The following is a 72,089-nucleotide window of genomic DNA, read 5'->3' as shown; positions in this document are numbered from 1 at the left end:
GGAGGCGGCAGATAGACAGCCAAAAATAGCTAGAAATAGATAAACATTAAACATGTAAAATCAAACAAATATGAAAAAAAAAACGAAATATCGATCATTTTACTGTTCAATCTTCAAACAAAAACATCCCCAAATCAAAAAAACAAAAAGCCCTCGAATCAAGAAAAAGAAACCCTAAGTTGTAATAGGAAAAAAAAAAAACACTTACGTGGCTGCCGCTAGACACCACCGGATGTTGCCACCGGTCATCGCTGCGGTAGACAAGGGCTGAAGAAAATGCAGGTAAGTCTGACTTTTGTTTCGTGAGTAAAAAAGAACAATTTCTATAGTTTGGATCAGGTCTGACCCAAACTGGATCCAACCCATACCCAATAGCTTAGCCGTACCTGCTTCCGCATACCCACGTACCGGAGGGGGTACGTGGGGCAATTCCATCCTACCATCCGGCTGAGAATCGAAGCTCCCACTGGGGGCTGCCTGCCAGGGACCATCCCACAGCCTCGTACAAAATTTGAAGAATATTGGGGTTCATGTTCTTGTTTATGGAGCATATCAGAAGCAGCTCGTAAGGCACATAGTAGAGAGAGAGAGAGAGAGAGAGAGAGAGAGAGAGAGAGAGAGACCTGGTAGCTCCCATGGAACATACTTGTGGAGGTCAATCTCTGCAATAAAGTCTGGTTCTCCAGAAGGAAGCAGAACCTTCCTTTAGAGATAGTGAAGAAGAACTGTTGGATAGAACCCAGTAGGAAGGCCGATGTCTGATGCCCCCATCGTTCCTTCCTCTCGTTCACTAGCTCATGTTGGAGCCTGGTCCTCTGGGGTTCTCATGTTTATATAGAAAGACAAAAGAGACAGAGAGAGAAGACAGAGTAAGTACTAGAATCCAAGGAGGTGGTAAATGATTTGGCTTGGAATAATGCAGAACATGATATTGACATGTTACATCGATAATGAATGTATATATACAAGGCTTGAAACATTGGTAGAGCTGAACAGAACATGTTAGGAATGGAAGGAAACCAGGGCATCAAGCACTAGTGAAGCTGAATATAAAGAGTCAATAGGAGGAGGAGGAGGTAATCAGAGCATTAAAATTGGTGGAGCTGAATAGAAGTTGAGAGTAGGAGGAAACAGACTGTTTCTCAATGGGCGATGCCTTCAACTTGAGGAACTAATGCACATAGCATGCTCCAAAATAAAAAGTACAGAGAAAAAGGTGGCGGAACTAGATAATCCTTACATAATAGAACAGAATCTAATTCTAAGTCTTCCATATTGCCATCTAGGAAGTTAAACTTTTTCATATTATGCACAAACGAGTAGCGCACACCATTGTAACATGGTGGAAGAGGGAGTCGTCTGTCTAAAGCAGGCTCAGACACATGGCAAAAGAGGGTGTTTTTGCATATCGTTTTTAAGCAGAATACCAAGCCTCTGCTTCCTGCTGCCCTGCAGCAACCAAAAAGAATCACAATTTTTCTGCTCGTAAACGGCATTGAACAGAATAGAACTCAAATTTCAAAAAATTTCTCTTCCCTTAAACAAAAGAATCACGACTTCTTTGCTTTTAAATGACATTGATGATCATAAGATCAAGAACTGAACCCTTCTTTTGGTGAAAGAATTTTAGTGAAGGTGAACATTTATCAGAAGCCTTGAAATTCTTGGATCCTTTCGATCTTAACCAAGCCAAAGAATCGATTAGCCTGCATTTCAGATAAAGCAACATCCAAGAAAGCTCAGATTAAGGGCATAAAGACATGCATCGTCTCCCCAAATTTAAGCCACCACAAAAATTTTTTTAATCAGAGGTTCGGAAATCTGAACCAACACGAAGCAGGAAGAACAGGTCTCCATTTCAAATCAACCACATCTTGGTTTTGCTTTAATATTTTTCTTGCAATCAGGAAAACAAAGGTTAAAAATCATTTGGGAAAAATCTCTACAAACCAATGGTATATCTGCTGCAAACAGTCTTCCACAGCATTCACTTCACATTTCAAATTTAAAGTTGTTTTAAGTAATAACCAAATTAGTTGGTTTGGATGTACTTGGACGATTTTTCAAGAAATTAAGCTTACAGAATTTGTCATGCTTTCAGCCATAGGCTTTCAGATCACAGGAGAAAAATAACTGTCAGTTTCCAGTAAGCCATCCTATAGGTCAAACTTTTACCTTAGAATATATAAGAAGAAAACATTATACACAGAAGTTTCTTTTTTGGATTTAAAAGTTTGATCATAGAAAAGTTTTTTTGGTTCAGTCATCAATGGTAGGCCACAAATGTGGGGCCTTGAGATGGAGCAAAGCTGGAAGTAAGTGGACTTCACGACAAATTTTTTTGTTCAACTAAGTTGATTGATTCTCCTTATAGAGGGGGGGCTGACTGGTAAATCCGGTTCTGACTGGCATACCTGCCACAGAGAAAACCATGGAGGGGACTGCAGCTGGTATCACATTCGTTCTACTTGCCTATTCTGTTCTTCTTCCACTGCTAGCCTCAACAGGCTACTTTCTATCTCAAGAAGTTTGGAAACAAGAAGCATACATCAAGGAATGCGCCATGATATGAACGGAAAAAAATCTTCCCATTGCAGTGACCTTATGGAATAATCATACCCAACAGAGTCCACTGATCTCTCAAGATGCAGGCAGCCCAACATTTTGCTTCAGATGTTACCTCTAAACGCATATGTAAGGGAGCTTTAAATAAATCTCATCTTTCTTAGGGAGTTGCATTGTTTTCTGCTTACTTGAAATTGCAGGAACACATGAAGAAGCATTTCTTGCTTCTTGTTATTACAATTCCTTCCAGGTCTTCAATTTGCAGGAGGACTTGGCGAGCTTAAACGAAGTAGATTGCAAGTATAAGCATCATGGAGACAGAAGGAGTATAGACTGCACAAGAATCATGAAGGAAATGAAAAAGAAAAAGCATACGGACTGGACACGGATAGCAAAGAACAAGAAGATCATACTGATGGCGACGGAAAATTCCAAAAGTCAAATGCCACCCACCTTGGAAGGCATGAATTTCTGTGGTTCAATAACATTAAGGGTATACACGAGAAACCAAGACCTCCAAAAAGCCCCCCCTCACTCTCTCTCTATTATCAACCTTTTTTTTCCATTTCATTTTTTTTGGTGCTCAATCTTGCAGATGTGATCCATATGATTTGTTTGGTGCATTTATGATATGCAAGGAAACGATTCAGAATCTGCATCTGTGCTGCAACTGCCAAAATTTTAATCTCAAAAAGAACGTTCACTTTGAGAAAAGAAACTGAAAGAGTGATTCACATGAACAAACACGATCGAACATAAATGCCATCCTTTGTTATTTTTATTATGCTTGTAGAAAAAAAAAAATATAGAAGATGGTGCGCCCTAGAAAATCCATTATGCTTTCTACTTCTGTCGTGACACTGAATATGTTTGTTTGTCAGGTTAAATAATCAGACCAATAGGTTCTTCAAGCCTGTGTGATTGCTGGTAACAGAGTCCAAGCCTCATATGGTCAAATCGTTATCAACAGTCGCATGCTTAAGAGAGCCCCAACTTTCACAAGACATTTGACAAGGAATGCTCAGATAAAAATTAGTGATGTATGAAAGAATTCACGTCTGCTAGACAGCGTTCAAATTAAAAAGAAAAATTAAGTTCACACAACACGAATGCTCAGATAAGCTAACAATCCACTACCTATGTATAACGTATTGTCATTGAAGGGATAAGTAGCAGATCACGAATGAGAGCTATTAGATATGACTGAGCCCTTAGATGCTAGAGTGGCTTACCTTTCGGAACAACGATTTAGTTCCTTAGGTGTCTGTTTTCAGATTATGAGAAAAGGGGACAGAGAATAATGGATAAGTAAGATGAATTTTGGAAAACGTAGGGCACGTGCTCCTTCTTCTAACCTCTTGCGAAACGTGAAGTGCAAAATAGAGATGAAAGCAGATGCGAAGGAAAGAGCGAAAAAAGGGATAGTGGAGTCGCCTGGAGCTAGCGAAATCGTAGAGCTGGAGCAGAAAATGTTCTGAAATCCATACGCCTTCTCAGCAGCAACCGACGCGAGGAAAAAATTGCCACAGAAAGGGGGAAGATTAAAAAGATGGAAAACGCTGGGATTTTCGCGGGTAGGTGGAGGATTTTCGCTAGTGGGATTCGCTGACGCAAGAGAAGACTGCGTTTGTAAAGATGGCATTCCTAATCATTGTCACGTCAAACGGCTATTAGTCGAAAAAAACACATATAATATTTAAGAAATAAGTCAGCCATATAAAATAGAAATTAGATGCGTTTTTTTTAAAACGTTAAAAAATAAAAAACATGAAAAAAATGCGTAATATGCGTGTTTTTTGAACTTTTTATTAATGTTTATTTTTTTATATTTTTTAAAATTTATTAAATGTTTTAGATTTTTTTAAAAATTGTCGAGATTTTCTCGGGTAATTTTCTCATGCTTTCTCTAACGCATGCATAGTTTGCGTTGAAGAAAGTGAAGATAGTAACGCATTTAGGTAATGCGTTTGACCATGTCTGGCACTAACAATTACAAAAAATTGCGTCTGCTTGTCATTATTCTTGTAGATAACATGCAGAGATACTTTCCCTTAGATTGAATATTGCAAAAGAGACTTCACAAAACTAGAGACAAGTTGGCAAGGCACCTTTGAGTGCTATACATTCATGTGCCAAAATATTTTTCACTTAATTTGCAATACTTAAAACAGTTGATCGGTGACCAGATGAACCAATTGAAGCATATTTAAAGCACCATGTATAAACTCCAAACTCCTTCTACCAGCTTAAAAGTGGGAAAAAATAGAAAACATCTTGCATGTCACTAAGATCTAATTTGGAACAAGAAGATGATGAAACTAATGACACATGCATAAGATGAGTTATGATAATTCAAAGCCTAGGCCAGCAAGCAACCTGAAGACCCTAACTCTCAATTCACCACAGAGAGAGAGAGAGAGAGAGAGAGAGAGAGAGATTGATTTTATCACTTAGTTGCCCAAATTATAATTGAAATCATGATAATTGAAAGCCTCCAACATTGCTTGGTTGTCCATATGCCAAATATCTTTACTTTTGTCTTCCATATTCATAAGCTATCTCACTGAGGCACTTTGTTTTCCGTCAAATATGGTTTGCTGTTTATCCTTCTCAAATTTCCACTATCATGAGATATGCAAGGAACTCGAAACTAATAGTTGGAATGGAGCAAGGAGAAGATGAAATGTCATTTCTTCCCATAAAAAACTTTCTCCTATTTCCCTCTATTTGAACTACTGAGATGCATTGGCAGAAGGCTTTCTCTCAATTCCCTCTCTCTGCGACCATCGAGACAAGCTGATCATCATTCAAATGTTTGATTCATATAAAGTGGCATGGCTATTGTCATCTACTCACACACACACACACACACACACACACACACTCTCTCACTGTGTGTGTGTGTGTTTGTGCACATGTGCATGCATGTGCGTATGTGACCTGGGTTTTTCCTCCTCCCTCTCTGGTATAAATGGAACTCTCTTCTCTTTGGACACCTTTGAAGATCATTATTTCTCTATCCATTAAAGCATAAGTCTGTATTGTGCCACATCAATATTTAAATTATTTCATAAGATGATGGCAAATCAATTGAATGACCAATGAAAATATCTCAAACTGATGAAGGAGGAGAATTTAATATATAATAATGAATTAGTTACATATCTAGCTGAAAATGGGATTCAACATTTTAAGACCTACCCTAAAACCTAGTAACAAATTGAGCAAAAACATCACACATAACTAAATTGGGTTTAACTCTTATTTGGGAATATTCCAAAGTGATTTTGGATAGAGGTATGTGCTGTAACAGAACAATTGTCTCCCTTCTCCTACTTTTGGGATGATGTCATCATTGGAGAAATTGTTCCACAAACCACATGAATATTTTGGTGTAAGATCATTTGATTTTTGGTGTTTTCCTTATCTAAAATATTATGCTTTTAATAAGTTTGTGCCTAAATGTTTACCTTTTGTGTTCCTTCGATAAAGCCAACAACATAAAAGACATTGGTGTCTCTAATCTCCTATAGGGCAATATTTATTTCCTGCCATGTTGTTTTTGAAGAGAAAATATTTCCATATCACCGGCTAGGGATGTTATTAATTTCATGTGAATAGAACAATAACTTATTTCCTTTTAAGATTGGCATGACACATAATAAGAAGAAGCTTTTTTCTACTGCACACAAGCCTCTTTCAATTTTTGAACAACAATATCATGCTCCTTATTGAGCTTAATTTGGGGATATTTAGATTGCAACTCTACAGAAACGTTTTGTTGAAAGAGATGATTTCTTAAAGAATCTTTCAGACATTAGAAAATATCACACTTTCCTAGAAGCATTTCCTTGCACTTCAGTATATAATCTTATCTCCCACATGAAAATCATTGCCCATACTTATTTGACAACATTTTTTTATTTCCAAATTAAATTTTTAATCCCCTCTTCCTTGACTGTTTTTTAGAAATCACTTGCATATTAGGATTAGGCTGATCATTACGACCATAATCTCATTGAGGACCTCCCAAAATATCGCTTTCAAATTCCTAAAAGAACATGACCCTCCTATTTACTGGTTCCTTAGAAGAAAAAAGTTTAATTTCATAGAAGATTAATTCCCATGAAAGGAGTCCTACTATCATGTATTTGGTCAACATTCTCCCCCAAATTCCTTTGGTATCCTTCCCTCTCATTCCCCTGATAACTGAAAATGTTTTTTCATCCACCACTCTTCCCTCACTTGATTTGGGCCCCCTTTCCTTTGTTGCATGAGCTCAAACTATCGCCAACCATGAAAGAATTTTCATGATTATTACCATAGAAAGAGGAAAGTTGAACAAGAAAAATTGCAACATAAATCTTGTCATAGTGAAGCTTCCCTTCCTATTCCACAAAATAGTAAAACAGAATGCAAGGCAAGAAACTCCTAATTATATATGACTTTGAAATCCCACTAAAAACCTTACTCATTCCATAGTTGTGCTGGAAAAATAGGAAAGACTAATCTGAACTGGCAACCTCAATGCCATACTCACTATCATCGGCATGCTTGATTTCCATACATGGGCCGAACTAGAAAATTCTTGCTAAGGGGCACTAGTTATAAAATTTTAAATTTTATGGGGCACCAATTATATGTAAACAAGACAAATTACACTAAAATATCAATATGACAATAAGCATTTTTTTTGTGAGTCTATGTGGCAATTGCACACACAGTGCCCACACATGCCTCTGCCTCTCTTCCATCCCTTCGCAGCAAAAACTTTTCCCCTCAATCTCCATTTTCCACTGTTTTACTTTACACATGCATTTCTTGTAATGATGCATATGTTAAAAGATGAACCTTGCCGAATGCTGCCGAAAGCTTCTTGGGTTGTCAAAAAATTTATGAAAGACATTAGCCTGACATTTGGATATCCACAAGTTAGGCTTGCAAGACCAAACTTACAAATACACTGATAAGTCTCCTTCTCCTAAAGGCGATCTCAATGTCAGCACAGGAGAGTGAGAAAAAGAGAGAGAGAGAGAGAGAGAGAGATTAAAGATAACTAGAAGTCATCAGAACATCAAGCATAACAAATAGTGCTTAGGTATGATTATCCATTATTCATTTGGTGCAAAGTGATTAACTTGGTGATAAGGTCTAATTTATAAGAAGGCCGAATGACCAGGAGTCGCCAGAAAACTCAAATATATATGAACAAATAAACAAATAGAATGTAGGTAGGAGTATCACACACTAGGAGCTAGCAAATCGAATTGGAGATCAAATCTAATTTGCAAGAAAAGCATCCGATCAGCAGGAATAGCGGGCTTCCTAAATATCCTAATATTATTAGACTCTAACGCTAGGAGAAGATCAATTGGCAACACAAAGCTGGACAGATCCAGATGCAGACGGCCCCTGGTCATAATTCCACATCCATGCATGTTTTGCCATACGTGCAGCGGACCTCAAACCAAAAGTTCCATGATTATATTATCAAATTTCTGGGACTTCTGGCCTCATTTAATCTAGCAAAAAATTCTTTCGGAGGCAAAGGTATTTTTTGTCGAAACCAGGCATACGAGTGAATAAAATTTCACTTAATTAGCTCCAAGGTGACGCTTCCACTACAAAATATTAATGAACTGAATTAGGTTGACATAATCAAAGAATGGAATAATTAGTTAACATTTTCAAATTGATTTTAGAAATGACAGTTCTATGAATGTCCAAGGTGGACATTGTCTAAAACAAAAGGCTACAAGTGATAACTAACCGCTTAGTTAATGAGTAGTAAATGCATATATATGTAAAGTAATACTTTAAGAAGTTTCAATTTTTTAGTTGTCCAAAACTAAAAAAAGTTCTACCAGTTTGATTCCTAGATATTCCCAGCGGAATGGGGGAAGAAACCCCAAAGAGGTCAAAGCTCCTCCCCTTTTCCTCTATCCGTAGGGCCCAAGGTTGCTTCAGGAGGATGAGGACTGAGGAGCAGTACACCTATTAATTAGAGTTTCGTGTCGTTTGCTAATTTTTCCAGCAGAATGGATCTTTAGAAAACATACTGGCCAAAGTGCATTGAATTAAGAACTGCATGTTAGAATGCGATAATCAATTCAGAATTGCAAAAAGCATGGATAGCAGAGAAAACACGATATGAGCCAAAAACAAAGTAGTAAAGAAGCAGCGTGTTACTGTTTTATACTTATCAGTTTTCAATCTGATAAAAGAAAGGCCATAGCAAGCTGTATTTCTTTGCACTTAAGTCTTTTTAATTTTGTCAGTTAATTGGGGGCTTACCGTATTAATTTTTTGTTAGGAGATGAAAAATCATGCTTAAAGTTAATAATGGAGTTTATTGATGGCCGAAATAAATACATAACCACATGATTCTGCAAATTATGTTCATGCTGAGATCAACCAAAGTACTCAAAATTAGGTCTAGAATTATTTTATATTTTATTGGTTTTGATTATACCTAAAACTTGAGTAAGATCGTGCATTCTGCGCCAATCAAATTGGTTCAAGTTTTCTACTATATGTGTGTGTGTTTGTTATTGCGATGCATGCATGCTGTAACTATTTCCAATTTAGAGCTGTTTAGATGGATTAGGTTTTTTCTTAAATAAGAAAGGAAGCAGCAATGGAAATCCATGTGATCGCATGTTACGTCTAGCTAATTAGCGAGATAGAGATGCTGGGTTGGTCATGAGAACTTTTACCTTTCTAAATTTGACAAATCATGCCTGTTGCACAAAACACAAAGCGAATTAAATATTGTTGCTTGAGTCCGAACACATTTGATAAAGATCTGCAATATTTTTCAGGTGCCAGGAAAATGTGCAGTAAGAAATGATATTCTTTGACATCACGCGTTATATTGAATCAAATCAACTTTTTTAGATGATATTAATTGGTGACCATTGGCGTTTGATGAAGCGCTATATATATATATATATATATATATATATATATATATATATATATACACACACACACACCAGACCACTTGGGTGAGGGACAAAAACCAGACTTCTTAGATTTGTTTTTGAAAAATGTTTTAATTAAAATGTGAGTTTTCAAATGTGTTTATAAACACTAATTTAATGTAAATCATGTTTTAGTTTAAGTCTTTTTTGCAAGAAAAAATGGTCTTTCTACTATCAAAGTTGTGTTATAAGAGCTGTTCATTTTTTTTATTATTTAGAAAACATTATTTAAGAAAGAAAACGACTAACTTAATACATGTTTCCCATCAAAACACTCTTAAGATCGTATCTATAAGGTTATATTGAAAAAAAATATTTAATTATTTTTAATAGGTCTGGTTTTTGTCTCTTACCCAACTGGTCTGGTTTTTACCAACTTTCCTCAATATATATATATGTGTGTGTGTGTGTGTGTGTGTGTGTGTGTGTGCGTGTGTGTGTAACGACTTGGATACTGGTTTTTTAGTCATGATTAATTTAAGCCATAGTTGGCGACGTAGTGTGGCATTTTTTTAGTTACTCTTCAACTAACTACTTGCAATATTTGCATACTTTATATTCCATATCCTATATTTTGTAAAGTTTTAACTTATATATATATAAATAAAAGTTTAAAAAAGATAAAGGAGAATGATTATTAGAATGAGTAGTTGTACAATCAGAACAAACAGAACGCCCTTAACAGTCCAGCTTTGGACCTTCTTCTGTCTCTCATTAATTTTCACCTTCACTTTACATCTTTTTATGTTCCTCTTTTATAAAGCTGCTAAGTAGCTGTATCAATTAGAAGCATAGTGGCAAGTAAATTAGGGCAGATGATAAGGAAATACATACAGGAAAAAGAAACCTGTAAAAGGAAAAGAACAGAAAGTAGAGCAAGGAGAATAACAACAGTGCTTTTCTGCCAACTAATAAGGAGACACTATTCTTATTCTCCTTATAATCTTGGGACTGCTTACGGCTTAGTATGTAAGTTTACTAATTGGGTACAAGAATAATGTTGTTTTAGTTATCTTAGCTAAACTTTTTAAAATTTTAGTAAGATAAATAGATCCAACATGATTTAAAAATGCATTTTCAAGAACTAAACTACTAATACGACTTTGAAAAATGATATTTTCTTGAAGTAGCAGTACCTACAAGATACCATCATTGTTTTTAACGCACATATATTGCGTTGTAATTTCACGCACGCAATGAACAAGCGATCGACCGATCGTTCCATGCAGCAAGAATGATGACCAGCGATTACAACACATTAATGGATAGAAGCACATACACCACAAGCTGAAAACCCTTGAGGCAACAAAAACTTAATCTAAAGGGTTGGCAAATTGATCATAGGCAAGAAATTAAGATTTCGTGCGTGCTCAGTTATGAAGATGTGATTCTTCAAGTTCAAAACCAAGAAAAACCAACATAAAAGTTCCATTTTTTTTTATCGAACACATACGATGAGCTTAATACGCTAAAAAGATTCTCATGAATGAACTTTATAATTGTTTTGGAAACATATATATATATATATATATATATATATATATATAATTTAAAAATTTGTCACTAAAAAGTCATTAAATTGGTATCAGCTATGGTTTATGATGTGACTGTAGTTTTTAGTGGTTTTAGCAATAATTTATAGTTTTTATAGTTTTTTAATGATAAATTTTTTGAACTTTATTTATCTGACAACATTTAGTACAAGGCAGCATTATATATATATAATTTGTGACTGGTTCTTCCAGTCCAAAATGGCTACCTCTTTTTCTCATTCACGATCCATCTATGTATTATCCCATTTGATTTTAAATGAGTTATTCATGCAACCCATGCTTCTGCTACTGAATCTAGCAAAAGCAAAATTGAACAGTCTCGACCATGCCCACACATAGAGAAAGAGAAAAGCATATTGGGATCAGTGAGAATCGCTTGTCATGGAGTTTCTGCTTAGGAAACCAGCGATTCAATCATGCTCCACGTGATGCAAGCGACCTCCCTTTTAATATTGTTCTGTACGCAATCATTCGAGCATATGAAGGAGAAGATGGCACACGAGAGAAAAAGAGAGAGAGAGAGGGAGAGAAGGGCTATCTGCCATCCCCATCAGCTTCGCCAGCCTTTTATGGGCTTTTCCTTCCATCTTTATATCTTATTCCGTCCTCTCTGTGTTTCACGTTTTATTTTCGGTAGGGACTTCTTGGATTCTGAAATCTTTCTCTTGGATAATGGAAGAAAAGAGATGGGATGCCTGCATGCTCCAATAAGCTTCTAGACATTAACTGAGGATGACGATTCATGAGCATGGTCTCGCGGATCTTGGCTAGCTCGCGGCTTACTTTATACAGGCGCAGGAGCATTTAAGCGCCGTTCGTTGACGAGTGTTTCTGTAATTAATAGTCCCCATGCCTTGTTAATTGCCTGACCCATTTATCTTTCATAGAATTATTTACTCTTTCATCTCTCTTCCTTTTTTATCGATATGGGCACTCCAATTTTAAGTTGCCAAACGTTGACGGCTAACTAGGACTGCCATGATGGAAACTAAAAGAAAATTTTACTTGGAGATCTTAGATTCTAAGAAGTTGTTTGTTAATGTGAATGGTGACATGCTTTCTATGAATGTGCTTCAAAGATTGAAGTAGATTTAAGAAAAATTGTGTTCTAGCATTTTATGAATTTGTCCCCATCTCTCATCCCTGAGCAGATGCATGGAACAATATCTTATTGTTCCCAATGCCAAACGAGTCCAAAGAAACAAGAATATGAAATCTCTTGTTGTTTGAAAGAAAGATGAATTACATCATGAATTTTTGATATTTGCTTCTCAGATTTAATAGACCTCGTGTCGCACCCCCTGCTCTCCTTTCACTAATTCAATTCTGCAGGCCTAGCTAAATTTGCAGTTTTAATTACCTACATTGCTGCAGCCATAAATTTAATCTGGCCTTCGTGTCAGATCAGAGATTTAAGCTCCAAGGCGACATTCAAAATGCATCCTTACTTTAAGGGTCCTAACCTTTCCATTGTTGTGCCTTCTGATTCTGCACGCAAGTTTAAGTTTCGGTTTATATGTGCCAAATTGATCATCACTAGCTCTCGCATATGAAGTGGTCCACAATGGGAGTGAATTGCACGCAGCCCACGTACCCAAAATAAAATGAAGAATATTTTGGTAATTATTTAAAAAAGATTGTCCTTTATGTTATTTTTATTTTCATTTTTGTCCTTAAAAAAAAATTTCTTTTTCTTTTAACCGGGGCATTTTTGTCATTAACCATACTATCACACCAAAATTTTGTGCACCAATATAACATATTTCTCCACAATAGAAAGAGAGAGAGAGAGAGCCGATAAAATGAGAATCAATACCAAAATTTGGGGACTAGAAGTCCTCCAGTTACAATAACAAACGCAAAACATAAACAAAAAGACAAAATATACAATACAATGTACACTAAAGCAAAATAAGAAGGGTAGAGAGAAAGAGAGAGAGATCTGTGTATCAGAGACTTAAAAGCACTTTAACATACAAAGTTTGTGTAAAATACTGCTTTTTAACTACCAAAAATTCAATATTTTAGAGCTGTCATTAAATAACTTATAATTCAAATAACAGATTTAAAACTCAGAAAATGAATTACATAATTCCTATTAAATCACTCTTAATCGTGTGTATAACATTATATTGCCCAAACTTAGATACTTAAATCCATTTTAAGGCATCTTGTTTTACCTTTTGATAGATGTGATTTGACATATCTATGGATTCACACACACATATACATATAAAAAGAGAGAAAAAAAAAGGAATGGTAGGTACTAAACACTTAGATGCTGGATAGATAAAGAACAATCTCAACTCTTAATCTTCTCATGTCGACAGTTGGAAGAAAAATAAGGATAAAAAAAGTTTCATCACTCAACAAATCTAGCTTACCAATTTCTCTCTCTTCCTATGTGTGTGTGTGTGTGTGTGTATTGAGATAAAAAGAAATTGGTAGAAATATACTTAGGTCAGAAATAAAAATCAGACCCTTTATCTAACCATATTGATATGACCTTAAGAATATGTTGATGCAAAACATATATTAAGTTCATAATTTATTAGACTTTAATATAGTTTTATAATAAAAAAAATGAATGGCCTATATAACATGAACATTTTCATGATAAAAATATTCATATTTTTCATAAAAACAACTTGAATCAAAGCATGTTGTATATTAAAATAGTTTTTTTAAATATATTCAGATGTTTATATTTTACTTGAAAAATAAATTTTTAACCAAAATTAAAAGGCATCCCTGACCTAAGTGTCTAGTTATTTAAAATAATTTTTTAAACAAAAATTAAAAGGTCAGGTTTTTATCCTTGACCTAAGCGTCTGGTTATATATATAGTGATTGATAGAAACCAGATAAATAGGTCAGGGACAAAAACTAAACCATTTCAATATGAAATTATTATTATTTAATCTGTCCTTACCAATATGATCTTAAGGGTAGGTTGACGCAAACAATAGCAAACAATATATTAAGTTGATCATTTGTTCGGTTTTGATAGTGTTTTCATAATAAACAAAAAGGAATGGTTCTCATAGCATCAATATTTTCATAATAGAAAATCAACATTTTTCATAAAAACAACTTGATAAGTAAGCTTTATATTAAGATAGTTTTTATAAATATTTTAGGATGTTTGTATTTTATTTTTTTAGCAAAAAATTAAAGGGTCTAGTATTCATCTGGTTTTTACCAATTTCTCTCTCTCTCTCTCTCTCTCTCTCTCTCTATATATATATATATATATATATATATATATATATATGAAAATGGTAACAATTATTTGAGAGGGAGATAAAAGGAGAAGTAGGACATGTGCGTCTCTTTCGATATGGTGAAAGTTGGCGGACAAAATTAGATCACGTCTGCTTATTAAACAACTCAGGTTAAGTAAAAACTAAGTTGACCATCGAGAAAGGTTGCTGTTCGAGGGTCAAGCATTGAATCAGACGCGGAGGAATATGTCTAAAACAAAAAACGGAAATGTAGGTCATGACTTCCGGCAGTTTAAAAACACGTAAAAAATATTTAATAACTTGAATGACTTCCGACAGTTTAACGCTCTTGACGTTAGCTAGTTAATGATGCCAATCGAATGGACAAGTCTTGACTCCCTCTTCTGATCATTGCTCAGATAAAAACTTTATTTTCTATTTTTTATTTTCCCTACTGTTCTTGTGTCTTGAGACATGCATCTTAATAGAGTGGATAAAATAAGCTGCTTGATGTCTTGGAGCCACCGCTGCACTATTTTGTTGTAGTGAGTTCATTTTGGTGTGGTCGCGGCAGTAGTAGAGCCAAAAAGTTCCGGTTAAGGAGCACTATTACTACAAATTTCATATTTTAAGGGACATTTATATAGGGGTGGGCATCGGGCCGCGTCGGGCCTGCCCGATCCGGTCCATCAGGCTGCTCAGCCCGACCCGGACCTGGCTCGGCCCAGCCCACCCTCCCGACCTCCTTTCCCCCTCCTTGACACCCTTTCCCCCTTCTGACCCCCTTTCCCCCCGCCCTCCCGTCACCCTCCGACTACGGCGTTGGGTCCCCGCCGACGGCCCACACGATGAACGACTGCAGCAACGGCGACGGAGGAGGAGGGGGAGCGGCGAGGGAGACGGAGGAGGGCGGAAGAGGGGGAGCGGCGAGGGAGACGGAGGAGGGCGGAAGAGGGGGAGCGGAGAGGGAGAAGGGGAGCAGGAGCAAAGAGGGAGAGGGAGAGGGAGAGGGAGAGGGGGAGTGGGAGCGGAGAGGGAGACAGAGGAGGAGGGGGAGCGGGGGACGGAAGGCGGGAGTCGGGCTGCCGCCGGGCCGGCCTATCGGACCCGGGCCAGGTTTTTCCCGGCCCGAACCGAGCCGGCCTGGTGGCGGCCCAGCCTGATTCCTAGGCTTGCATTTATATGTAAATAAAGTGAATTTTGTGAGCTGGTGTGTGGGCAACTGCTGCAACAGCCATTACGTGAGCCCGCCAAGAACCATTGATGGTAAATCAAAAGGCGACCCTCCCTATAAGGGAAAAAGTAGAACTCAAAAAATGTCTTCTTATAAAAAAAAAATAGGAATTAGTGCTCTCAAGTAAAATGGAGAACATGGGTTCCCATGTTAGCCACCTAACACCAAACTCGACCTCGACTTTGAACCTCAGGAGAATTGGGTTTTGTCACTTCAGTTGACATATTCGGTATGTTAACGCTTTTTAACATTCCGATCAGAGCAACCTAACCGCGCAGCTGTGCCAATTTAGCAGCATTAGTCGCGCTAGCTAAAGTTTATGAAGATCAAAATTCCGCATTTTAATTTATTCCAACCTCCTTTTGCCTTCTAGTAAGCCAGCTTTCTAGTGATTGAGCATCGCACCTCAATAATATAGCTGGTTGGGCAGACGGGCATGTAGATGGCATGTCACCTATTCGATTCTTATGAGTGCTACTCTCTTAAACCATAAAAGAGAAGACTTGATGTATCGTACCTCATGCATGCAAGGGGAGTGAAGAGGCTCTTTGGCCTTGCTACGAGCGGTGAGACAACCTCCTGCTCAGCTGAAGTGATTGAGCATCATATTGCTAGGTTAATTTCACTTGCAACTAATGAAATTTTGTTAACCTAGTCAGATACACAATGAGTTGCTTGACCAATAGGCCAACCAGGTTAGTTAACGTCTTGAAATTCTATGTCAATGAAAATTACGGGCCCTTACTTCCATCTTATAGAGGATTGTGGAAGTTGATTCACAGTAATTGCCGAAAGCCCTCTTCCCAAATCACTACAATAGTGCCTAACGCAATTGTTCAATTAATTCCTTTTGCTTCAAACCTATGAGGAAAGAAAGACTCCCGTATATAGGGATGTACACAAGCTGAGCTGAGCTGAGCTGATCTGGGGCTCGAACTTTGGCTTGTGTCTCAAAAGCCAAACTGGAATGGCTCGAGTACAAGTAGGCTCGAGCTTGATCGAGCCGAGATTGGGCTTGAAAATAGCCGATCTGTTATTAAAAAAAAAAATGATGGCAGTAGTGAAGATATTTATTTATGTGGGGTAGTGGAGATATTTATTTATTCTGATGATATTTGAAATGCCTGTTTATGCATTCTCTTCACGAGCTTTTTACTCGAGTTTAAATGAACCGAGCTCACCTAAATCAAACTTGACTCATTTGCTTAACCGAGTTTGTTTTTAACTCGAACTCTGCTTGTTTATTACAAGAGTGAGTTTAATCGAGTGAAGTCGAGTCGACCCAGCTCAACTCATTGAACATCCTTAGCTCTACATGTATATACTAACACAACTTCAAACGTCTACAACTAAAGATGCATGACGTTTGCCCATTTGTTCAAGCGTTCAAAGATCTGATCATCTTGGTTAATTAAGCAAACTAGTTTGCGTGTTTTACCATTGCTTTTTCACATGGCTTTTACTGTCCTTAACAATATTATTGCGGAATAGGACAAGCTTAAGCTTCGTGCCGAGATACCATGGATAGTTACATCCCATTTATTTTTGTGTCCTTTCCTTTGTCCTGTATTGGAATTTGGTTGCACGGATTCGATTCACATGATCTGTTTAATTAGATATTAGTAGATTCTTAATCATCACCTAACTGGCCATTTGAGGTTCTTCACAGATCATTAATGATACATAATACTTTGTATTTAGGAACTTAACAACTCAATCTTCATCAAAAGAGTATTATTTAAGAGTTCGTACTTAAGATGAAAAAAGAAATGCTAAGTACATCTGTAGGGTCTCCTTGGGCCAGCATATTATAAAAACAAGCTCTCTCTCTCTCTCTCCAGCCAGGAGGGATCTCCTTCATCAAATACATTGGGCAGTCTTTAATCAGGGCGCGTGCTGTGATATATATAATATATATATATATATATAGAGAGAGAGAGATATGTCATTCCACGGGAATCAGCAAATCAATTTAGAAACAAGTTGGGCTACAATTTGCATTTAAAGAAAAGGCAAGTAAGAGCATATAATCATACAGCTCATCAAAACCAACAATGGGCAGCACCAACCAAAAGAAAGACAGCAGAAAACAGAAGCACATGACGCAAAGTGTTACATTGTAAGAATCGCACGAAGTGAGGAGCCATGGATCTCCAACTCTGGCCCCCATGTCTTGGCATTCATGCCTTAAAAAAACTTAGCATGGTACATTATGCTCCCTCCAGTCCATCTCAATAAAGAGAGGGAGAGAGAGAGAGAGAGAGAGAGGCTTTGGTAATAGATAACACAGAGATAAAGAGAGAAGAGACGCAACATGGTAGGGGCCCTCCACACTTGGGGACACAGCCTGTTAAAGGAAGGAACTGAGAGGGCACAGTCACATGGAGGATTAAAGCCAACAATGGAGTGCCTGACATCACACACATGCATTTGCCTGCCAACTCACATGCTCTCTGTCCCTTTCCTTATGCCACTTTTCCTACCATCCACTCCTATCCTTCTCATTTCTTGATTCATCCACCCTTTTCACAAATCATACACACTGAAGTCATTCACTTTAAAAGCAGAGGAGAAAAAACCTCTAGAAGCCCAAATTAGACAACCCAAATACACATAAAACTACAACCCTTCTCTGTTAACATACCCATGATACAAAACAGTAAAACAAAAAAGAAGAAGGTCACAATGTAGTTAGGAATCACTTGAAGAGAAGAAGAGTCATAAATTTTCTTCCTTTCTTGTTCCTTCAAGTCCTGGTAGGAAGGTTATTGTGAGGAAACATTGGAGGGAGCTGCTGCTGCCATTGACATGCAGTGTGTGTGGCGAGGGCAGGTGATGAGGTGGTCATTGGTCAAGCCAGCAGCCTGCATGAATGAGTGAATGACAGTTGGTCCCACGTAGCGGAATTTCCTTCTTACCATGTCCTTGCTGATGCTCTCAGACTTGGATGTCTTCACAGGCACCTTCCTCCATGACCTGTAATCAGGGCACATTGGTTTGTGATTTAGAAACCCCCATATGTAGTTGTCGAACGATCCAAACTCTCGTTTTATCTGCACCATTTGAAGAAACAATAACGCACACGATCATCAGTCATATGAACAAATGAATCTCCAAAAGAAAAAAAGATGGTAAAAACAGTTTTGACCTCTGTCATAAGTGAGAAAATACTGCAGGAAAAAGAAAAGATTCTGGTTGCTAGACGTTGGTGTAAACCAGGCACAGGCCATCTGTCCATGAACTTGGGTACGATCTTTCTGGCCACACCAACGAAGCCCAATGGCTCTCGGGACTGTGATTTGCACACAATTTTTTTTACCACGGCTGCTGCCTGAGTAATAAAGTATGGTCTGACCTGGTTACAGAAGAGACCAGGCTGCCGGTCTTTGAAATACAAGACCAGAAATTGGGTCCCAGTAGCATCTTACGATGCGATTTACCTCCTGGAGGTGCATGTATGCGATGGAATTAGAAGTTACTGGCAGTTTACAAATTCTGATTCATATACAACTCCCCAAATCTAAGGGAGAGAAAATGATGTGCGTGACAGAATATTCTTTCTCAATTATAAAACATTTTTCAGCTTTGCTTTTCCAAAAAGCTTTGCCACAGTAGATTTTAGGAGATAAATCAAAAGGTAGTAAATAATAAACAGAACAGAAGCCCGATTTTGAAATGTCTAAACCGCGTTTCAGGTGGTAATCATGGCTGCTTTTTATGAAGCAGAAGCGTGTTCCGATTAGCTGGTGTTCTTCCATGCATTAGTCGCCTCTAAGAAATTAGTGGCGGAGGGAAGGAGGAAGAGAAGAGGATGATCACCTCGATTAATCTCTTGGAGTTGTCGACAACGCCGCGGACTTTGAGCACATCCATGTGGAGTTGTGAACTGATGGAAGCTATTCTTTTCTCGGTGAAGTTGGCAATTGACTCCGCGTCGAAGCCATCAAAAGCTTCCCTGCAATATTCCCCTATAACTCAGTTCCCCAAAAGCAGATCGTCAAATGAGCAAAAAAGGATTCGATGGTTCAGACCAGTAACATGACGGGGTGTGTACCTGAAGGCATCACGCATCTTCAAGATGGTAGTCCAGTCCAAGCCCACCTGAGCGCCGGCCAAAACTAGAAGTTCAAACAGCATCCTGGAACAACATTCCTTTCTTCTTTCAGTAAGGATAAAAAAAGCAGGAGATAAAAGAGAGCGATTCTAAATAGTGAACAGGAAAATGTGGAAAAAGAGAAGAGAAGGTCACAACTAACTTGTCTTCATGTACTGGGACTCCCCATTCCTCATCATGGTACCTCACGTAGATGGGATCTGCACATTTGCAGAGAAAGAAAACAGTGAGAACATTAACTAGCTAGGCCCATGACACAGAGAGCCACATTTGCTTAGGAACTTGTAGGAATCTATTTTCCCTGTTTGAAGCCGAATGGTTTCTTGAAGAACTAAAATTTCATGTGATTGCAAGCATAAATCTAGGTTTTTCTGCTACGCGTGAGAGAAATGCTAAAATGGAGAAATAATTCTTGAGCGCCCAAAGCACCTCCATGTGATTTTGTACTGCTTCTCCATGAGGGCTGGTTCCCCAAGTCAGAATTTCTCTTTCTCTAATTTCTTGTTCTTTTTCTTCTCCATTAATCTTTTGGGTGGTGGGTGGAGAAAGAGACAGAGACAGAGACAGAGAGCTGCAACCTGAATTGGGAGTGATGAAGCTGCATCGCTTCTGCTCTTGGGCCTGGCTGGTTGGCGTTGGGGGCTCCTCCGGGACGACCTTCGCTCCTGGCTTCGGCATTCTGCCATAGTGGGCAATCCTTTGCTTCCTCTGCGCCTGAAGCAGGCTCGCTTGCTCCCTCCTGGCAGCAGCAATGCTGCCGGGAAACTTGATCAAGATTGAAGAGTCATATGAAGCTTCCCCGCCGTTGCTCGACGGCCTTGACTTCTTCCTCCCTCTCAGAAGCTTATTGCTCGAGGTAGCAGCATTGGTGCTGACATTGGCGAAGTTGGTGGCGGGGCACTGCTTGTCGATGCTCAAGTTCAGGCTGTGAGGATCGTTAGCACTGGCTCGCTTTAGCATTGTCAAGGAAGCCAGAGGCTTGGATTTGGGGGAGATTGGTGGGGACGGCTTGGTTGGTTTACACTGTGATGTCCTCGGAGCTGGTTTCTTCGCAGGGAAGGTTAGGTTAGTCATGGCTGATGGAGCAGAAGACGGCAGTTTTGGTTGTGATTTCTCTACTTGTTTCCTGCTTTCCTGAGTTGGGACTCTGTTACACGCAGGCTGCAGCACGGGACGCACATCAGTTGAAGTCTGTAAGGCCATGTTGATTACGCTTCCTTATCTCTCTCTCTCTCCCTCTTTCAGGTTTCCTCAGAAGCAAGATGAAATGTATACATAAATAGAGGAAAAGGGTTGAAGCAGAGACAAGGAGGAAGGTCAGAAGGAGTGTGCATGAGTTGGGATCTGGCTTGCATCCTTTTAAAGAAGTTGGTGATGACGATGATGAACATGATCATAAACAGTATTGTGGGGTCTTGGTGTGGTGGAATAAAGAAATGGTTGGTGCCATGTGGGGTCACGGCTTGCACAACCATGCTCCCTTCCTTCCCTAATGTCCCCTGTTTGTGTTTGGAACTTCACAAAATCCTGCTTTTGGTTGAGGAAACCGCGTTATAAGGTGGAGCAGGAGTGGAGGGTAAGGAAGGTTAAAAGCAAGCAACCAATGATTGTCCCCAAGTGCGCAGCTTATTCCTTTCTAGCTGTCTAGAATTTGTTCTCTCTTTATCTTCTTCCCTTTCTTTTTCCACCCCCTTTCTTCCAATAAAGTGACGAACATGGTACATGAAGAAATTATTGTTATTTAATAGTTACACCAGGAAGCCTAGAGTATGACAAATTTTTGCAGAAATTGGGGCCACGAAAATTAACTAACCCAACAACCATGCTTATTTATGAATCTCAACGGCCTCATTCTTCTCCATGGTTTACTGTGACTGTAGAATCTCTCGTCTGGAGCCACTTCAACGTTTATTTAGTTGCTATATATTTTCCATTAGGTGGGCACTTCATTGGATCACGCTCGCATTCTATACCATCTACTAATTGATATTCATAATGATAGAATTTAACAAAAGTATGTCGTTAATATTAGGGCATATATCAGCCTACACTGCAGGTTTGTATCGGGAGCTCCAGATCCATTGTGAGGAACGATATGTCCCCTTCAAAAATGTGCCCAAATGGGCTTTCTCTTCTTCATATATATATATATATATATATATATATATATATATATATATATATATATATATATATATATGGTTCTGATTATTGGTGGCAAAGGCTATGTTTGACAGCCTCGGATATGAGATCCGTGCTATGACAGATCAGCATGGATCTTAAGATCTATAATCTGACACTGTTCGTACCCTTCAGAGTACTACTACAGATCTATGGTTTTTATAATGTAGATCTCAAATCTGCATTTGTCCACTGCTTACTTCACCACCTAACCCGGATTACAAATCAGCCTCGGATCCCGTATCAAGGCTATCAAACATAGCCAAAGGGTTGGAAACATGAGTTCATTTAACCTCTTCCCTTTGCCGCGATGGATTAGAAACAGTGGCCCATCCAGCCACATATGTACACGGCATCCCCTCAATGTTTCTTCATTTTCACATTAACATCTTCAAATATTTGCTCTGTTACATATATGAATGTCCTTTCGAATATGGAAATCTGTGAATTAGTGCCGCTCCAGGCAATTTTTCAGGCTCCTCCATTGATTAGCAACATTTTCATTTGCAACCATTATTTGTTCTGACACTCTCAGCTCCAGTTTACATGAATTTTCTTAATTTTGGATAATGAATGTGCACTGTAATTCAAGTGTTCTTACCATCAAATTGCATTCATGCGGGAGTTTAACCATAGATCAAGTAGCTTTGCCATGACATTTACTGTTTCCTTTGCTTCTTATGAATTATGGAGTTCATTATGTGATCATGGCCAATTTTTGGCCTTTTTTGACAGAAAGAAGAGAAAGACATTCTCTTTTTATTGACGTCGTTCCTCCTTTCCCAATCATACGATACGAAGTTTTGTTCTTCCCGAAGAATAGATCCAATGACAACTTTGAATATGGCCAAAAAGAACAACAGGAAATGATACTCTGAATCATACAGCTATGATCTAGAGGGGAAGTCTGTGAAGTTGATCAGCTGGTAGAAACATAGTTGTGAAGGACATTGAAGTGGACACCTTAGATCAAGTCTCAATCACGCCACTCGTACTTTAGAGTTTTCCCATGATGTTGATGAGGCAAGGCATGGTAGCTACATCTCCAAGGAGTCTTATCTCTAGAGAACCAGTCCATTAAGTAGTCAAAAAACAAGAGAAATAATTTTTCTCTTCCATTTTACCGATACAAAGAGGGGGAAACTTCCACTTATTTTCTCAATGTTTGCTTGGGGTATCTCCTTTCTAATTTTTGATGTTGTTGATTTAATGAATGGGCTTAGCATCGGCTTCATATATAAATTTACATAAGGTTTCAAGCGGATTATATAAATTCTTTGTTTCACTTTTCTTAATGAGAAGAAAGGTTTACACCATAGTTACAAACATGGTTTTTGCATTTAAAGCAAAGAAGTTTTTCTCAGGCTATGGCAAGCTTGAAAAAACAGGGAAAAAAATGGAAAAATAAGATGAGTTTTTAAAAAATATTAAAAATTATGAAAAAATAAAATAAATGAGAAACTAATAAGATAACATCAAAAAATAAGTAGAAAAATAACAAATAAAAATTAGAATATGAAACAAGCAGTTTGACATTAAAAAATGTGAAAAAAATGCTCAAAATGAAAGAAACAGGAAAACACAAAAAAAAAAAGACATATTTTGAATTCGTTTTTTCCATTGTGGCGTTTTTTCATAACAAAGTATTTTTTTGCCGTTTTATTTGGTTGACTTGTTTTTCACATTTTCAATTTTCCGTTTTCTAAACATGCTTAGTTTTTGTGACCATTATATATAGCCTCTTTAAATACATTTTATTTGGAGAAGGAACTTTCAGAATAAAATTGGAGAACCTGCTTCAAGGATGGAACAAGACTTCAACCTGAAACAATCCCCAAGTCATGAGCATGAGATTAAGTTAAATTTTTTTAACCAATTAGCATTCCTTTTTCTTAATGAGGATTGGCATTATACTTATACTTTCTATTTATCTTGCCTGTCTCTTCTCCGATTATGGCTGATATTGTCGCCATGGTTTTGAGGGAGTCATAGGTGTTTGTAGCATACTTTATTGGGAAGAGAACAATACATGGAGTGAGTTGGTCCAGACCACAAATTGCTACCTTGCTTTTTTGAGGAAGAAGCTTCCTGGCCTTTTTGCGAGAGACTGAGAGGCTTATCTTGTTGAACTGGTGTGTGTGGGCAGGGCTCCTTTGCAGGCTGGAGCCCCTCAATTTCTTGGCTGCCAAGCACCAAATGTGGCACCCAAATTCCAAGGGTCTTCTTTGATTCTTTTCCTTGGGCATGAACAAAGGACAATGCTATCCAATATGCCCAAGGCCAATCTAGACACTGGACCATGTAGGTAAAACTTTTCTCATGGATATATCTTCCCAGATTTGATAAATATTAGCATTTTTTGGGAGAATATCATAAGAATAATTTTGAGTTTTTATGCTAAATGCCCAAGCACACATTGTTCTCCAAATATCACATTCCACCACTAAATGTTCTCAAAATATCACTTTTGAAGGACCTTCTTATGCTAAGGGGTTGTGTATGTGACTTTGAAGGTGAAGAATGTTGAAACTCTAGTGCTATGCATCTCAAATTATCCAGCAAGGGTTTGTTTGTGTCCCTTGTTCGTGGGATTTCGAAACATGGACGAACATGTTCATACTAAGGCTGCAGTAATTGTCACTTTGGCTAAATTCCCCTCATACCTTCACCAATTTCAATACACAAAAAGAAAGTTTCAGTGAGAAATATCGAACTTGGATAGCTTCATCTTTAGATAAGCAGTCATCCATAATAAGTTTTCTCTTCATAACTGATCTCTTTGAGAAAATGCCTCTAAGATATGCAATCAGGCATGGTTCTAGCAAACAGGGCTCCAGCCTGCTGACTTTGCTTATCATGCAACCCCGTGGGGGTTGTATCTTATTATTGTTGTCAAACAGCTCTTTAACGTATCATATATGGTTATATAAATACGTAGGAAATCAGAATTTGGCGGCTGAACTAGAAATTTTTGGCAAAATAAATAAAATTTCAAGGGACATCAATATGTAAATGAGAAAAATTGCCTCGAGGTATCAACATGAAAATAATTATCTTTTGTAAGTCTATGTGAGCAATTGCCAACACCTGCCTTCGCTCCTGGTTGGATAACAAACCCAATCATGCGCCATGAAATGGAAAAAGTATCATTTTGTTAAAACGTATTGCGTTGTGCCCCTATAACTAAGAACACGTTTGTTCTTTCAAGATCTCTCCGCATGGTAATAAACACATAAGATGAGCATATTAGTTAATTATGTGTATATAAGAACATAATTCTTCTTTATTTTGTTATACGTTCTAGCATAAACACGTATGAACATCATATTAGGTAGTTCCGCTACTACACAGTAGCTAAGAAAGAAACACTTTAGATGACCTAGCCTTAATAATACACTCAACTAATTGCTTGAAAATAGCGTTGTGTCGGAGGACTCCAGGCTGACCGGAGGTTTACTTTCTTGAAGGGTTTTCAGAAAACAAGGGATAACTTGCAACCTCCACTCCCTCTTGTTGGCCTGAGAGTCACCTAGTAGGACACGTAAAGTTCAATACTCGAGGTACATCGTTCTTTGGAAAGCTGAAAAACTGGAGAGATTGAATGGGCAAGAGGCCAGGGTATCCAAGGAGCGTAACAGTGACATCAATTTGCTTTTCTTGACTAAAATATAGCAAGCATCGACCTCTCTCTCTTTCTCTCTCTCTCTCTCTCTCTCTCTCTCTCTCTCTCTATATATATATATATATATATATATATATATATATATATATATATATATATATATATATATATATATATATAGTATTGAAAATGGATTAGATCGAAGACCAAAGGTTGGCAGTTTTATAATTTTTTGTTGTGTTAAGTCCATCACTCCACGTCATGGTCATTAAAAAAAACGGTGTTTAAAAAAAAGTTAAAAACACTCAAAATAAGTCAACAAAAAAGGTAAAAAAACGCCAAAATAAAAAACACATTTTCGTTTTTTCATTTTGACATATTTTAATGTTTTTTTAGTGTCAGACTGCTTATTTTTTAATTTTTATTTGTTGCTTATTTATTTTATTTCATTTTTCTTAATTTTTAAATGTTTAAAAAATTTACCATATTTCTTTTCGTAAAGCTTACCATATAAGCTGAATCGATCTCGAATTGGGCCAGCTTGGCTCCAAAAACTCGAACTTGAGCACAACTCAAACATTAGTCGAGCTTCATAAAACAAGCTCAAAATCAACTCAACTACACAATTTCGAGCTCAACTCGCTTGAGTCGTTTAACTGGTTTATGTTAAAATGTTTTGTCTCTTTTAACTTGTCAACTCATTTGATTGATTCAATTATGATGAACCAGTTTTACTCGAGTAATTTGAACTCGACTTATTTAATAATTCGAGTATAAATTTAAACTTGATATCAACTTGTTTATAAACAAGCTGAGCTCGAGCCTATTTTTTTCAGGCGACTTCGAGAGGAGTTGATCAGACTCGTAACGATGTTATAAAAAGAAAACAGAAGGAAACTTCACTATTTAAAATCCAAAAACAATATTTAGGAGTTATGACTATGGTCCACATGCACCCCGACTCTGAAGTCAACCCAGATTTAATAATCTCCCCATAAAACTCGACGGCTTCCTTCCCCATCGAAAAGACAAAGACACGCCGGAAACAAAGAACCTCAATTTCTCTCGAGAAGCTTTGGTTGGTTGTCCATACTTTGCCATTTCTCAAGGCACCATTGTCACCACTGCAGCTGCGTCCTAGTGCCTTGTGGAAGACAGAAATGTTCACAACGCCCGACTGCAATCTCCGCCATTCGTCTCGGTGACCGTGCAAAGATGCGAAGGACAAATGGCAAAAGGCCAAGGTCTCGTCCAAGAGGAAATATCATCGGATACCTCTCGAGTGGAGAGTTAAAAAGGGAGAGGGAGCTGCAGGCCACGGCACGGAAAAGCCAGTGCACAGAAAAAGAAGCGCGCACACCGCACGGCTGCAACGTAACAACAATGATATTGAAGGAGAAGACGACTGTGCAGCAATTAAGAGGCCTTTGGCGTTTCTTGCTTTTACCTTTATTCGTTTCCTCCCGATGTACTACTCCATAAATAGCGCCAGAAAAGAGCCATCGTCTACTCTTCAATACAGGGACTATGCCACAAAAGTTGTAGAGCCGTTGGAAAAGCAACAAATTTTCTTTCCTTTATTCGTTAATTATGGACGTTTTTTTTGTATTGAGGAGACAACTTCTTGTGTCTTAATTTTGGAAAGGCTCCAATTTAGAGCTGTACATGAGCCGAATGAAACTTGAGATAGGAGCTCAACTCGACTAAAAACATCGAGTTTGAGCTCGATTTCCTTAACTCGTTTCTATTAACCTATCTTTTCTCTTTTAACTTGTTTAACTCGTCAACCCATTTAACTCATTAATTCATTTAGCTAATTCAATTATGATGAACTGGGTTTTTCATAGTTGAGTTGAGCTGAGCTGAGCTAGTTTAAATGGGCCGAGTTCTTACAACTCAAGCTTAGAACTGGTTTAATATTTTGAGTACAAATTAAACTCAAGCTCGAGTTGAGTCTTTTCGAGCGAGCTTGAGTCGAGCCCAAGTTGGTCGACTCTATTGTCTTGCCGTACTCAAATTGGATATGCTTTTGTTTGATCATCACTCAAAAAGTGCTACAAGCTCAAGTTTGTTTTGTTGAGAAATTTGATGAGCTTGATTGCCAACAAAAGCTCACCCAATAAACTTACAAGTTCAAGTACGTTCTTATGGAAAATATGAAAGGTTAACGTTTTTCTTATTCTTCTTTCAAGTAAAATTATAGTGATGCTCATTGTTTTTTGTTAAAGGTGCTATAGTTGTTTCGTTCATTTAGAACCTAAGAAATGGCATAGGGCAGTCATACAATATTTGATAGATATCAACAAAATTTTGGGGTTTGAAGAAACCGATCGATAAACAAGAATACACTTTCTTGAATTAATACCAAATGAATTGCACTGAAAAGAAAAATCTCATTTCTTATCTTGTGTAACAAAAAACCTGATTGTTTTATTTTTCTTGCTTTCTTGCGTTAGAAATATGGATTGCTAAAGAGAACAGAACTTGGAGCGAAAGAACAACTTGCTTCGCTAAGCAGTACAGTAAAAACTCAAGATGAGAAGAGCCAGGTCTGCTTTTTTGTCTTAAGTAAAAGGAAAAGGAAGTACTTTTCTTTTCTTTTCTAGCTAGTCGCACTGGCAAGGTACTGGTTGATTGAAGGAATAGATGACGAATTTTGTAGGAAGAGAAATATGTCTGTGCTAATATATTTACAAATGTTGCTAAAATTTATCAAGTTGTTGATTTGATTGGACAACCAAAAGATTTAGAGAACCAACAAGCTGAATCCAAAACAGAACCATTTGTGAATCAGATCAGAGTTAAATCTTATATTTTTTTCCCAAAAATACAGTAAAAGAAAAAATAAAAGTACATATCCCTATTTGATGGATGTTGTATCAAATGAAAAAGGATTCGATTCAATTTGAATCAGCCAGCTCGGTGCCGGTTTAAAAGCATTACTCATTTATACTGCTACGATGGCTGCTAATTTATTGCAATTTAGCTCAAAGAAAAAAACTAGCACATGTTTTGAAAAGATGACAGCACCACTGCTTTTCACCAACTTTATGAAAGCACGTTCAACTTTTTGTCCATTTAACATGACACACTAGAACTTCAATTTTCTTTCTTTTAGCCATTTCCTTTTTCGTGTAATAATTCAAGCACTTAAACGTGTCATTTATTCAAACATGGGTATACTTTTGCTATTTCTTAAAAGATTGCGTATGCTTTTGTAAAATTTTATTTATTCGTTTTCTCCCAGCAATTGAAGATTCTGCAGTTGCCTGGATGTTACAAACTATGCCGACACCCAATAAATATGATTCAGGCAGTTTATCTGCCATGAACAAAGGAAGAAGATCATATGAAAATCTTTTCTCTCTCCTGACCACCTGGAGAAACCTTTCTTATTTTGAAAACCAAATTTCAAGATCAGGCCCATGTAAGCAGTAAATGATGGTTTCATTACTCATGAAAGTGGGCACTTGGCAGATTAGGGGCTTGGTTAGCCTTCTAAAAGAGACCTCTCATCTTTGTGTCAGTGATGATTTTTACCGGCACTATCTTCCTACGATGAAAAGAAACATGGGTAAAACCTTTACCGATGCGTTTCCATGTTTCACCGGCATGTTCCAACCATCGGTAATGCCTAGGTCTTTTGTAGTGTACTTCCTCAGCCTCAACTCCATGATGATGGACGATAGGTTTTTGGTGAGGAAGTCTGTTCTGAAACTCCACTATGGTGTCAAATACTGCAAGGGCATATCTTGCATTATTAGTGGATGAGACCTTTCTAGAACTCAGATCCGGCTGATTGAGATTAGCATGCGTTGGTTCTTCATTCAGTGTATGGAAAGAGAATCAAAGAAGAAGTTTATCGTTTGATGAATCTATGTTTTATGTGATCCAGGGACTCGCTTGCATGTTCTAACCCCTCCAAAAGTTGGATTAAAAACATATTGATCGTTATTTACTTAGTATGATCAAATCAATGGAAAGGGGCCTTGAGAAAATAGCTTGGTAGGATGTGTAACTTCATCTCCTATCATGTTTCCATGAAGTTCTCATAAATCAATGTTTACGAATCTCCTCATCTAGTGTCGTCTTCTACTCAGTTTAAACCATGGCCTCATTTTTTCTTTAGTCCTTATCATCAGCTATTTGGTCATTTATTTGAGATTTCTCTTACACATGACCACTATTTTTCCCTATGAGCTGATCCTGAACCATATTCTTGCTTCTTCATTGTTTGAACATTCTTCTCAAATGATTCATCTTCCTCCATCAAGACCGGTGGCAGAGCCAACATAATTTTTAAAGGGGGCTAATGTATAAGCTTCAAAATTTTCACTGCGGCCAAACTAAATTTTTGGAATTTTTAGTAGCAAAATTTTGATTTTTAGAATCTCAAGGGGCCGGGCAGGATCAAGATGGCATCGAATGTATTGGAGTTAAAGGTTTTATCTAATTTGCCTCCTTAAAATTTTCTTTCCCAATTCCTTTATCAGAACCACCATCCTTTACTTCCGTTGAAGATAACCCTTTTCTTCGATTTCTACTCACAATCTTTGCATATGCCCAACTCTCCTTAGAAACCCGATTTTCTTTTCCTATCACCTTACTATAATCAGGTACAAATCAACTAGGCATATACATGATAAAAACTAACCCTTTTCTTCGATTTCTACTCACAATCTTTGCATATGCCCAACTCTCCTTAGAAACCCGATTTTCTTTTCCTATCACCTTACTATAATCAGGTACAAATCAACTAGGCATATACATGATAAAAACTTAATCATACCATCATATGCTACTTTTAAAACAAATATATATATTGTCCCCAATTAGATTCCCACCTCTAATCATGACTCAAAAGCGAGGAATATCGATGCATGTTCCTGCAAATCCTAACCATATGAAAGATCGGTTCTGAACTTCCACCACTACCAAATCACCCTCCAATGATTCCGCTATGACCACTTGGAACATCCTTTTTGTTCCATAGGCAGCCCAAGAAGCTGCAGTCAAGGAGAGACCTTCATATTTCTCTACCTTGAGAATCTCCTAGTTTCTTCTATGCGTCACCAGCAGTCAACCACCAAACCCAAAAGATCCTTTATGAAGGATGACATTGAACTCCTCACCGCTATCAACGCTCAGTTACATGGAAAGAACCCCTTTCCATAAATGAGCATTTATGGTCTTTCACTTCCACATACTATCCAATAAATTCATAAAGTACTTATATTCTATACTTTTCTTCCATGAATCGCCTGCGAAACAGGTGCATCTGAAAAGAAGTTTCATGTAGAAATGGAAAATCCTAATCTTCCGACTGATTTTATAGACAATCAAAGGGTTCCCATCCCAATTCTGTACATGTGGATACTCATGCAGCAGATCTGACCATGATCTCCTCGTAGGAGGATTCCCAGCTAAAACCCTGGAATCATGGGGGCTAAGGTTTTGCAAGTCAGCCACTAGTGGGACTTGCTTTCTCAATGGAACATCTCCCCATTTAGTCAAACATTTCAATATAGGAACTAAGGTTTAGTACTTTGAGTTTTCTTAAGCCCAACATAATATGGATTAAGCTTAGCTTCAAGAACACTTGTTCTTATGGTTTCTACAGCACGCCATCAGCCACGACAAAGGTAAAAAATGAAAGAGGCGCGTCTCAAGTTTGATGTTCTACAATATGCAAGTTAATTAGTAGAACATTTAAGATTCTCGAAAGTTAAAGACATCGTCTCGACTTTTGACGTTTCTCCAAGAATTTCTATCGTTCTCTAAATGTTAAATGAGGACCACTGTTTACAGTTTGTCAAAAGGGGTGGATGAAAATTGCCAAGGACAAAATAGAATTTAAGGAAAGACTGATCATTCTAGGGCAGCTTTGAGAAGAAATTTTGCCAAACCTCAAAATCCAAATGCTATTTGATATTTGGACTTAAATTAATCAGATCTCATGTCCAATTCACTGCACCATAAAAACTTGTTTCAGCCATAATTTTGTTTCTATTATCAGAATTATACAATTTTTGGTAAGTATAGACGGCTTAAGACTATCTCTTCCATTCACCTTTCAAGTGCAACCAACAAAAATAACTTTTTTGGCCTAAAAATTAGATTATGCAAACTTATTTTGATAAAATTTGAATTTCTACCTCAAGAAAAACTAAATTAAAATATAGTGAAGACGTTTTTCTTTCCAATGTTTGATTACATAAGAAATTATATATGTGTACATATACAAACGCACGCATACATTGGCCTAAAAGAAAAAAGATTGACACTTAGAATTAGTATCTAATTAATTTAAAGATGTTGGGGACCAAGGATTCAACAAACTGAAAATTTACTTGCTTATAAAATACAAACTGCAGATAGATGGTCTTAGCTTCGCAGTGAAATCACGAAAAAGAAACGTCCCATCATCTTGTAGCAACACTTACTAGTTCATCCAATGAATACTGCAATATGTTGTTATGAATATCACGAGGTGGATCCAAGGTCACATGACTAAAGCCCCTTGGAGGAGGTCTGTAGAAGTAGGATGCAGTAGTCTCCAACTGGAATGATGGACCTAAGAGTTTTACCAACCTGCGGTGAACAAGTCGAACTTAAACCCCTTTAGGAAGAATGTACAGTAAAAAGTAAAAACCCAATGGCAAAAAACAGATGGTAATTGAACAATAAGGCGTCTGCTCTTATGTAGTAGGTTAGCATTAGAAGATCAATTCCTAAACATTTTCCTCTATGGCCTGTTTCACAAAGCAAAATTACTGCATCATATGGTTTGAGATGACTAGACTTTGGGCCTGTGCAAGCTCAACGTTTGGGTTCATACTGCCAAAAATATCAGGCAATCGATGACATAATCCAAGTTCTACTTAACTTGATCGTAGTGAAATACCATTTTTATTTTAGGGAAAAAAGACAGTACGTGCTCGTGTCCTTGTTGCAACAATCACAGACTCACAGGAGTTCATACAGTTGTCGTCGCCTGCATGCAAAAAAGACCAAGCTCACGAGGCACTAAGAGTTTGAAACCCCCAGCTAGTATCGGTCACGACAAAATGTGGAATGGTGTCGATCGGGTTTACCCTTCAGTTAATAATAGGGACCTCACAGAGGAGATTTCCTGTGCTCAGAGGCCAACACCAGCTAGCATAGAGTTCGAACTCTAGCCACAGAAAATGCGTATTATTTAAAAAAAAACGTTAAAAACCTTAAAAACTGGTCACCCAAATAATGTGAAAAAACACATTTTTTGGCCATTTTTATTTTATTTTTTTGCATTTTTTTCATTATTTGCCACGTTTTTATCGTTTTTTATAGTTTTTAATATTTACCAAATTTCACATTTTTTGCAATTTACTTTAAGATTTTGGCCACTTTTTTTTCTGGCCGAAAGGTTGATGTTTTAAAATTTTCCAAAATTTTTCCGTTCTTATACCCGTATAAAACGTCGTTGTTTAAATTCTGAAAACGATATCAATTTATGACCACGGTTCAAACCAGCCAAGAAGAGAGGATAACGGATCCCTCTATATAAGATAATTATAATAATTAACTTCACTAGATATGGTCATTCTTTAAACACTCCTCCTCAAGTTACGGATTCACAAGCAACAATACGAAATCATATTTGTAATGGTTTCCATGAAGGTTTTTAGAAGCAAATTCCATCCTTATTAGTATGTAAGCTTCATACAAGGAATTCAATGATATCAAAGTTAAGGGAAACAAACACCAACCCAGCTTGGATTCGATGTACATCTAAGAAAGCTTGGCTGGGCTAATTAATGCCACAAATGGTGCACCAAAGTGCATATGGAATAATAATAGAGATCTTTTCGCATACTTGTTAACATGGTATCACACTATTTATTCCTTAATTTCTTTCTACATGGTCTGCTGCCCAAGCCAATTGGAACTTGTGACATGAGACCATAGCTTGGTTCTAAGCAAGGTCCTTTAGGCCGTCTCCTTTGAGCCAAGCCCCCTCCTTTCTCAGCAAGCTTGAACTATCTGAGCAAGCTTGAACTATCAAGGACCGCAGTACTACAAGATAGACGACATTAAGTTCAAAATGTGTCACTGAACATCCTTTGTGGGGCATAACAAACCCACCAAAAGCATCAATGAATGTCGTGACACTATTACCATTGTATGGCATAGTAATGGAATGCCATAAAGGAACGCTTTCTGTGACGTTTTATTTGTGCCACTGAAGAGTCTTCACTAATGCTGGATTAATTATTAACATCAAAGCGCGAAAAGAACAGATTAAGTCGGTTAGTTTGCCTCAACTTCAGATAACATGACAAGAACGTGCGCCTCGTGGTCCAACATATTGTGAGCTTCACAGCTAGCCTTAATTTGGGGATACATGAGTCTGCCCAATAAAACCAAAAGAGTGCTCTAAGTACTTGGTAGAGAGGTCAGCTCATACTAAACATTAAATTTCAGCTGTAAGTAAAATGACTGGTGCTTTGAGATTGTCCAAGAAACACCCATACAATTAGGGTATTCGAACCCAAGTACTAGATCTCTTCCTTGTTGGGTCTAAGTCACCATGCGGTTGGAATTATCACAATGTGAAAAATTGGGAACTACTTTCTTGCCGCCTTGATGGAAAGCCAGGGAACTTTTAGTTTACTATGGATATGCCTCATTGTATGCAATCAGTTCCAAGATCAGTGGTCCTAAAATTATCACTTAATCATGATCACATCCTAGCTAGGCTCTCTCTCTCTCTTTCGCTTTGTCAACTTTATTGTGCAAGCTTTACTACAAAAAACCGAGGCATTACCAACAACCAACACATGTTGGAACCAGACACTAGCCGAGGCCAAGGCGGGAGACGACGTAGGCCTGCAGCAGTCAAGATTTGGTAAAGGTTGAGGTTGCAGGAAGTGAGGAGCAATCAAGTGAGGCTAACCGAGTAGTTCAGCTCAGTCCCAAGACCGAGCCCAGTAGTTGGTCAACAGGAGGTCAGCGAGCCAGGGCATTCAATGCCTAGTCAGACATGGAGCCGAGCATGGATGAGTCAGGCTCAACTGTGGTCAACTTCACTCCAGGAGCAACGATCAAAGTCAACCACTACAACAGCTACATAGGTCTGACCTACGCGCAGCAGGCCCAAACCCAAGCGATTATCATGGATCAGTCCGAGACAGACTAAGGAGGCACAAAAACAAAGGATCGGTTCACTCGATTCGAGTTAGATAGGAGTTGCTTTTGTGTTTAACTTTACTTGTACCGTCTCGATACGAGCAGCGTGACCTAAGATGCTCAGCAATATATAAGCTGAGTTAGCGTGTAATAAACCCTATTTGGAAATTAATGCAAGTTTGATTCTTCTCTTTCCTCCCTCGTGTGTTTTTCTTCTCCCCCTTGGCGGCTGTCTTGGTGCCAACGAAACCTTCTGTTGGTCTTGTTCACCAGGAAGGAGTATTGACGGAATCCTCGAGCGACAGTGGCTGGAAAATCGTCATTGGTGTTCCTGTTCAGTGCAATTCCTAGCATGACAGCAGAGTGTGGATGACAGTACAATCTGCATGGCCACGGTAGAAATTAGCAGCCGCAACCACCACAGGGATTCAACAATGAATGATCTCAATATTCAAGCGATTGGCGGTATATTCTGATGTTGCAAAACGACATCCGACAAAATCTTATGCTAAATAAGTACTTGATCCTCCGCCATGGTAATTTCTGCATGTATTTCGTAGATTACCACTCTGATCGTTTCTCAACATTGATGCCTCTCTGAATTCCATCTAGGATGGTCTAACAGAGATGCAGATCGGTAGAGTTTGATTTAGATTGAAGAATCAAGCACGATTGAGCATCAGATTCCATTCTTCGGTGCATTCTATGTCGGTCTAACACTGGGATTGGTATTTGGAGAGATCCTTGTTTGATTTTGGGGATTATTGTCTCATTCAATTGTTGATTGAAGTATCTGTATTTGGCGATGAGGATCGACCCAACGGAAGACAAATTGAGTGGCATTTGATCGAGGGAATAACTACATTCTCGGTTCAGACTGACTACCAAAAAGTACCTTTGATACAGTAAGAATCTTTGGTGATCAGCCGACGATCTGAAGGGGGTTTCTATCCTAGGAGGATTGTCTGAGTCTTAGGAGTATTTTCCCAAATTTTGAGGTGATTTGGAGCAGAATCAACGGAGATATCGCTCACAGTCGGAATCATGCGACAATCGGTGGCGTTTTAGAATTATTTCTATCGTCAGGTGGATGCCCCAATCTTCAATAGAAAATTGGGAAATCCCTAATTTCTGGTGAAATACCTCTACAATCTTACTCCTCGATCGATTACTGATTGATTGACATTGATTAACTTGTGGATTGTTGGCGAATTTGTTCAAATCGATCGGGAGAGGCATCGCAACTATGATTCGGGAATCACAGAAGATAGGCGGCCTGTGTTGTGTTAATTAAGCAGTAACTTCGTTGTTTTTGTTATTGCATCCAATGCGATTCGGGAGCTTGGAATCAGCCAAGGAGATTGGAGTTTAGCTGAGTGCGAAGCATAGTACCAACCGAGGCATTTGTCCTCTTTATTATAGCTTCGTCGAGCGCCGGGCGAGGCCCCAACAGGTGAGACACTTTTCCCTCCTATAATACCGTGGGCGGGCGCACTTGCTTTCAGCTAGTCATATTGGACTGTAGCCGGCAAGGAATCCTTCGAAGCACTTACTGCAGAGGACACATTCCCAGGCTACCTTGACAACTTAGGGGTAGTAGGGCGTGGTTTGTGCGCTTAGGGATTGTATGAGAGGATGTATGAATGGTCTGCCTGTATGCTGAGTGAGATGAGTGTTTAATTGTATCGACAACGTTTGTATTAAGCCTCAAACCTTTAGCAATTTTTGTAGTAGGAGATATTTGGTTCGGGGAAGACCATCTTGTACACCTTGCTTTACGGGATATTTGCGGCGGGCTTGCTGTCCAACCAAGGAAAGATTTTTGTAAAGTCTAACTCTTTAGCCGTCTTCGTGCCCTACCCCAAGAGACCTTGGGAGGACATCTGGCCTTCAGTAGCATTCTACAGCACTACAAGGTTGGGTCCTAGCAGGACCCGACCGACACTACCAGCTAGGTAGCCTACGTACTCAACCACATGGTTCGGTCCTAACAGGACCCGACCGACACTACCAGCTAGGTAGCCTACGTACTCAACCACATGATGATCAGTCCTACCATGACAATGGCACCGATCAGTGGCATGCTACCTACAATCTGCATCGATGCCGATATCCCTCCCTACCACATGACTGTGGTGAGGATGCGACTACCTTTGTCATGGACATAAAATTTTTGAGGTCTACATGAGGAGTTCCATGGGTGTGAGCAGCAGGACATGCCTAAGGTGTGCATGGAGTTCCTGAAATTCTCGGGCACGGACCTCGAGCATTGGCTCTTCTAGGTATGTTAGTACTTTACTTGCAAATAGATTCAACTGCATCAATGCGTATGTCGTTGCTCCCTTAACTTGGAAGGTGAAAACATGAAGTGGTTCACATGGTTCTGAGTTGATCCCGCGTGAGCCATTTACGGCAACTAGGTGAATATCATGTGGTCGGCCTTTCTTTTCAGGAGAAGTGGCTTGGACCTCACCCAATTTGGAAGATGTTCTAGTTCTCCATGTGTGCCAAGAATGGTAAGCATCGGGCGGGGTAGGTCCATCGAAATCAACAAGAATGAGTGGTAGGGTGGGGCTGACATGGTGTCCTAGTTGGTGAGTGTGGGCCTCAAGTGGAAGATGTGGAGGTGACTGGTTGCTGACTTAGCTTGAGGGTTCGAGCATCTTCCAATTTTGGCACTGTCCTTGAAATGGGTTGAGACTCAGCTCTTGTGGGCTCAAAATAAGTGGATTGGCTAGGGTTAGACTGAACTTCATGATCTACTCCACATGTAGACCATACCTAGGTGCGTTGGGCCTAGCCAGCAAGCCAATAAGTGAAGGGCCTAAAGGAATCTCTGAAGGGCTTGGCACCTCTCTAGCTCCAAGCAACGTGATAGAATACTGATCACTATTAATCTGGTGGCCAAGGTCTGTCAATCTGTTGCGGAGGAGTTGTGGTTGATGCTAGCCAAGGATAGGCCGATGATGGCCTAGACAATCTCGATAGTGCTCATGTCAAAGGCCATAAAGCCGCTCGCATCCTCTGTATGGATACTGCTAGCAATGCCATGGCCGGCAATGGCTGGCTATGGCAGTATCTTGGTTATCATCGAGGATGCCAGGTGGTCCCGAGAAGGGCATGGCTGAGCCATGGCCAAGCCATGGCTGACTATGGCCAGTTATGGCCGAGAGTGGCTCAGCTGCCAGGGCTGCGATGACCGGCAACAGGGACTTGGCCAAGTGCTAGTTGGCCTTGGCTCAGCCATGATAGACCTTGGCCATGCTAAACTTGGTTGTAGTATCTACTGCTCCTTATAAGGCTAGGTCGACCATCTAATGGCCGACAATGTCTGGGCCTTGGCATGATGATTCATCGTCCTCTTTGTCGGACTCTAACAATGATGATGAAGACTCTGAAGATGAGGATGATGAGCGCTACTGAAATCACAACCAATGACTCCGGCAGAGTCACAGAAGATCTCGCAGTCTAAAGCTGCTTCATTGGGCGAAGCCATTGAATTTGAAGCCCAAGGATGATAAGATAGTGAAGCCTTCTGACCCTGCCTCACAAGTGAAGCTGAAGAGGCAGAAGATCTCGTCGCGAACGTTGAAGCAAGAAAAGATCATAAACCCGATGGAAACAAGACACCTCAGGACAAAAAACAAATAGTCAATTTTCCCTTAAATTCCTGAAATGAGATATTTCCTTTGCAGCATTGATGATCGAACACTCATTTATTTATTTTTATCAATTGCACATATTTTAATAAGTGACTGAGAGCCCCGATTGCTATTCACACGAGTTCTTGATAAAAAAAATTCAAACTGTTCAGATCTATTTTTGGATTTAAGTGAAATCGAGACCACACGGGAATTTAGGGTGAGGTTTTGGTTTACTATCTGTCCACTTTTACTACTCCATTCTGATTTCAAAATTTGAACGTGGCTTCTGACTTGCGCGACATGCCATGCCAAGGTAACATCATCCCCTCTTGGTACATACCGCTTTGCTCGCAAGACACAAATCGTATAGTCCATCGATTTCCTTTGAAAACCCTTTCACTACAATTACCCTGGCCTCTGAGCTCTTGCCTTTTCATATCACAGATTTCTCCGCTCTCTGTGTAGTTTGCAGCAGCCCTTTTTCCTTTTGTCCAGCAACATAAGAGAATGGATGTCTAACTGTGGTCAGTGAAGATCCCCCTTCTCTGTCTAAAACCTAATTTCCCCTTTCTTTTCTTTCTAAATCCAAAGGAAAAATGCTGGTTAAGGAAGAGGAATTGAGCGATTCATCTTCTTATTCAGAAGAAGAGGAAGAGGAGCAAAAGAAAATGAAAGTTGAGGAAGAGGAATCGAGTGATTCATCTTCTTACTCAAAAGAAGAGGAAGATGAGCAAAAGGAAAAGACAGCGACCACGGTGATGTCTTTGACGCCGACCTGTTCCTTCACGCACCGTGGCAGTCAAATGACTGCAATTGTTCCACCTGTGCCTTCATTGTCATCCTCTTTGTCGAACTTTGACGATTCGTCGTCCTTTTTATCGGACTTTGACTATGATAATAAAGACTCTAAAGACGACGATGATGGGCATGAGCCAGTGAAGTCACAGCCAGGGATTCCGGCAGGGTCACAGAAGGCCTCACAATCTAAAGCCGCTTGTCCAGGACAGGTCTCAATGAAGCCCTTAAATTCAAAACCCAAGGACAGTAACCCAGTGGAGTCTTCTGATTCGGGGCCAGTCTCAGTGAAGTCCTTGAATTCGAAGTCTAAGGACAGTTAGACAATGAAGCCTTCTGAGCCTGCCTCACAAGCAAAGCCGAAGCGTCCTGCGGACAGCTCCAAAGGAGATGAAAGCACGATGAAGAAAAATAGAAAGAATAATAATGAAGCAAAAGCAGAGGCAAAAGATCTTGCCACAGACGTTGAAGCAAAAAAGGATGATAAACCCAATGGAAGCAAGACCCGTCAGGACCAGAAACAAATAGCCAATTGTCCCTTGAATTCCTAAATGAGATATCTCTTTTTGCAAAATGCCATCAATGATCGAATGACCCTTTATTTGTTTTTATCAATTGCACAGATTTTAATAAGTGGTCGAGAACCCCGGTTGCTATTCACATGAGTTCTTGATGAAAAATTCAAACTGTTCGGATCAGGTTTTGGATTTAAGTGAAACCAGACCACATGGGAACTTAGCATTGGGTTTGGGTTGATTATCCGATCCATTTTTACTACTCCATTCCGATTTTAAAATTTAAACATGGCCCCCGACTTGTGGGGCATGCCTTGCCAAGGTAACGTTGTCCCCTGTTGGTAGATACTGCTTTGCTTGTAGGACACCAATTGTATCGTCCATTGATTTTCTTTTGAAAACCCTTTCACTATGCTTTCCCTCGCCTCTTATCTCTTGCTTTTCATCTCACCCGCTCTCTGTGTAGTCCTTCTTCCTTTTGTCTGGCAATGGTAGAGAACGGATGTCGGATTGTGGTTAGTGAGGATCCCCCTTCTCTCTATACCCTAATTTCATTTTTCTTTTCTTCCTGAATCCAAAGGAAAAATGCCAGTTAAGGAAGAGGAATCGAGCGATTATCTTTTTATTCAGAACAATAGGAAGATGAGCAAAAGAAAATGTCAGACTGAGGTAGAGGAATCGAGTGATTCATCTTCTTACTCAGTAGAAGCGGAAGATGAGCAAAAGGAAAAGATAGTGACCACGGCGACGTCTCCAACACCGACCCGTTCAATAGTGCACCGTGAAGTCACAACCGGGGACTCCAGCAAGGTCACAGAAGGCCTTGTAGTCTAAAGCCGCATCTTCGAGGCCGGTCTCAGCGAAGCCCTTGATTTCGAAGCCCAAGGATAGTAAGATAGTGAAGCCTTCTGAGCCTGCCTCACAAGTGAAGCCGAAGGGTCAAGCGGACAACTCCAAAGAAGATGAAAGCATGAGGAAGAAAAATAAGAAGAATAATGATGGGAAAGCTGAGGCAGAAGATCTCACTGCAGATGTTGAAGCAAAAAATGAGGAAGAAAAATAAGAAGAATAATGATGGGAAAGTTGAGGCAGAAGATCTCACTGCAGATGTTGAAGCAAAAAATGAGGATAAACGCGATGGAAACAAGACCCTTCAGGACCAGAAAAAGTTATTTCAAAGGGTTTGGGATGCCAAAGACGAGATCAATCTCCTCAAGAAGCTCTTCCATTACACAAAGGAGGTAGGGAATGCACATGATCCTAATAGTTTCTTTGAGTTCTCAAGGAAGGGCTTGATGAAATTCAAGAAGACCTAACTCATGGACAAGGTTCGAAAGCTTAAGAAAAAGTAAGAAGATATTGTTGCTAGGGAGAAGAGTCGGAAGACAATGGCATTCAAGACTCCTCATGGACCTGAAGCTTTCTCTATTTCACAGATGATTTGTGGGGAGAAGCGAAAGTATGCTTTTCAGAAGGAGACGAATGACCCATCTAGTCATAAATTTCCAACTAAGAACAATGATGGGGAAGAGAAAAATTTGAACAACAATAGGACAAAAACTTTGGCATGCAAGCACGAAGAACTTGAATTTTTTGTGTTAGATGATGAAAACCTTGTAAGGTTTTTTGAGAATATGGAGGTTGAAGTAGTTGATAAATGGATCAAGTTGGCAGAACCTTCGAAAGTGAAGAACTTACAAGAAAAACAGAAGAAATTGGAAGGTAGAATGTTAGAGATTGCGTATAAGAAGGCAAAGCTTGCTTTTGAAGTGTAAGACTAAATTTAATTTAAAGTATGAACTTCCTCGACTAATAGAAACGGTGACCCGAGAAAAACGAATTTTATTAACATTTCCAACTATAATACCTTCTCCTTTCATCCACTGCGGTATGGTTTGCAGCTCCAATGTCAAGATACAAAAACTCATTTTAGTTTCATCAAGAGTCATTACTATGAATGCCTTGGGTACATCCTAGCACATTTTAGTCGTTACTATGATAGGCTATTTCTAGTTGTTCTTCTTCCCTGGTCTTTCAACAGCGTTTGAGCTTCCAACATTTGAACTAAATGTGCTTTGACCCTGCAACTGTCCGTGTCCAACTTGATTTCAGCCTAATCCTCTATAAGCATCAAAGTTTCTTAAGTATTTTCAGTGGCCTTTTGCACTTTGTTCTACAACATTTAAACTATTTTCTCCTTGTTCAACAGAAAATCATATAAATTTGTAAATGAAAGCTTCCAACAGGGGCATTGGAGATAATAGAGGCTACAAAACTCTTATCAGAGTGACATGAATCATAGATGAATTAGGAAGTGTATTACCTATAGCAGCCCAAATGTTGGCAAGGGTCCTCATCCAATTAAGGTAAGAAATGATATCAGACGATGCATTTTCTTGACAAAATTCAACTCCTCTTTTATTGACATGATAATCCTTACTGCAGACTGAGAACTGGACCTTGCAAGTCCTATCAAAGCTTCACTCGCAGTTTGGACATGAATCATAGAACTTGCTTGGTCACTGTTTCCTTAATCCAATTCAAGGCCAGTTGATTGTAATCATGGCAAGTAACATAATAAGATTGTTTTACTACTGATTGTTTACTATCTAACTATGACGCCACATAATATGATCCACCACAAACTTCATCAAGTTCTATAAGAGCAAAACAGATTCGATCTGGTATTTCCAATATATACAGCCGATAATTGCTTTTGTCTAATCTGATAAAAACTCAGCTCGCTGTTATGTTCCATTTAGTAAATGAGATGAAAGACATAATCACGTACAAGGTTACTAAACAAGGAACCAATCTTAGAATGTTAGTGGCTCTGATATCATAGAAGAGAGATATAAATACAGAGAAACTGACAGTCTCATATAAACCGACAGAATTGGATTAATTAGGTTCTTAAGTCTACGGAGTATGGTTGAGCTCCAAAGTCTTCTATCCAATTATCTGGTTGTTCAGTCCTATTGAAGGATGGATGATTTGAGTTGCTCCTATTGCCTTAACGGGGACACAAATTCTGCATAGTTGTCCTTTGACAATGAGCAATTTTTTGTTTTGTGACCATGTCCTCTTAGCACATGGCTTTTTCTTGATTGTTTGTTGTCTTCATTCCTTATTCTGGCATTTTTTTTATAGTGAATAAATGGAAGGAGCCACCCCCAGCTCCTTGCAGCAAACAAAAAACTATTGGGTATGACGCGTAAGTTTTATGAATATACCGTGTCTTCGTTATTTATTCCCACATGGCGCTCATATGTATAATTGAGGGGAAAGTATATCATTGAATTGTGTAAGCATGAATAGCCGATTCAAAATAGGTATCATAACACTTTAATAATTAATGATCTAATAATTAATGATTTAATAGTTAATGCATAATTTCACTGTGAACTACTTGAGCACTTGAAACATGTGAATGTCTCGCAATTTCTCATGAATATGCTTCATATGAAAGTAGCACATCTGTCAATATATCGTGACAAGTGATAATTATTGGATTTGTGCAAGTCCCCTTGGTCACTCTGCTTGAGTCTAGAATAGCCAAGGGAAGACCGTGTCCCAAGAATTTTCTGCAGCTCTAGCTCCAAATTTTCCTTTCACTTAGCAAAGAATGGCTGAGAGAAAGCGGGGAAACGTGGCAGTGGTAGGCTACGAATGATACTGAGCGGATCATCATAGTGGCATAAAAATTTGATTTCCGGTTCATTTTCCTGTGATTCGAAACATTGATTATATGAACTACGGATTTTTCTAACTCTTTATTATTTTTCTTCAGCTCACATTGAATAGTAGCCTTCAAGTTTGCAGGTAATGTTTGGAAGAAAATAGAATGGCTTTGTTTCTTTGCAGGAAGGAAAGACAAAATAGGGCCATTATCGTGTGCTGATCCATAATACCATTCTAGCAATTTATCATGATATGCTATTTATTCACACATGACAGAGAAAATGAAGTTAAGCTTTTGCATTGTCGCAATAACATTCATGAATCTACTGTTTTCATGCATTAAAGTTGAGTCTGAAATGATCCTCTAGATTGCTTTTGATGTGCCTTCAGTAGCCATGGTTAATTTGCGAGGACGAACGTTTAATTACCGTATCAAAGTTCAGATATCCCTTTAATTGGTAAACCAAAAGATGGTCTGCAGAGTTAGTTTGGTTTAGTTAAAAGCCTTTACACTTAGGACTGTGAAGATGTTGTTTTGTTTCCAATGTAGCTTAGCTTAGGAATGTTACAGCCAGAAAACATGGAATATATATTTTGAAGTCTTGCTGATCATGAAGATTACAAGCTTCACATTCTTATTCACAGAAACCATATTGAGTCCATCAACGACAAAGCTTTTGATCTATGCAAAGAAACAGTCATGGTTCAGCACAAGCCATCTCCTAAGAGCTGTGCCATCTTACTCTTCATCAGTTTTAAGGAATCCCTTGCTCTGGCAGCATTTTATGGCTCCCTCATACATTTCCTCGAGCCCATACTTGAATTTGAATCCCAAGCTCAACAGCTTCTGAGAAGAGAGATGCACTGGTTTTTCTTCCTCCAAGCCTTGAATGAATCTGTGGAAGAGTTGAGTTGAGGGATAACAGGAAGAAAATGAATAAGTAAACAAGTGGAACAACCCAAATGTCTAATCGCTTAGTAACTCATGCGGAACTTATTAATATAAGGCTGGCAATGGTTTCGTATAGAACTGCCGAACAGACTACATTGGAGATCCATTATGAATCAGGTATGGAACAAAAGAAGATGTCAAAATAAGGTTTCATACCCTCAGATCCAGAAAATTACAGTCTTGTGTAAATCTAAGAGGCTGAATCCAGTATCAGTATGGTTACCCTATTGGAACAAACCATGCATGTGTAAAGGGGCAGAGCCAATGGAAAGGGGGGCGTCAGGGGCCGTGGCCTCTCCTCAAAAAAAAAATTATTTATCCTATATAAAAATTTTGAAAAATGGTATTTCAGCCCATCAAAATTTTGAAACTTTAATTCAGCTCCCCTTATGAAAAATTTCTGGCTCAGCTATTTGTTCAACAATAGGAAGGTGCACTCCAATGAGATGAGGCATTACATCATGAGGAAGTGATCCTTCAGACCCTTCTTAGATTCTTGATCACATGGAATCCCGTCTAGTCTCTGCCGCATGGTTGGGAGCAAAGAAAAGTTTGCAATGCCTGCTTTTATATGAGAACACATTCAAATCATATAGTCCGAAGCTGCTTAACTTGATCAAATCAATCATGAAAGATGTGACCCCAATTTCCTAAAAGTTGGTAGAGAAAAACATATTTATGGAAGAATTGCAGTTAATTTGTTTCAAGATAATTGATTTGGTACAAGTTAGAAGGTCCCTTGTACAGCATAAACTATATGTATAGTATGAGTTTATTGAAAACAACTTTTTCTACGTCACACGCTGCTTTCAGAGATGCATACGTGCATGTATAGGAAACAACAAGGTTTCAAAACCTAGTGACTCAAGACGGAACTTGCAGTGAATTGACTCAAAGACTAGTTAGGTCAACTCAGTCACTTGGCCTGGTTTTGATAACTTCATGTTTGGCAATGAAGTATATTTTTATTTGTATCAAAGTGTTTTTTATTCACATTAGACTCATGTCTTACACATAATGTGTATATAATGTGTGTGTGTGTGGAAATATTTTGAATTGAGGACTAGCGAGTATGCATGCATGCTTACTGTTGAATAAGAGAATTGGGAGAGAAACGAGGGAACTTCGTGGAAAGGAGAGCAGCCAATTGGTGGATGGTGGCGTCGTGGGAGGAGCAAATGTATCTGCCCTTTGCCTCGGGACACTCGAAGAGGAAAATGTAAGCAGAGGCCAAGTCGTCTATGTGCACATACTGCATCTGCTTCAATAGTTTGCAGTGCTCTACGTCGCCTGCGTGCCATTAATTTAATTAGCATGTATCACCATTCATCGACAACCTTCCTCTTTAATGATCATCCGCAAAAGCAACGCCATTTCTTGTTTTACTCACATAATTTCTGATATCAATTGATGCTTTTGCGTCAAGAGTAAAAGAAATAAATTTTAGAAACAGAGGAAAAATAAAAACTCATTCGTCTGTAAGGAACATATATCTATGTATATAGAGGGGTGGAGGGAAGGGGGGCGCATGGGCGCTGGCTCCACTTCAAAAGTTTTTTATTTTTATTTTTATGTAAATTTTAGAAAATTTTGTTTGTCCTATATAAAAATTTTGAAAAATGATATTTCGGCTCATATCAAAGAAACTTTAATTTGGTTCCCCTCATAAAAAATTTCTGGTTTTGTCCCTGTGTATATACATGTGTGTAGAAGTGTTTCTATGGGCGCATGCATGTGCCCTTACACATATATACTAAGAGCTATTTGTTTCGAGAAACGACAATAACCTCTTAACACCCGATAGTTGTTTTGATCGTAAAAGTATTGATCAACCTTTTTTTATATTATAGAAAGTTTAAGATATATATTTTATAAATTAAGCAGTTTTATTTTTCTTGCAAGAAACAAAGGCATGAATGAATCAATAGATAATTATTGAAAACGTATGCATGATGAACTTTAAAATTGTGAGATTGTGTTGGAACACACGGATCAAAACATATAAATGGAACTGTACAAAGAGAAAGAATCGGGCCAACTCGAGCTCAATTCGAATTTTGAGTTAACTGAGCTTAACTAAAAACCTGTGCTTACAAATGAGTTGAGATAGAGTAGGGACAGAGACATGTGTGGGCAATTGCCCACACAGTCCACAAAATTTTTTATTCTTATATTGATATTTCCGAGATATTGGTGCCCCTTAAAAATTTAAGATTTTATTTCTAATGCTCCTGGCCAGAATTTTCTTGCTCTGACCCTTACATGAACTTGCATCATTAAACTTGAGTAAGCTCATTAATCTTCATTTTTTTTGTAATTTCAAACTTAAAAATGTGTCAAAGAGATCAAGTCAAATCGAACCTTAGTACGTGAGCTTAAACCAGTTAAACTTTAACTCGAGCTGACAGCTCAACTCAAACTTGAGCAAATATGATCAGTTGAGCCAGACATAGCTCATGTACAGACATACATATAATTGGATTATGCCAGATTGTCTAAGCCTTCAATTACTTTTTTGTGCCTACAATATTGGCATCCTATTTAAAAAAATATTATGTGCACTGTGCACAGGCCCCGATGTAAGACATGTGGACTATTGCCCACTTTTAAGATGGTCTTGACCCACTCTTAAGGGCACGTGTCATGCCCACACGTTTGTGCACCTTTTTATCGTACACCTTTTTATTGTGTATAGGCCTATACATATAACCACCTTTGGTCTTATTTCTAATGAAACCAAATATACATCCACGGTTTTCTTTGAAAGTCATAACTTTTGGCCACAAATTTATACCGGCCTAGGCTTTTGCTCATATATATTTAACAATTAAAGCAGTTTGTGCAATTTAACTTTACAACATAATCTTCACACTGACAATGATGTAAGAAGAAATATGTACTAAACCAATTATTATTTGAGTTTATACGCATATTTTTAGCCATCAAAACATTGACGGTTTTTGTTACACCAACATTGTAGTTCTAATTATATACATATCTGTTTGCAAAGCTTGTTATGCACACCGTTGCATGTAATGACCAAAATACCCTTGACAAAAATGAAGATTTTAAAATAATATAATTAAAATATACATTTCTTTATAAAAAAAATTCTAAAATATTTTAATCTCATTTTTTCCATGAGTGCCTATTTGTCGCATGCACTGCCCTGTGTAAGCGACGATCTCCACTCCTTGTTTTATACTAACAACAACACTCGTGTAGTTATTTTAGTTAGTTGAATCTATGGCCACGTACGGGAATAAGTTAATATTGAATTAAAATTTCTTCAAAGAGAGAAGAAGAGAGAAAGCCTGAGGAATGGTTGTGGATGCAGACCCAGAACGAGCGCCATGGTGGTGAGGAAGCTGGGAGGGAAGTTGGGGGTAAGGAAAGGGCCGAGGACGCTGGAGGGAAGGAGGGTGACGACCTCCAGTGGCGGGTGAGCCTCCGAGAAGTCCAGAGCCGCCTTCTCTGCCAGCGTTTTGGAGATGAAGTAGGAGGCACCGGGGACGTCTAACTTCCGGCAGTAGTCAACGTCGCTCCACAGGCTCTCGTCCATCACCTGCAGATCAGGCCGGCCGCTGAAGGCGACGGCACTCGCCGAAGATGTGATGACCACTCTCCTCACGGTCTTCGATTTGAGGCAGCCTTCCAGTATGCTCACCGTTCCCTCCACTGCCGGCTTTATCACTTGATTCTGTCGGCCGACGCGGCCACATGCCGGAGACATTTTTGTTAGCTTGCTTGCCAAAAAACCAAACGAGGACAAAGCTGCATGTAAAGCTCGAAATTAAGTAAGTTTAATAACTTTTTCAAAGGGTGCAGTGTAGAAGAATTGGTTGGGCAGTCCGTCTTAAAGTGGGTGCTATTATTATGGACTGTTAAAAAGTAGGTTTTGTGGTGTTGCTAGCTTTTTGGGTATTATTATTATGAACTATTAAAGGTGAGAGTACTACGTTGAAAGGTGTACCTCATTTTACCCATATCCCTGAGAAGTAAGAGGATGAATATGCTTTGATGTCATATGGTTGAATTGTTATAAGTAGTTTGTTGTTGAAGACAGCAGGGCCAAGATAGGAATTTTTTATTGAGGGTAACGGTCCAAATATAATTTTTCAAATTTTTTATGTAAACTAAACAAGATTCTTTTAAAATTACGTGTACATTTTTTTTTTAACTTGAAGGGAGGCCATGGCTCCTGCCCACCTCCGATCTGCCCCCAACCAGCTCCGCCCTTGGCCGCAATTTACGGCGTAAGGATGGTTTATAGTGGCTTTAGCGATGATTGTGGTCCTTTTAGCGATAAATTTTTAAATTTGACCTATCTAACAACTATACTATCTGGTATACAGCAGTACCTTTTCCACCAAAAGAGAGTGTAGATCAAGACATCAATCCTAGCACTTGAAATTAGAATTGGTTCCTGATCACGATTACTTGCCTCAGGATCTGGTTCACTAAAATTAGTGGGATGAGCGACGTGAAAGACTCCAATGCAACCATCAACAGCAGCATCATAACTTCCAGGCTTGCTGAGATCCGCGTCCACAATTTCAAGCCTCTCTTTGGCGCCTTCAAGACTCTCAATGTGTTTGGTCTCCTCATGAAACTCTGTCCAAATTATATTACTTGTCATTAGTACGTTTGGTCAAGAAGAACCCTGATGCTTGGATGTTATGTAAGTCAATATTAAAAACTTCTTCATATTAATTGGCTTCAGAATAAAGGCCCCACTTTTTTACATGTCTACGCAAGGGGGCCTAGCTAGGAAAATAAAAATGTAAAGCGTTAGTTGCAGGATCTCCCTTGTTTGTCCATAAAATAATTCTACAATTTAAACGAATGCATATGCATATATTTATATATGTACGTATAAATAACTGTAAATATATGTTATGCAAAATAGAACTCATTAATATGTACATCGACCAATGTTTTGGTGTGGATAGGCAGCTACCGTTAAAGCAGGTTCAATCCAACTAACCATCCCATGGACGAAATCGGGAAACTGAACCAAGTCCTCACCCTACCATCTAATTAAAAGGAAACACCCCAAAAACGATCCACTAAGCTCCAATAAGAGCAGTTATGGTTCAGTTGTATTCAATCTTTGGGTAAAGAGGAGGTTAACAACTCACCATCCCAAGAAAACTAAAATGCTTCTCCATTCCTCCTATCTATATGGTTGAAGACTATGTTAGGAGTTGGGGAGGACACGATGCACTCGTTAATTAAAGTAACCTGATTCCACATTTTACAGTTTAGAAGAATAACACCCATAAAAATCAAACAAACTACAACACACCTTGTAACTAAAACCTAAGTAAGTATCCTACCCAAGCAGCTGTGCTGAAGGCAGATCTTCAAGTCTTATAGACATCATTCCTTGCATAAGAAGGTGGGTAAACTAAGCCTTCATATTACAGAGGAATACGAAGATACTAGATGCTTTGTTTATTATTTCTTCTAATTAGCAGATCCAAATTTTGTTAGTTTTATTCTTCTAGTTAGTTAATGGATTTATTCTTATTCTCTCTCTCTAGAGTTATTCGTATACACATTCTCTCTCTCTCTCTCTCTGTGGGTATGTAGCATATATGATTGATTAGGCCCGTTGACAATTTCGTCACAAGTTTGATGTCACGTACCGCCAGTCTGCTGGTTTACCATGCAGCCCTACTATTTTCCCACTAATTACCACAACGAACACGCCAAAAGAAATGTCAAATAAAAAAATATAAAACCAAAAAGGAAAAAGAAAAAAAATACGCACGTTGGCCGGATCTTGTGGTGGCTCTGACGGAGTAGCCGCGTTGCAGCAGCCTCATGATCAGCCACGACGCGATGTAGCCTGCGCCTCCTGTGACGCACACAAGTTTTCCCCTTCCCAATTCCTTTTCATCACCTCCCAGTACTACTGCTCCGGCCATTGCTGCTATTCCTCTCCCCGCTCCGGCGCAGATGGAACGCTTGTGGAAGAGACAGTGAACCACGTCTGCTGATCTTCCTCCTCTTTTTATAATCGTTATATGCCTGCCCTCGATCTGTTCTTCCAAGTTTCAGACAGTTAGGTGGGAGCCTCTGAGAGGAGAAAGAGGGAGTAGCAGTAAAGACATGGAACCGTGTTGACTGACAAAAAGAAAGTGCTACGTTCTCAACAGTTGAGTCATTTGGCAACAGTAACATACTATTGTCCAATAAATAAGACAAATTTATAAAATATTGTACGAGGTGTGTGGTAAATCTAACTTTTTTTTTAAAGAATTATGAAATAATAATAATGTGTTATTGTTTTCAAACCAATCTTAAACAATATGTTTAATTTGGCAATATGAACACTTTTTGTGATTGCAACACAATAGTTACTGTTATATAAATCTATTATATTTTTTTACCATATTCATAAGACATTACATTTATAAAGTGTTTTTACTCTCAAACAACTCTTGAACGCTGATCCTACATGTGGGCAGTTGCCCAAACAGTTCACAATTTTTTTTTTTACTTATTTACTTGTTTATGTTATACCGGTGCCTTTCGATCGTTTGCATGCATCGTAATTTCGTTAACTAAGAGATTTTTGGTATGAAACTTTGAATTCCTTTATTAATTCCTCATTCTTCCTAAGCTAGGTTCTTTGATAATCGATCCTAATATTCTTGTTTGAAATAATACTGGCTCAGATGCATGAATCTGCAGGTGTCTGGTTTGCTTCAGTCATTAGGCTTTTGACCCTTATTGAATGATCTTATTTTACTATTCAAAATAAAGTAAAAAATGAAAATAAATTAAAGTAGACATTATAAACATGCATTACCTTTCACATATTAATGTCACCATTCAATTCCTGGTTGCGGCAACCTGTTTGGCATCAACGCGTAGTCCTCGGTGAACGTCATAAATAATGGGAAATGATGGAGCACAAGAACGGAATTATATTCCCAACGGCTTTGTTTGTTGGGAAAATATTTAAAATTTCCAACGGCATTTTACATCGGAAAATAAATGAGATTGCCAACAGTTCTTCACCTCAATCAGTGAAATTTCTAATGAGACCGAATTTCCTCAACGGCCTTTTACATAGAATTTTTGGATTTCTCTGTTTTGGTTTGGACGGAAAAATCTTTTGGCCTCCCACGACACATATGGTTAGATGTATTGCATTAAGCAGTAGGTTAAATCATACCTATAAGTTGCGATACATCAAATTGCCTTGATCAGATTAACTTCAAAATGGCTAAAGGATATCACTATATATATATATAATTTGTCTTTTTTCACTCAAAAACATAACTAAGCAATTGCTATGCTATTATGGCTCTCCCCCACCCACATGTTCCCCCCAACTCCGCAGCTGAGGAGAAGCTTTGGCTTCCCCTCCACCCACTGTTGCTGCTGAGTTCGTGAGTCGCTGATGCATTATTGACGTGCAATGCTCAAAGTGTAGGGTTATACTGATAGTCGACGGATCCGATATATCCTTAATTATATCCTTTTTTCGGATATTTACATATTTAGATTCAAATTTGAATAAAGAAAAGCCATATTTGAATCCAAATCTAAAATCCGATTTTAAATCCGAATCTGATCCAAATCTAATTTTTATATTTATATCCGAATGCGAATGCGAATTTTGAACTGGATTTTGCCAATTTTTAAAATTTAATGACATTAGATACAAGATATTTGTCTAAAAATAAATCTGATCTGAATTTGTATCTGAATCCAATCAAATATTTATGTATGTCCGAATCTGATCAAATGTCATTTAGTAAATCCAAATCCGATCCGATTTTTTAATCGGATATTAATTTTTTTTTATATCTGATTTTTTCGGATCGGTTCGGTTAAATATCCGATTCAAATCGGATATATTGACATTCCCATATAAAAGACTTCAACATTTTGGTTTATGAGTTGTATGTAGGTTCAGTGCATGCTTTGGGTTTTGCCCTAGGCTTTGCCCGTGACATACCAAACACTCATTTGTAGGCAAACGGGCTTGCGTGCACATCCCTTTATGTTGACCCCTCAAATTAACTTAAGCTCTGGCACCAAACCCTTGACGTTCTTTACCCGACACCATTTTCATTTGTTGGTCTAAATTAATATGCATCTATATGTAAAGGCCCCCATGAGCGTAGAGTAATGGGTCAGTTCGATCCTTGACAATTTTTTCTCTCTCTACTATAATTGGTGACGGTGGGATGTTCTAAGGTGTACCAATAGTCCATCTAGATTCTGAAACAACCAGGTGAAAAGGGAGGAACTTCAACCCTTCCATTCAGAGGAAACATATCTATGGGCAAAAATAAATCGAAAGAAACTAACTGTCAATATATTCAAATCCACCATATACCCAGCAATCTTAACAAGTGATTCACAAATTAATTACTCCTAATTTAAGCTCTCTTTAGCGGCCTGTAACCTGATTGGATGCACGTACGATCCGATCTTGGAGGAAGAATAGCAGTCAAGAATAGTAAATTTACCCTTTTTCAAAAAAAAAAAAAGACACTTTGTCGTTTTTTCAGCTGTCTTATTTTCACATTTTCCATGCATGTTAAAAAAAAACCGCTTTTTGTAAAGGTGATACTAATTATAAAGTTGTGTCAATTGAAATTATTGAATGGCAAGAAGCATTCAATGGTATAAATTAATGGGGCGGAGGAGACGAAATGTGTAAATCAATGCTTTAAAGCGACATTGATGGGCATATAAGTGCACCCTTGGAAACATTTATTTTGAGCTTTCCCCACGGAGTACAGAAATAGAACTTAACTTTACATCCTAAAAGGCAATTGAAAGTCATCTACTCCGCCGTATATTTGGAGAAGGAAAGTGAAGAAATTAATTAGGAATATGAAAAGTTTATGCATGAGATGAGATTGGGCCTTTTGCCTGCTCAATGGGTCATGCAGTTACCAACCATGGTGGCTGGCCTTGCCAGTGAAGGACAAGCTGAACTTAATTTAATTACACAATTTTAGCCACTTCACAATCATAGCACATTGTTGAAAAGCCCACCAGACAAGTAAAAATTGACAAGTGCTTTCAGGTTTTCCCATGGTTCCACATAAATGATAAGAAGTTCCGGTGCTGAAGCTACCAAAAAAAGGGGCTGAAGTCCTCTTCCCTTTCTACCTCAATTTTCAAGGTCCAAAACTCTTTTGGAAACCTATAGTACACCCATCAACCATAGTGTCGTCTTGTCATTATAAATTAAGTGGAATCTACTGCGGTAAACGAGAAAGGGGGGAAGGAGAATAAGGGTTGACATGTATTGACAGGAAGAAAAAGTCGTTACTATAAATTAAACTTTCACTGATGAGACAAATTAAACTTTCACTGATGAGACGAGAAACTGGCGGTATATCGTCATGGAAGGCTGACGGTAAACCAAATCCGTCAATATTGGCTTGCACAAATACTGACGGTCGCAGAAAATGTCCATAATACGGATAAAATACTGACAGTATGGAATTACCGTCAATGTAGAAGAAAAAAGGGGAAAGGGGATCGGCAGGGGAAAATAAGGGTTGACATGTATTGACGTACTATAAATTAAACTTTCACCGATGATGCGAGAAACTGGCGGTATATATGAACGCTGACGGTAAACAAAATCCATCAATATTGGCCTGCACAAACACTGACGGTCGCAGAAAATGTCCGTAATACGGATAAAGTACTGACAGTATGGAATTACCGGCAATGTATCCTCCAATCTTCTGACCATCAAATAAAATAAGCCAACCTCCAATCTTCTGACCATCAAATAAAATAAGCCAACCATTTTCCGTTGGAGCAGTAGATTAAGTACAAAATGAAACATGTCGGACAATAAACTTTTTTCATCGATAAAAAACATTATTCACTGACGAAGTCCAGTAGAATTTTTTTTGTTACTTTTCTTTTTGTTACCGTCAATAATAAGTCGTTATTTTGTAGTTCACTTTTTGCAGTTTAAAAAGGTAGCGTTCACAGGAATCAAACTAGTGACTTGGCTCTCACCTGCCCACCAACACAAATCAAACTAATGACTTGGCTCTCACCTGCCCACCAACCGGTGTGCCTCACATTAAAGATGAGGAGTTGAAAGATGTTGAAACTTAATGCTTTAAAGCAACATTATATTAATGTGCATATAAATGCAGCCTAAGAAACATTTATGGTAAATTCGGGAATCACTAACATTATGGTAAAATTTCGTTTCAGTTGCCCTGCGATCAAGGGTATTGGGCTGTCGATGGTGAAAGCCATCGAAATTTGATGGGGAGTATATAACTATTGCCTAAGATTCGTATACACCTATGGCTATTTCAGGGCTTGGTTCGTATGATTGAATGGCAAGAACTTGCTTAACTGATGTCATATAAACTGTCTCAAAAACTAACCGAGAATCCGGACTGGATCTGTTGGCAGCAGTCACCATATTGGCTGGCTGTGTGGTCAGCCATGAGAGTCATCGACAAGCACTGAATTAAGCAACTTTGGCCCCTCGTACATGAGAGAAAGAAAACCACGCCATTAAATACTATTAAGGTTGACGATTCATATAAGTTGAAACTTTTTAGTTTGTCAAATGTCTTTCAGTTTCCCCATGGTGAATAAATGATCAAGATGTGAAAAATTAATGCTTGAAAGCAATTCTTGAATGCACAGATACATGAACCTTAGGAAACATTTATTGGTACCTTTCAAGGTGAGTTTTTGACATGTTTTTACTTATGACAAACATGACAGGAAATTCACCAGCTGAATAATTTACTCCCCACCCATGTCCATCTCGCTCTTTTAATGCTTCCATTTTTTTCATTCATTTTGGTAGCGAAGCGTTCCTCTACTCCTTGTGTGTGAAGAGTACAGCAGAACAGAGCAATGTCAGAAAGCGGAAAATGCTACAGCAAAACAAACAAAGACGAGAAAGAAGTAGAGAATGAAGCTCGCCTAGCTACTTCGTTCACAATAGGGATTTAACTTATGTGCATGTCACAATTGAATGAAAAGCTTTAGGAAATGCCAAAAAATCAGAGTTGAGAATCACAGCAAATCTCTTTTCGTCATTCAGAGATACTTTACTTACGTGCCAACCTTGCATAACAGAATTATGTTGTCTTAACAAAATGGAACGGCATCTTTCTGGAAGCTTTATGTGCATATTGCTTGAGGACATAGATTTTCTATGCCCAATTTGGTTTTTAATCGATGAAATTGAACTTTCTTTAGCGCTCTGGTGCTATCACCCCAAATTTTTTTCCAAAGATTGTACTCCATTTTATTCCAACATATTTCAGTGATTTCAATCAGCTTGATGGCGATTTGGATCTAATTTCAGACCTTGGGCTCAATCTCACCCTAAAACAGATTTCTAGGTCCATATCCAAATCCAAATCTTGACCCTAGATCCAAAATAGATCTTTAGGTACATGTCCAAATTCAAATCCCGACCCTAGATCCAAAACGGACATCTAGACCCATATCTGAATCCAAACATAAGGTTTACATCCAAAATGCAACTTTAGATCTAGATTTAAATACAAATCGACATCCTAAATCCAAAATTCACTCCTTGGTCCAAATTATGAAGCCAAAGTTTGTAATTGAGCCCAACAAGGAAAATCAAGCCTTAATTAGAAAGCTGGATCCATAAAGCCGCTCTTGGGTCACAATTATATCCAAAACTAAATTTTGGATCCAAATCAAGAACTTTCAACTCAAAATCCAACATTGAGATCAAATAACAATTTCCAACCCTACTTAGCGCCTCAGCGCACGTGCAATCCTCCCTTTTGTTTAGTGTCTCAATGTTGCGTCGAAACTTTTAAAATTATGTTTTAAGCCCAAAACACTTGTCTAACTCTTGATCCAAGTTGTGGGCATCAATCAGAATGCTTTCACGATCGAGTGAACCCAACTGGATCTAAAAAAAAGCCCAGAACCACCAAAATTGAAGCCGGAATCTTTTACAAAAAGACCATCTTGCCCTTCAAAACATACATCTTAAAATAAATTTTAAATTTGTTTAGAGTTTTCTTACTTGAAGACTTACTCTCTCTCTCTATTTCTCTCTTCTTCTCCTTCTCTTATTGTCTTCTTTTTTTCCAACCTTTGGAGCAAACTTCTTCTTCAACTTCCACTCTTCAAGGGAGCGAGCTCCTCAACACCTTGGAAACTCAGTTGGGAGGCTTGGGGATCATCAAGAGAAGAAGATTCATTCCTTCCAACCGGTCTACTTAGAGGTATGTAGTTAATATCCCAATTTTTTTTTTCTTTGTTCATCTTCATGGTCATACAAGATAGCCTTAAAATCTTATCTTAAAATCAAGAGTTAGGTTCGTTGGAAGCATAAGCAAGGTGAAATAAAATTTCATTTTCCTTTGTATAATTAAAATATGTTTCTTTCTTTTCTTTTCTCATCGAAATGTGTGCATTATTTATGTTTGATATGATGTTCAAGCATAGTTGACTGATTTTCCAATTAATATGTGAGTGGATGGTAAGAACCCATGTTTGGGTTGGGATTCTTCACTAGTATATTAATTTTTCAGGTTGGGATTTATCCAACCTGAAAAAACCATCACTAATATGTACATGTTAAAATGCATCTTCATGACATTATTACATTTTATATTTGTTTTGATCACCCGATTAGAGATCTCTTACATTATTAACTTTCTATTTTATGTATGCTTGATTTTCTCTCAAACTCAATGATAGGATAAATAAGTTTACTTGTAATAAATGAAATAACTATTGTTTTACACATTCATATAAAAATACTTTGAATTTTTCATTTTCAAAAGAATTTCAAAAATAAGAACTTTCTTCATTGAAACCTTAGAAACTTAGCATAGGCTCTTGCATGAGCCCAAGTTGCCACCGGCTTACATAAAAAAAAAAAAAATCAAAGTTGAAAATGCTCTAAATTATCTTTTGATTTTAATTCTAATATATGTAGATGTGTATATATGTACATGAAAATCTCTCTCTCTAATATCTTTCTTTCTCTTTCTATCTCTTTGATTTTCATATATATATATATATATATATATATATATCTTTCTAAAATCTTCTTCTCTTTCTCTACCTCTTGGATTTAAGATCTTCTTTTCTATAAATTTTCATTTGCATATATATATATATATATATATATATATATATATATATATATATATATATATATCTGATTTAAAATCTTCCTTCATAAACTTTCATATAGTACACATATCTCTCTCACTTTCTAAGATCTTTATCTCTCTCCCCTTCCAAAATCATTTTTTCTCTCTTTTTTGTTTCTTCCTTTTATTCATCCAAACAACTCTTTTGTAAGACCTAAAAATTTTAATTTTCATTTATCGACTTCTTTAATACCAAAACTCAACTAATCACCAATATTGAAACTATGCTTGATAGTCTACAACTTCATTTCAATAATATAGGATATATAAACAAGTGAAAGAAAATCTAGATATATGTGATGATATGAATGCTTTTAGATGAATGTTATGGTGGGAATGAACAATTTACTTTTAATCATATAGAATCAATGTATTCATGCATTCACAATCACTTATAAAATTCACGAATGATCACAAACATTTTTCTAAAAGAACTGAAACAAGATGAGATGAAACTCCAACTAAGTAGTAACCAAATTACAACAAAATCTTAAACCTACTTAAGAACTTTGGGAAAAAGTAAATTTATTTCAAAAGAAATCTTCAAATTACTAACATTGGTTTTCAAATATTTTTAAATAATATTTCTTAATTCAAAAGTCTTTCAAATCAAAACGGGTTATTCTCTCAAATGATACTTCAAAAAATTTTCCATCCAAAAGGCTTTAAGATATTAATTTTCAACATTCTTTTCAAGCACCACACCGCATCTAGGGTGAAAGATATGTTTATATAAAAATGAAATGCATCAAGAATAAGCATAGTCTTTGGATTAGTTACTTTCAGTTAAGGCGCCAAGAATGGTCAATCCTCGTACCAAAGGGCGGTCACTTTCTCTCTCTTTCAAAAACAAAATCTTATTTTTTTGAAGCACTATGAAAACCAAAATATATTTTGGGATGCAAGTAAACAAGAGAAGTTCAAAAGGGAAGCTAGTTTTTATATTGTCCGATTCAAGAGGGAGTCTTTATTCTTTGACAAGAACAAATTTCACCAAGACAGCTTGACAAAACATGCTAAAGTCATATGCAATACATAGTTTATTCTAGCAAATAAATGGATGACCAAGTTGCCAATGCTATGGGCCGAAAGGTTTGAAGTTGATGATGTCTAGAGCTATTAAATTTATGACTATTGAATGTTGTGGCCATTTTTAGGTAAAACGGGTCTTGCCTCATTTCAGCTATTTCAATCATCATCTTAGAACTTTAGTCCTCAATCATGAAACTACTACATGTATCACAAGAGGGGGTTTTATCAAGTTAGCTAATGGACAATATAGTATTTCCAAATAAAGAAAACACATCTAAGCAAGAACATAGGTGAGATTTCAGCATCACCACAATGATTAGCAAGAGAAAATTGTTATTATTTAGCCTAATTGCAAATGGAGTAAGTAGTTTTTGAACATTAATCGTAGATTCCATTGAACACAACATAGGGTTACTTACCCCATTATCAATAGTCTAAGAACTTATGTGAAGACATAACATACCAGCTAAGTTTAGCTATCAAATGGTCTTTGAGCAAACTGACTTATCATTGAGAAGTTGTTTCAGCAACTTATACTCATGCTTTGTGAAAATAGGAACATGATACTTATCGGTTTTGATGGACTTGGTTGTTGACATTGTAGCGTTATCAGCATTCACATAGATTCTGTCATTTTTCTCTAGTGTTACTAGATGTCTTGTCCTGTCTTGTTTTGGTTTGGAGTTTTTGAACCTTGTTGGGTACTTGTGCAGCTTGAAGCATCTTTCCTTGGTGTGTCTTGATATTTGAAAAAAAAAAAATTTTGCTAGTTTTGTGCTTCGAATGATTTTGAACCTATATCTATTGCTACAAGATTGATACATGTTCCGTAAATACATGACAAGGAGCTTCTATGCATAGACTTGCTTATCAATGTTAGAGGAACTAGAAGAAGAACTTGTTCTCTAATGAAATTGAATGAATCGTTCAATTCTATAAAAAATTGAATAACTTAATCTTTTTATGGATTAGCAATTTTTTACCAATGCTCTACAAGAACATATAGGCAGAGGATCATATAGTTCACCCCAATAGGCCTCGAGTTTTGTAGAACACATAGCAACTTATAGTGCATGCCTTCATTTAATCAGTAGACTTACTATGGAACTTATGTGGAGTTGTGCTATACCTGAATCTCATGTTCAAATTTATCCAACTTTCCTTTTCATTGATGCATATATAATGTGCTCTAACGAATATCTTGATAGAGTTCAATTGCTATGATAGCATCGTATCGTTGCATTGTCTCCAAAAATGGTGTTCTAATGATGTAACATCCTATTGAAACATGCTTCCATCAACAAAAGGTAACTTATTTTTTGCTAATAAAGCTATTACCCTTGCCCTAATTCAAGTAGAGTTAATTCTTATCTGGGAGAAGTTGAGAGACTAAATCTACTCGAACATTCTCTGAGTGATGCAGAAAGTAGGCCAAAGTCTGCCTTTTCAAAGGTTTTCATATCAAATGAGGGCTTCAATCATGAGTTAGGTGACTCAATGTGATGAAGGAAGACACTGCAAATTCAAATTTCCAATGCCATGTAAAGATAGAATAATAGAACATTTAAAGAAATTTAAAAATACCATAGCATAGAAAAGGAAAATAAACACAACCTTAGGGCTGCACAACGAGTGGAGCCAACTCGGGCTCGACTCGAACTTGCTCGAGTAAACTCGACTAGAGCTCAACTCGTTTTTATACGAGTCAAGCTCGAGCTTAAATATAAACTCGAGTACGTTAACAAGTTGAGTTCGAGTTACTTGAACTCGACTCGATTAAACTCGGCTCGACCCTGACTTTAATCTCATATTTTATTTTACAGTTGTTATTTTCCCTCTTTGTTTTCTTTAACCCACTCAACTTAATCTCATATTTTTTTTACGTTTTTCAATTTTTCCCACTTTTTTTCCTTTATTCACCACTACGCAGCCATTACCTCCCGCCCGTTTTTCTCATTCCTCACCATTTTTCCCTCCCTTTTTTTATCTTTTCTCACCACGCCTTTTCACCTTCCCATGTCAGAGCTGCATTAATGAGTGCCTTTTTTTCCCTCTACGTCGTACCCACGCCAGCCCTTCGGATGCAGCAAAAAGTAAGGCACCTTATGCTCGAAACTTGTCAAAGCACTCTCGAAGAGTGCGCATTACCGAGGATGAAAGTTTAAACGAGCCGTCGAGCTCAAGTTGAGCTCGAGCTCACTAAACATGAGTCGAGCCGAGTTCAAGCCGGTCGAGCTCGAGCTGGACTAGACTCGTGTGCAGTCCGCAGTCCTGTCACAAGCGAGAGAGGCATAACCTTAAATGTAATGACCCTAAATTTTTTTAAGGCAATTTTTTTTAAACATGTGTAAAAATAAACTTCACTTAAGGACCTTAAAACATTTAGAAGTGACTACATCTCTCCTACTACAACTTCTCCATAATTAAGTAAATGAAATCCATTCAACCCTACATAGGAAAGCAAAACAAAGAAATAAAAAGTTCCTAACATCCAACTCTTAAAGCTCTAAGACAAAGTTGGCCATTAGCAGACTATCATGACAATGGAACATCCACGTCATTACTCCCTTCTATTCATGACTGAAATATATATATATATATATATCGTGGGGTGCGAACTTGAATGTTCTCATTATGATAACTACCTTAGGTTTATCAGCTTAGAAAGAACATATTTGCAATCTAACCTAAGACAAGTAAAATACAGCTCAAACCAAATGATGTATATAACAATGGAAAACCTAGTTATAATAAGTAATTGATCATATCAATATTCATCAACTCATGCACATAACTACAATAAGGAACCGATAACAATAGGCATTGTATAATACATTTATAGATATGCATGCATCAGAATTTAATAGTTTGGATCTTGAAATGTATCAATGCCCATTTGTTACAATATCACATGGACATATAAACATATTTTAGCACAAGCAAGATCCAAATCCAACAACATAAATCTAATTAGATCCAAATTGAAATAATATAATATCTAGCACTAATCCAATGTTTTTATTTAACGACATTCCAAGTTAATTAGCAAACAAGACTAATTTGGAATTCAACAAAAGCCTAAGCTACAGAATTTGCTGAAGAAGGGTTGAAAAGTGAAAACCCTCTTTGAGCAATTGTTTTATAAAGAAATGAGGTGGAACTAATAAATTTGTACTATAACTGAATTTTCGTCAAAACTCAATAAATAATGGGGGGTTTCAATTTGTTTATTTTTATTTGTTTTTTGGTAAAAGCTTAAAGGACCCATCCTTGCCCGGTGCGGTCATTCCTTCTTCTCATCTTCTTTCTCCCCTTATTCCCTATTCACCGGCCGCCGGCCCGCCAACCACCAGTCCATTTCTTTCAAACTATCTTCGGCCACCGGTGGGCCCCAATGGGCAGCTTAACCACGGCAGTCCGACGGCACCGACCCAACGTGAGTTTCCTCTATTTAGTTATTTCTTACTGTTTTTTTGTTTCCTTTTCCCCAATTTTAACCCAGATTTCTCCACGATTTTTTGGGTAAAAAAGTGGGGAACCGGTTGAACCCTGCCTGAAGCCTTGGCATCGGACCCGGCCACACACTCGTTTGAATTCTGCTCGACACCCGAAACCCAAATTTGAATTTGACTCGGGCCCGATTCAATTAAATCATAAAATATATATTTTTAATATAAAATGATATATAAATGTTAAAAATTATAATTATATATTATAATTATATATATAAATAATAAAATATATATTAAAAAAAACTGTTATCGAGCCCACTCGAGTCAATCGGATGCCCTTTTTTTTTATCTAGGTTTTGGAAGTCAGGGTGTGGCCGAAAAATGCAGCGGCCATCACTGGCCACCTCCGGCAACCAACGACACCGGTGGTAGCAATGTGTTGGCCGAAACTCCAAATGCTATTTTATTATTATTATTTTTTTTTTTTTCTAACCACCATCTTTATATATAAATTCATGTTTGGTTAACCAACTAAAACCCATGGTTAAAACCCATGGTTGCACCATATCCCCTTTTAAACTTCCCTCTCCTCTTTTTGTGTTTATACTTCGTTCCTGTACCGCAAGCTTGGTCGCTGCTTTAGAAAGCTCAAACCCCACAGTTAATCCATGCTTGTATTATCATTCTTATATATATATATATATATATATATATTCTTTTTCGTAAATAAGTCTCTGTTATGTAAAAGAAGCGCTCTCGCTCTCTGCCACCGAGAGCTTCGGCCTCATGGTATTATTGAATATTTTATTTGTTTGTTAATTTATTTATTAGTCATTACCAATGTCAGAAATATTTACCCAAAAGAAAAACTGAGCATACGGGGTGCACCATTAATGTTCATGACATGGTATTTGATGCATCGACAAAAGGACATCAAACATAATATGGACATCACGTATTTAATCTTCCTACAATGTACTCGTCACGCATAAACACTCATGAGAATACAATATTTTGTTCATTTACTTGCCCTTATATATGTATATATAATATGTCATGATACGTATATACATAAAGTGTTTCTTGCGGAAGTACAGCCAAATGAAAAAAAAAGTCACAAGGAAATATACATTTATGATATATATATCATGAATGACGAAAAGAAAACCGGAATACATAATACATGCTCCTTAAGATATATGCATATTGCTATTTACTACTCGAAAATGAAAGGTGCCACATACCTTTAAAGGCTGGCACAAAAGAAAATTGTCTGGCAACCCAAACCCTACATGTGTTACAAGAGAAAAAAAGGAGGCTGAACTGAAGGGACGAAGATGAAGTAAACTCTCCTTCACTTCCCCAAAGGTACAACTTTATATTTAAAGTGCATGGGCCAGCTTCCACCCAACTCTCCTTTATTTTCGGTGGTACCTAACTTGTAGGGAAAAAAAACTAACGTCCCATTACCGAAAAGAATGAAGAAAGTAAAATTTATAAGTTAACAAATTTGTCTACTTAGAATGTGCAGAAAAGGAAGTAACAATCCATTTCCAAAAGAATGGAGATAAATAAAATTCATAAAATTATGAGATTTACCAACTAAAACATGTGGGGATTAGTTCAGAACAAGATCATACTTCTATGCTATTCAAGCATTAACTAATGACACTGTATATTGAGTGTAGAGTAAGCTCTTAGTTTATATTCATTTATTACAGATAAGAATTACAACTTATATTTTTATATTGTTATTATTATTTGACATTTGTAGAAAAGACCTTGACTTGGTAAGACAACAATGTGGAAGGCCTCATGACATTAAGCAAGTTCACAAGGGTATCTACCAAAATTTCTCAGTGCACTAGTAAAGGGAGCATGGTCTCATAATCCATCGTTGAAGCTTCACCTGTAACCCTGCTGAAAATTAAAACTTTTATGTGAAGCTGCTTTCTCCTTTGCCATTGCTGCCCAATGATGACCATAACCATGAAAGCAACTGCGACTGGCTCTTTCCATATGTCTCTCAAGTGTGTCGTACAATTGATATATATATATATATATAACACTAAAAAATGACCATTATGGGCATGGGTATGAATGGCATATCATCAGGGATAAAATATATCATATCACTAAAAGATACTTAAGATTCGACTAATCCTATAATTCCAACAGATACTTGTTATTAATACTTTATAGGTTGTCATATGTATGCATAAAGTGCTAAAAATGTCGTCAATCCTGCAAAATAAGCAATGTTTCATACTTTGGCATTAAAAAAGTTCTGCATTTTTTATGCAAAGCAAGTTTGTATTGTAGTTTAATTATTTTATTATATGATTTCGAATATTATATTATTGTTCTATTTATGATACAGTACCCAAATGGTAGTGATGGTATTGATGTGCTTTGATATGATGTTTAGAGTAAAACCCACACGCGCAAGTGAATTCCGAGTGAAAGAGAAACCGCCACCCATGTAATTGTGAGAATATATAGTTGTTTTGCATTTTTTTATTTTTATAGGTAAATATATACTAATTCACGTTCTTTCTTGTATTTGTAAGCTAAAAATTATAGATGAAGCATTACAAGAGCCAAAAAAGATACATGAAGCACTATGTGATAGTAGTGACTTGCTTTCTCAGTTGATCCCTAGAGACTATACTAGACTTGCTATTATATATAGGCTCAGTTCACACGTTAGAGATATTAATGCATCTAAGCCAAGCAAAACAATACTTAGGCTCAAAAATGAAGTACTTGAGCCAACACATGGATGACAAATGGTAAGTAAGTTTACATACCTAATATCTATTGTACAGTCATAATATGCTTTCATGTATTTTTGGTATTTTCTGTACTTTGATGTAAATGTTTATGTTTTGGTACTTCATGTACCTTGATATAAAAGATCATATGAACAAATAGTTTTTGTATATTGATATAAATTATCATAATAATTAATCACTGCTCTCTCTCTCTCTCTCACACACACACACGCACACACATTCATGTGTGGGCTCTTTCCGTTTTAGGTAAACTTGCCATTAGAGATCGGGAAGTCTTGCTGCACAAGATCGAGAACTGTAGGCAATGTTTTAGCTACTTGCTCATAAGGCAGTGGGTCATGCTTCATCACCACTTTCTTTATCATTCATTTTTTTTTAGTCATGATTTTTTCTCATTGTTATAGTTCTATTACTATGTGTTATGTGTAACTTGTAATTGTTTATCTATGCTAAGATTATTGTTTTATTGATGATAGGTAATTACATCTAAATTAAAATAATATATCATTGTTAATAGAGCTCGTGATAAAAAAGCCATTGACAAAATTCTGGGAAAGTATGTTTTCTTTTGTTTAATTTTATTTTAATAGCATTTTTAGGGCGGTTTTCTCTTGTCATTCTGCTGCTCTCTCTCTTCCCCACTCTTGCTCCCCAATTTTGACAAAGCAAGAGGAATGACGGTGAAGAGCATTAGTGTGGTTTTGTGAGGGTAATCTCTCTCTCCTTGTTCTTGTGCTTTTTACTTCTTGTTATTGTTGTTTCTTGCAAAAAGATGAGAAATGAATGGGTGGAGTTCCTCTACGTTATTCAATATGTACAAATTTATATTGAGGGCTTCTGGCTAAAATGTTTTGTCTGTTTTTTTAAATATGTTTGTCTTTTAGCTTGACAACTCATGAGGAACACTCACTCTTTTCATTCTATAGTGTTTTGCAATTTTTCTTATGCATGGATATTGACACAATGTGGTAATCAACACTTTATTGTTTTGAAACATGAACCTTTTCCATGTTAAACGAACAAAACCTATTGTCTTTCATGATAATGATGAGATGTTTGTTGTCTACCTACGCAAGCTTGTAATGTAAGTCGTGTTCACTACCATATGTAGATTTTAACTGTCGTATTCTCTTTTTATGTTGCATCCTGCTTAGGAAGTTTGGCTTCTGCTACTAGATTCACTCAAGCAAAATATAATTTCCTTTTATATTTTTAATTGAAGTTATAATTATTATTCTTCTGTCTAAATTTCAATTTTCTTATGTGTGATAACCAAGTTAACCAAACTTCATGAATGGGATGTTGTTTCATGGTGATCTTATTATCTGATGTAATGCTCATCAATTTATTTTTCTTGGTACAGTCCTCGATGCTCTTCATGATCCATTTGTCTTTGTTGCTTCAACCATGGAATATAGTGCTTGATCCATTTTACCCCATACTTTCTTTGTTTCCTATAATATTAGCTCAATTTTTGTTGTATCTAGTAGTTCGATGGTGCAAAGGCACACTGTATTATCCTAATTCTAGGATGCAGCATGACCATTATCATATACATATGCAGGTCAAAAAGCAGTCTATATTTACAATACATTAATTGCTTTGTTACATGCCGGTATGATTGAATGAAGTAATACTTCTTGCTTATAAATGCACAAACTAAGTAGTAATTCTTTATTTACGCATTATTTGAGGACAAATAATGAGGTTCAGTAAACTTTGTTATACAAGTCTGATAAATAAATCTCTTATGGCCCTCATGGAACAATTAAAAGGTCATTTGCCTTTTATATCTCTTAATAATTTTTGGAAGAAAACCACCCAGATCCCGAACACTATCGTTCTTGTTCAAAATATGGATCGCTGCTACATAAATTTATTTTTTCACAAAATTGATTACTAATGTATGCACATGCAGGTTAAACACAAATATCTTTGCACCTGCTGTTAATATATATAGAAATGATTTTCATGTTGTTGTTGCAAAAAATGTTTTTTATATTGTTGCCCTCAACTAGAAGGCCTATATTACTTTTTTTTGTTTCTTATATAACTATTGAAAGTTCTATTTATTTGTCAAACTTTTTAGTGTCTAATTCCTTAAAACTTTCATCTTTGTTGGCCCCTTTTTTAATTCAGCTTCTATCATACTAATGAGAAAAATTATTTCCTTTTTTAATTATCATATCTTTGTGGATACACAATTACAATACATGGTATTGGCAACTGCTCTTACCGTAGCCGATAGCCTTAATGCCGTCGCCAATGAGATTATTGGCAATGACTTTTGCGCTAGTGGATAAATGCCGTCGCCAATGAGATTATTGGCAATGACTTTTGCGCTAGTGGATATCTAAGGCTGCCCTTGCCCTTTACATCATGGGGAAAAGTCTTCTACTAGGCGTTGCCAAAGGCTTCTTTGGTTATTGGCAATGGTGGGAGTGGTTGCAAAAAAATTTTTATAGGTTTTTCTTTTTCTTTTGCAAATGAAACCATTCTGCTTATATAGTAGGTAAACCTGACTTTTTGTATTTAAAAGTATGATGATTTCAAATAGATAACCTAGATTGATACAAACCAAACAAAAGAAAAACATTGATTATTGAAACCAATACTAGTATATGTGATGCAACTTGGCAGAGGTTATATAAAAATTGTCAAATACAATTTACAAGACTAAGAAAGTGGTAAGTGGAAAAAAGTGGAAAGGATAATATTGGCAATATGAGTACATCCACAATGTTATTTTCTTCAATTCTGCTGCAACCTGCTCGGGATCTCCCCAAATTTTATTAACAAAATGAAACTATACAAAAATGACAAAAAAGTAAGAAGCTGCAAAACAATGATGGTGAACCCGACTTCATCTTAGATTCCTTAAGGTAGTGTTTGATGACCAGAAATATGTCTCTAGAAAGATGTTTCCAGAAACATATTTCTGGAATTGGTTTTTAAGAAATAAAATTCTTGATTTCCAAAACTAAGTTGTGTTTGTTAGTTTAGAATTATTTTTCTAGAAATAAGTTTCTGCGTTTGATGGGGAGGGAGGAAGAATTGGAAATGGGAAAACCCTCTGTTTCCTTCCCTTTCTTCCTCCTCCCTCCTTCCCTTCTTCTTCCTTCCCGTCTTCCGCCTCCACCTCCTTCCTCTTTCCCTCCTTCCTCCTCCCTCCTTCCCTTTCCTCCTCCCTCCTCCCCCTTTCCTCCTCTCCCTTTCCTCCTCCCTCCTTCCCTTCTTCTTCCTTTGTTTCTTCCGCCTAGCCTCCTTCCCCTTCCCTCCTCCCTCCTTCCACCTCCTTCCCCTTTCCTCCTCCCTCCTTCTTCCGCCCCCTTCCATCCTCCCTCCTTCCCCTTTCCTCCTCCCTCCTTCCACCATCCCTCCTTCCCCTTCCCTCCTCCCTCCTTCCCCTTTCCTCCTCCCTCCTTCCTCCTTCCCTTTCTTCCTCCTACCTCCTCCCTCCTTCCTCCTTCCCTTCTTCCTCCTCCCTCCTTCCCTTCTTCCCTTTCTTCCTCTTCCCTCCTTCCCTTCTTCCCTTTCTTTCTCCTCCCTCCCTCCTTCCTCCTTCCCTTCTTCCTCCTCCCTCCTTCCTCCTTCCCTTCTTCCTCATCCCTCCTTCCCTTCTTCCTCCTCCCTCCTCCCTCCTTCCCTTCTTCCTTCCTGTCCCTTCTTCCTTCCCGTCCCTTCTTCCTCCCCAACGGTAAAAAAAAAAAAACCAAAAATATTATTCCGGCTCTCAGCTGGAATAATATTTCTGGAAATATTATTCCGTTTTGAGGTTCAATGGTAAAAAAAATAATTCCGTGTTTGATACGCAGGAATTTTTTTAAAAATTTGAATAATCTTTCCTGAGCTACAGTAGAATCCCTGCCTATCAAACGCTACCTAAAGCAGGGATCAAGAAACAACCTTACCATTTCTGTAGGTGGATCACAGTTAGAAATATACACAAACATTCTCCAACTATACACAAACATTCTCCAAGAAACAACCTTATAGTGTCAGGGGCTGTAAGGCGTGGCCGAGCATGGCAGCACACAGTGTTGTAGCGCATGACCAACTGCGGCACTTCACATTGCTGTCGCACACGGCATTGGCGCAACAGTGCCGTGCATGGTTGCGTCAGGCGAGCCCTATGTGGGCCACTGTAGGCCATGTTTTTGGCTAAAAACCGTTTGTTTTTTTGGCTTGGTTGAGTGGCCATTAGCCTTGGGTGTGGGCATTAGCCCTACCCATACCCCTTTGCTAAGGGCCAATCCCTTTTGGTCAAGGCCCAATTTTAAAAAAATAATTCAAAAAAAAATTAGAATTCTCATGAAAATCTTATTAAACTCAAATTTTGAATTTTGGCTCTAAAATCCTTTATAAATACCCTTAAATCTTTTCTCTTAGGAATGAGTTAGGCTTTGAAGAACCTCTAGAGTTTTTTCACTTGAAAAATTAGAGTTTCCCCCTAACTCTTTGTGTTTCTTCTTCTCCTCTTCTTCTTTTTCAACTTTAGGGGCAACCTTCTTCAACTTCCACTCTTCAAATGAGTATGAGGAGACCTCTTAGGGAGACATCTTCAACACCTTAGAGGTTCACTTGTGGAGGCTTTGGGATTATCTGAAGAAGAAGTTTGGTAATCTACAACTAGACTATTTAGAGCTATGTAGTCAATGTCTCCATCGTTTCTTTTGTTTCTTTCTTTCTCCCTTCTTCATCTCCCCATGGGCATATCAGAAACAATAAAATCTCCTCTTCGTAGTTAAGAACTATTCTTGAGTACACCAGGTGGATGAACAAAGTAAAATAAAATTTCATTCTAGGATTAAAATGTGTTCCATTCTTCTCTTGAATGTGTTCTTCATTTTGAGATGTTGTTCATGCACAGTTTATTGATTTTTCAATTAATATGTGAATAAATGTTAAGAATAAGTGCTTGGGTTGGCATTTCTTTGTTATTATGTTAATTTTTTATGTTGAGATTTCTCCAACCTGAAAAAACTCTTACAAATGTGTACATGTTAACACCTCAAACTTTTCCTCATCAAAATTCAAGCAATGTCAAAATTTTACAAAAGAATTATGAAAAATTGCAATTTCAAAGTCAATTTCGAATCTAAAGAACAATTTAGATTCAAATCATGAGTTTTACTAGTGACACGAATCCCAAAGCAGGAGGATTATGAGTCCAACAAATCCAATTACAAATGTCATTTAGAATCCAAATCAAATTACAAATGTCATTTAAAATCCATATCCGATTATAAAATTCAAATTTTGATTTAAATCCGAGAATTGAATCTAATTCTGTCTAGAATGCTATGTGGAACCCATGTATGGGTCTCACCTAGCTCGTGTGGTCAAAAGCCCACCCAAAACGTCACGCACCCCCCTTTTCCAAAATTATCTTCCCATAATTAAATAAAAAATCATTCTCAAAAGGAAATGAATAAGGGTTCATAGGAAAAGGGAAACATTAATCTCTCTCTCCCTTAGTTAAGGAAACATCAAATTCCAAATAAGCAATAAGTGTTAGAATTAAACTCATCTAACCTACTTAATCCAAGTAGATTTGATCTATGTGCACCCAATTGTGGCACCAATTTCGGCTAGGCTAGGTCACCATAAGCTCAACTCAGTCAAAAGTGTAGGCATGTCCCACGACAAACAAAAATAGTCCTTGACTAGATCTAATCCACTTTGACTTAACTCAGTCAAAATATAATTTGAGCTCAATTAAGAGCTTTTTTAGTTTAAATTTATCAAATTACTTCAAACAAAGTCAAACTACTTGTAAATGAGTTTTGTCTTTGGTCAATTTGTCAAATTTCACCAATCTGAACAATTTTATCTTTCTATAATCAAATTGATATTACAAAACTTAAATTAGGATTTTTTGAAAATAAAATATACATTTGGATTTGTCAAATGCATAAATCAAGTATCAAATTGAAATTCAATATTTCAAACAAAAGTTTGGTTCAATTAAAATCCATCTTCAATCAAGTTATGAACAAAAATAGTTTTTTCGCAACAAATCTGATAGAATTTTTAAATTTTTATTCAAATTTAAATTGAATTGTCATAATTTAATAACATTTAGAGCTTAGTAACTAGGTTTTAATCTAACAAACTCAATTTCAAACCAAGAAAAAAATAAATAAAATAAAATAAGACAAAACCCTGCATAAGGGCATTTTCATTCAAAATTTTGGTCAAAATTGGGTAGTTAGGTCCGAACCAAGGTAGACCATGCCAAGCCTAAGCCACCATGCTCGTGTAAATGAACTAGGTATGGTCAACTAGGATCATTAAAACCTTATTTAATTGATTTTACAAGTCTTCAAAGTCTTAATTAAGTTTCCAAGGTGAGTTAAGAAGGTGGTTGAACTCATCTTCTTCTCTATATAAACTCTCCCTTGGCAACCAAAGAGGGGGACAAATTTTTGAAGACTTCATCAAATTGCTGCAGCCAAGGAGCTATGATGGAGAAGCCAATGAAGAGAAGAAAAATTGGTTCAAGCCCTCTTCCCCCTTTATCTCATTCTTTTCTTCGTTTTCCTCTATTCTCTTTATCTAGTTTGCTAAGTTAAGGTGCTTAAGTGAACCCTTAAAATTTTCGTGGCGAGAAATTCTCTCTTCCCCACTGCAATTTCCAACAAGCAAACTATTCTTCTTCTAACTTTGCTAAGCAAGAATCCAAGCTTGGATTCTTACTTAGGATTACTTGATTTAAAAAACAAGTAAAGAAAAAGATCAAGCATCAAGACCGACCGCAAGGCATGTGATTTTAACTCATTTCTCTTCTATTTCAGCTTCTTGTTAGTTCATTTTAATTTTAGTAATTTGTGGGAGGGGTTTATTTTCATTTATTTTATGGCTGAAAAGGATGTTCAGCTACGAAAAAATCCATGAATGAAATATACATATTAATGCATGATGCATGCATGAACCAGTTTTTTCAAAAATAAACTTATGAATCATGTTTTGAAAATGGCTCTAAGGCCACGTCCCTTTCAAAACAACCAGCTTAAAGTCATTTTGAACTCTCCACCATGAGAGAATCCCATGATGAGAGAGTGATTTTGCTGCAACATATATGATGAAAAAGCCTATTAAGGACGGATGCATTCTCATGAATGTGATACACCTTTGCATGGCGAAACTAAGGACGGACCAGCTTGAGCATTCATTCATCTCTTTCTATTTTAAATTCATTTTGTTTCATGCTTTTTCAATTCAATTGATCAAGGGTGGTAGGAGAGATTAAAAACAAGTTTTCAATCCTTTTACGTAAAAGAACTCAGTCATGAATCATGATGATTCATGAGTTATGTGGTCTCTTGATAAAATTTCATTTATATATATATATATATATATATATATATATATATATATATATACATACACACG

At 37.5% G+C, this 72,089-nt stretch overlaps 2 protein-coding genes across 2 annotated transcripts; both read right to left on the bottom strand.

Moving 5' to 3' along the window:
* Nucleotides 1-17,671: 17,671 nt before the first annotated feature.
* Nucleotides 17,672-21,052, bottom strand: LOC116264992 (uncharacterized). The gene is made up of 5 exons (XM_031645489.2): nt 20,252-21,052; nt 19,816-19,873; nt 19,614-19,697; nt 19,379-19,514; nt 17,672-18,612 (listed from the first exon to the last, which is right to left on the bottom strand). Exons 1-5 carry the CDS (start codon nt 20,874-20,876, stop codon nt 18,325-18,327), a joined length of 1,191 nt encoding a protein of 396 aa, XP_031501349.1. The 5' UTR covers nt 20,877-21,052; the 3' UTR covers nt 17,672-18,324.
* A 22,792-nt stretch (nt 21,053-43,844) lies between these two features.
* LOC116264939 (dihydroflavonol 4-reductase-like) lies at nt 43,845-50,240 on the bottom strand. Its single transcript, XM_031645405.2, has 5 exons — nt 50,008-50,240; nt 48,676-48,845; nt 47,571-47,931; nt 45,320-45,521; nt 43,845-44,175 (listed from the first exon to the last, which is right to left on the bottom strand). The coding sequence occupies exons 1-5, from the start codon at nt 50,162-50,164 to the stop codon at nt 44,019-44,021; spliced, it is 1,047 nt and encodes a 348-aa protein (XP_031501265.1). The 5' UTR covers nt 50,165-50,240; the 3' UTR covers nt 43,845-44,018.
* Between the last annotated feature and the right edge of the window lie 21,849 nt (nt 50,241-72,089).

The sequence above is a fragment of the Nymphaea colorata genome, chromosome 11 (genome assembly GCF_008831285.2).
Source record: "Nymphaea colorata isolate Beijing-Zhang1983 chromosome 11, ASM883128v2, whole genome shotgun sequence".
Classification (NCBI taxonomy): Eukaryota; Viridiplantae; Streptophyta; class Magnoliopsida; order Nymphaeales; family Nymphaeaceae; genus Nymphaea; species Nymphaea colorata.
The sequence above is the reverse complement of the archived record's forward strand: the minus strand, read 5'-3'. Positions and strand labels throughout refer to the sequence as shown.

Bases quoted from the DNA above. Each gene is read 5' to 3' on its own strand.
- LOC116264992 (XM_031645489.2), bottom strand. From the start codon at position 20,876: ATGGCCTTACAGACTTCAACTGATGTGCGTCCCGTGCTGCAGCCTGCG. The intron at 19,874-20,251 runs GTTGCAGCTCTC...GCAAATGTGCAG, and splicing joins CTTCATCACTCCCAATTCAG to ATCCCATCTACGTGAGGTAC. The intron at 18,613-19,378 runs GTGATCATCCTC...CAAATGGTGCAG, and splicing joins ACTCCAAGAGATTAATCGAG to ATAAAACGAGAGTTTGGATC.
- LOC116264939 (XM_031645405.2), bottom strand. From the start codon at position 50,164: ATGGCCGGAGCAGTAGTACTGGGAGGTGATGAAAAGGAATTGGGAAGG. The intron at 45,522-47,570 runs GTCTGCATCCAC...AATGGCACGCAG, and splicing joins CACCATGGCGCTCGTTCTGG to GCGACGTAGAGCACTGCAAA. The intron at 44,176-45,319 runs GTAAGCATGCAT...ACTCTTCCACAG, and splicing joins CCCAATTCTCTTATTCAACA to ATTCATTCAAGGCTTGGAGG.